Source organism: Ciconia boyciana, chromosome 6 (assembly GCF_034638445.1).
Source record: "Ciconia boyciana chromosome 6, ASM3463844v1, whole genome shotgun sequence".
In the NCBI taxonomy this organism is placed as follows: domain Eukaryota; kingdom Metazoa; phylum Chordata; class Aves; order Ciconiiformes; family Ciconiidae; genus Ciconia; species Ciconia boyciana.
In genome coordinates, this window is record NC_132939.1 from 1,284,369 (window position 1) to 1,349,748 (window position 65,380).

Sequence of the window (65,380 nt, forward strand, 5' to 3'; positions counted from 1 at the left end):
GGGGCTGAGCCCGGCCGGCGGGGGCGGGAGCCGAGCCGGGCGCCCGCGGCGAGGGAGCTCCCATGCGCCGGGCTGCCCGGGCAGCGCCGCCGCGCCATGGGGAACGGCAGCGCCGGGGCCGCGCCCTGCAACGGCACCGGGCTGCTGCCGGCGGGCGGCCACAACATCGCCGCCCTGGTGCTGGGCATCGTCCTCATCCTCCTCATCGTGGGCGGCAACGGGCTGGTGTGCCTCAGCGTCTGCACGGAGCGGGCGCTGAAGACCACCACCAACTACTTCATCGTCAGCCTGGCCGTCGCCGACCTGCTGCTCGCTCTCCTCGTCCTGCCGCTCTACGTCTACTCCGAGGTGAGGCTGCCTGGGGGGGCCGAGGGGGCACCGGTGGGACTGGGGGTTGTGGCTCTTGTGCCCGGGAATCCCGAAAGTTGCAGGGCTGCGGGGTGGGATCGGCGAGAGACCAAGTATCGAGGGTTAAAGCCCCTCACCGGGTTTGTTCCCCACCTCCATCCCTCCGGTTCGGGAGTGCCACCGCCGCTGCACAGCCCCTCGGGGCAGCCCCTGCCCTCCTGCTCCGTCCCCCCGCTCCGCTGCAGGGAGGCTTGGGCCGCTTTCAAACCACCGCGGCTTTTCCCTCTTTTCCCATGGCATTGCTGCTGCCTGCAGCGCAAAACCGCTGCAGGACCACGAGTGATGGTAGCGGCAGCCGGTTTAGTGCAAGTTCGTGGGCTCCCCCGTCGTCCTCCCGGGCGATTGCCGAGCTGCAAATGCACCGAGTGGAGGTGCACCGGGGGGTCTGCTCCGGGCCGGGTCAGCAGCTCTGGGGAGCCCTTGCATTGCACGCTTCCCCGGTTGCCATCAGCAAATGGTTAGGAAGGGACAGAGAGCTCCTGTGCTGTGCTCCATCTGGCGTAAGGTGAGCAGGTTTTGGTGATAAGGAAGATCTTTAGCCAGGAAGCAGGTTTCCGTGTTGAGGTGAGTAGGGGAAGCTGTCTTTTTAGGGAGCTAGATGGGATTTGGTCACCCTGCATCAAGGTGGCTTTGGTCAGCTTGCTTCAGGGTTCCTCCTGGCAGGTATGCTCTGGTTCGCACAGGCCTGACCCTGTGTGCGGTGGTGGTCATGGAGAGCCACGCTGGGGGACTTTGGGTCAGGCTTTCTGTTCACCTCCAAAACCTGTTCACCTCCAACACTGTGACAGCCGAGGGAAAGAAAAACAGGAGCTCCTGAGGTCAAGTGGTTTTGCATCTCTCTCTGCCTCTCTGTAAAAGGGAGATAAATGTTTACTGCCAGGGGATTGATAATGCCTTGAGATGGTGGGGGGATTTGTGGGACTGGAGTGCGGAGGCTTGCCAGAGCCTGCCCGTTAGTACCAGCCAGCGGCTCTTTCCCTGCTCAAGTGGATGAAAGTGGATGGAAACAGCAGTTGTTTTGCACCTGCCCTTGCGGTAGCTGGTGGTGTGGAAGAAAGAGGAGTCCTCTTCTTTCCAGATGTGGGGAGGGCCAGGATGCAATCTTGTGCACAGTGAGCAGCCCCAGCAAAGCTGTAGTCTGGGGACTGGGCAGGGTGCGTGCGTCAGACAAACCTTGCCTTTTCTGATAGCCACATGATTTGTAAGGTGGTGGCTTAAGTGCTTCCTCAGGGAGCGAAAGGGGCTGTCCCCACGAGTGAGACCAAACAGTGTTCCCATCCTTGACGGCTAACACGAGAGTATACCAGCAGCGTTCTCTCCCATGCCAGGGCTGCTGCTCAGCACCTGACTGGGATGGGCCTATACTTTCTTAAGCAAGGCAGCCTGCGGATTAGAGCTTAGGACGCTTTTAGCCTCACTACCTGGTCCTAGGATTTTGCAGGACATTGTGACCTCTCTGGAGACGGAGGTATTCGGGAGGGACTGGTTCAGCTGGGGACCCTAAGAAGAACCAGTGAAGAGCAGGAGCATTAGATTCCTCTCTCTCTTTCCACTGCACTGACAGGAGCCCCTCTGTGGTGTTTGGTTTTGGTGGTTTTGCTTTTCCCTCATTAACTCAGTTTTGGTGGTTAGAAAGGCTCTGTCTTCATGATTCTTCTCAGGTACTTCTTGCTAATTGGAATTCCCTTTTTTTTTCCCCCTTGCTCTTTCTGTTGTCTCTCCGTGCCTCCAGTTCCTGATTCTGGAGGCAGACACACACACCCGTGTGGTTTCCTCTAGCCTGCAGGCTTGAGTTTTGCTGGCATATGTAAAATGCTAGCTAACATACTCCAGGGTACCTCTGAAAATGCTTCCAACTGGGTATGAGCATTGTGGGGCTTTCCTTGGGTACCACAGACATCCCACAAATTCTGGATGCTCAGGCCACGGCTGTTCAGCCCTGTATGAGTTTTAAAAACCTGGGCTGTCCAGCCTGTGCCTTAGCTATTATGATACTTTGTGTGTTCACTTCCACAGCTGTTGATAAACATCAGTTATGTGGTGTAATTCTTCCATGTCTCTGCACCCAGGATATGAAACAACAGGGAATGAAGGTGGCGTGTGACAGAATTGTCTTTCCCTCCAACAGTGCACAAGGATCTGCACTTCTCCCACTCAGCGGTCACACACAGAGTGGGTGTGGAAAGTACTGTACAGGTACGGAGAGAAAGGCAGCTCTGTGCAGCCATCACAGCCGCCTCAAGCAGGCAATGGGGTTTTGAAATGTAGGGCAGCTTAGGCTGTTGTCTGTGTTGAAGCAGTACCCATTTTGTACCTGGAAGTTTCTCTGTGGGCTCAGAGCCCATAGTGCCCATGTTCATTTTTAATAATTTCCTATTATTTGGTGCAGGATTTGTAGCTCATTTTGTTCTGAACTATGCCAAGGAAAAGTGAGAGTAGCCATCGAGTCGGTGCCAGGGGATGCAATTTTTGTGAGTTTTCTTTTTTCTTTTCTTGGAGGCAAAGGCAAAAACTGATTTTTGAACTAAAAATCAGATGCTCGTACGGGGGGGTGCAGAGTATAGTGGTTGCTGCTGTTTAAAACTAGCTTGGTTTCAACTTGCATTCTGTACCATTGCACTTAGCCACTGAAAATGTGGCATGGACAGTCCTGAATGTTCAGTTCAACCTTTCTTCTTGGTGTGGGTTTTTTTGGTTGGTTGGTTTTTTAAACTTTAGTACAGCTCCTGACAGAGTAAAGGTGGACTTTATTGGAAAACTAGAAAACCAGCTGAGAGGGTGGATTTTTGCTTCTTGCTTAGCAGGACAGAACAATAAACTGTGCACTTCCTTAATTCAGCAGGAGAAGCTTGGTCACCTTGTGCTTTTTTCCTGTGAGGTGGCTTCTTGTGTTAGGTTTTTGGAAACATCCCTCCCAGTCAGGGCTTTAGAAGACAGCTGGAGGGATTTAAACTTTTGAGGTGACATCTGACATCCCCACAAAACAACACATCTCCCACAAGCTTCAGTGGGGATGGGATTCCTTCCTGTGAGATGTGGATTATCCTTTGCTGCCGCTCACAGAAGCCTGAGCACAGTGGGAGAGACCTTGATCTTGACTGTTATTTCTAGTTGTTAAGAAAACTTATTCCGATGCGTTAGCAGCATTTGTTGACGCATACGCTCCTTTTGTACTTCTGAAAGAGCCAGCATAACTTTTTGTCACAGATAAACTCTTAGTCCGTGGTAAGGATTTGGAGGTGTTGGCTGTAGGAAGCCAAATTGTGTGTTAGTTCTCTCTGGATGTCCCTTATTGGTATCTGCAGGGTTGGAGGATTGCTGAAAGCAGGTGCTAGGCAAAGGGGAAATTGGTGTGTGCGCTCACAACCGTTTCTTTTCTGTACCATTTCACAACCACTGAAGTCTTGACTGTAATTGGAGCTTGGCAGAAGGGTAGGGAAATGGGGCCAACTAATGCAAACCTCCTCCAGTCCTGTCCTCGCACGTGCAGCTTATGGGAGAAGCACCTCGGTGGTGCGATGGCTTTCTGATGGTGAGCAGGAGATGTTGTCTCTTACTCCTGGCCAGTTGTAGTCCTGTTGCACTAGGCTCCCTCCACGCATATAAAAATGGACAGTCCTTGGCTGAGAAAACTTTATTTGGGAATAGGCCAGTGGTGTAGGAAACCACAGAATCTCCCACTGAACTGGAGCCGTGTGGCTCTCTCCAGGCGTGCAGGAAATCCTGTAGACCTCTTCTCCCCACAGACCAGCCTTCTCTGTGTGAGATGAACATTTTCCCCCGAGTCCTGCCCTGTCCTAAATCTCTCTCTGGTGTTCACTGTGCATTGTTGGCAGTTCTTCAGGCTGTATTTCTTTCCTCATTAATTTGTCCTGTCAAATTTACCTACCTTAGCAGCTCAAGTTAGCGCCTGGGGCCTTAATGAGAAAGAGTGTTAAAACTGATGAGATGAAGCTGGCCTTCCATAAATCCAAATGTTGCTGTCATTTGTCAGTTCTGATCCTCCACAACCTGATGTAACCAGGAAGCATCCTATGGATGAGCAGGGAAGAAACATCAGCTTTCCACTGGCTTAAAGCATCCGTTTCCAAACTGAACAGCTCCTGAGACTGTGTATGTGAAGTGAATTCCTGACAGGGCAGTGTTTACAGACAGTTTCTCTTTTGCAGAAGGACATCATCTTTAAAGAAAACTGGATGAACTTCTGTACCTTGATCATTCCGCATTCTGTTTGGAGTGCTGGTTTGGACGGAGGTGGATTAGTGCTGTTTGCCATTTGTCTTGTTAGCTACTACACAGGGGTGACTGAGCCAATGTGCAGGTATCAGTATGTACACAGGAAATCATATGCCAAATCGTAGTGTGGTGATGCAGATGTGCCCAGCGCTTTCCACTGAACTTGTTCCAACACAGAACAAAGACATGTTCTAGTGTTTGCCAGTTGTTAATTACCACACAGCAGGCTGCCCTGATATGTACAAGGCACTTATCTTCCAACTTGCTCAGGAATCTCAGCTCTTACCAGTATGACAGGGAGAGGTAAAAGTCCATGGGGAAGGTAGACTGCTCTTCTGCAGCAGCCTTGTCTTTCTGATGAGAGTGTGAAGTGCTCTCCTAGCAATCCAGTGCCAGTAAGGCAAGGACGATGGGAAGCAAGGGGGAAGGGGGTGGCCTGGGGTGGCACTCCCAGGGGTCCACGATAACTCCCCAGGGGCAAAGCCCTGCTTTTGTGTGAAGGGAGGCCAGGAGAAGATACCAGAGTCTGCCTAGAGCATTGATAGCGCTGAAAATGGGGGTTTTCTGAGGCAGTGAGGACACATGAGAAAGCAGAACCTCCACAAGGTGCTGTGGAAGTCCTGCAAAGTATCATCAGCCTGATGATATTGTGAGTGGCTTTGCCCACTAGCAATCTGCAGGGAGGGAGCTGCATGGCTACAGAGGCTTGTCTTTGTGTTTAACTGCTTCCTCTGCCCAAAGACTCTGTGACAATGGCAGGAGCCACAGCAGCGGTTTATGTAGTCCTCATTAACTGGAGGCATTCCTAACAATTAGGGCAGGTGCCAGGCTGAGCAACTTCCACTCTTGTACTCCGCTGTAGAGCATACCTCCTACCTGCCTCCCTCTGCAAACTGTTCCTCTGATCAGCTCTCCTTAATCCATGCTGAGTGCCTGAGCTGTGAAAAGGGTCTGATCCAGGAAGCTGCTGGCAGGAGCCGTGTAAGGCTTGGTTATGTAAACATCTTTGCCACTAAGATCTCTCTAATTGATTACGAAAAAGAGGAAATGGTTTTAGCAGATCTGTGTGTTTACCCGGCTCCTTCTACAGGTCAGGGAAGATGAGTCTTTCCAAGCAAGCGCTCTGCCTCGCAGATCCCCGGAGTGATAGAGCAGCCAGTACTAATTGCACAAGCTGTTTTCTTGGTGAGGGTGATGCTGTTCTGCATAAAACTTTCAGGGTGTCAGCGCACCGCTGGTATAGAAACATCTCTTTTTTGCAGCACGTCGTGTGCCTGTGATGCAGCTCTTCTGATGAGAGACCAGACCTCTACCCTCCAGATTTTCTGTGGCGCTCTGTGAATGCATGTCATCCTTTTTGCAGAAGTATTCGAGATTAGTCTTTCCTGGAATCCTACAGCTTTAGTGGAAATAGATGTTCTTCTAGGCCCGAGTGATGTCTGAGCCACACAGTCCCTGCACAAAATACTGGGGAGGTGATACAGGCCAGCAATTACAAACCAGCGCTAAGGATTTTATTTTCAGTGACCAATAATGGGAGGGAGGTGTCTTTGAATTTTGGGCCCTCATAATGTTTCCGGTAGATGACCAGACTTGCTTGTCATTTCTGAAAAACCTTGACCTCAATGATTTAAGTCAAGAAAGGATGTTAGAGCAGACGTGAGGCCACCTTTGTCTTGTGTCCCACTCCCTCTCCTTCCTCTCCCCTTGCAGGTTGTGTTGGTTCTTCCAGAGAATATAGCAGTCGTCAAGGCTCATAAAAAAGGCCCAGAGTCAGCTTCTTGTGGGCATTTGGACAATTCTTTGACTCTGATGCTGGACTTTGCCCACTTGCAAGGATTATTACTCTTCTGATCGGTGTCATAGCCTTCTTGGCAGGCCTGGGCTCTTAGGATTAGCGCTTTCAGTCTCTCCATGCTATGTACTCGTGCCGTGGCCTCGCTGAGGGCAGGCAGGTGCTTGTTTGGAAATTCAGCTGGGCATCTCCTAATTCAGTTGCAGGCTGCTGTTGCCTGGGTATCTGATTTCAGATGCCGTCACCACCAAAGACCGAAGGATCGCTTTGTGCGCTCTGCTTCTTAGTGAGCCTGTTTGCAGGGCTGGCAAGAGAGGCAGGTATGAAGCTGCCGTGTGGTGCCGAGCAGAAGGACGTGGCAGGACTGAGACAAGAGCTGCTATCATAAGAAATAAGACTAAAACCTTTGGCCCTGTCCTGGCTCATGCCCTCAGGAGCACTGGCAGTGTAAGAGCTATTCTGGCATCAGGCTTGTTTGCAAGAAGGCAGATTTTTTTTCTTACAAGTCAGCTGTGCTTAGGAATAGGGACATCAAAATGACCTGAGCTAGGAAGGCAGCCTGCAAGGGTGTTTGAGAAGTCAAGTCTGTCTCCCGCCATCCACCATCCTATAAAAGCTTTTCCGTAACCTGTTTGTATTCTTTGTAAGAAGCAGCTGGATTTGTTCCTCCTCTGTGCGTAGTAGTTGATCCAGAACCGAAGTGCCATTTGTAGTGAGGTACTGGTATCTTGTAAGAGACCACAGTGGCTGCATGTGAATTTACTGGCGTTGCCAATCTTGGTCAGCTAAACAAGCAGCCAGTCTGTACCTGGAATACTGCTTTGAAAGGGGTTTGGCTTGCATCCAGAGGGGTGATCGTTATCCCCTTCCTATAAACCCTCCTTGTCTGCCACGAAGCGCTGAGCTAAGGGCAGAGCATGACCCTCCCTGCCCATACAGTTTCCCATCTTCTTCCACAGAGTGACGCCTGGAGGTTTCAAACGTGGTGGTTAATAAGCCTAACCTCACCTATTTAAGGCTCAGACTGTATTCTCGCCAGAGCTGTGCAGAGCATGTCATCAGCCTTAGAAAAGTCATAGCAGGTAGGCTGGTTTGTGGGGTTATATTTGCAGCTTTGTTTTATTTTGTTAAGGGAGACGGCTTGCCTGTAGAGCATCCGTTTCGCTTTGCAACTAGCTGTCTTCTCAGCAGCAGCGCTACTGATCGTGCATTGCTGGAGAAAAACAAGAGGCCTCACGCTGAAAAAGCAGAGAATGCTGAAAAGCCAATGGAAGTGGAGTTGCTCTGGAGCACTTCTTACAGGCGGCTTGAGCTGTTTATGATCACTAAAGCTTTACGCTGTGTACCTTGATGGGCTAATCTGCAACCTCCTGTAATTAGGTACCACTTCATCACATGACCCAGCAAAGCCAGCTATGCCTCTAATCCAAAGTCACTCGCCCATCAGAGAGGTTCTTGGCACATTTTGCTAAGAGGAGCAGGTGAGAAACATGGTATAATGGGAAATCCTCTCCCAGCACTTTCCCCAAGATCAGAGTCTTGGGGCTTGGTGGGGAAAGGGAGGGGTTTGTAGCATTTTCTGAGTGCCCAACTTGAATCTCACGGCAAAGGCTGTGAAGGTGCTGCAGCCTGAGAGCTCTTGCCCTTTTCAAAATCAATTAGTTCCCCAAAATCACAAACAGGTTTTGAAAACTGTGACCCAGAATCCAATTTTTTCTCTCATAATCTGAACTGAACTTGTCAGGATCCCAGTGAGCTTGGCAAAAATTTGAGGGTTGTTTTTTTTTCGGATTCAGCTCCCAAATTCAGTTTGGGGAGGCTGATCTGTGCTAGAGAAGAGGCTGAATGAAGCATTCGGGTCTGACTCCAGCCCTCCCCTGGAGATTCGAGCTACCTCTCAAGGAGATGGCTATATAAAAATAGCCGAACAGTTTCTTCAGAGTCTACTTTGGCTTTACAGCTCCCCTAATCATAATCCTGTGCGTGACATCATTCCTGCCTGGTATTAATCCTTGCAGAGCTGCCTGTCTCCTGTTCCTGGCAGGGGCAGGGGCTTCTGCACTTGCCCAGCGTTGTGTGGAGGGCGTTACCCACGTGGCTCTGTTTTGTGTGCTGGGATGAATAAACCCAGAACCTACTGTTCGGTATCTATACGTGAACAAATCTATACCCGCTGCCTGAACCACGCACAAGATCGGCAAAGTTAGACTATATGAGCACTGGCTGACTATTACTGTAGGCTTGCTTTGGAGAGAGACTGGAGAGCAGCTGTGGGGTAGAAGTGGAAATGCCAGGCTTACCCCTGAAGTACCCTGGCTGTGTGCCTTGGTGAGCGGTGCGTCTCCTGCAAAGATGTGCCTCCAGTTTGCTCTTCAGCCTCAGCCATATTACCCGCGTCTAAGTGCTGGGAGGTGACACCTGCTTCTCAGGGTGGCTTTCTTTTGGGTTACTTAGGCTAAATGGAAGCCCTGCTTCTCCCGTTTTACAACCAAATACAGCGAGGGTCTAATTATTTCTCTTCTTGGCTTCATCCCATCGCTCCTCACCGTGCACTGGCCCATGGGTTGAACTCCTCTCCCCACCCTTGGCACCTCCTCTGCTGTCCCCGTGCCAGGTGCCAGGCGTTTTGCTCGCTCTCCCAAGATGCTGCATTGCTTTTTTTTGGCTCCCCACTCTCATTTCTTAACAACTGCCTCCCCAGGCTGGTCACTATTTTTCGGGTACCAAAGTGCTTACTGTGGAGCTACTCCAGGAGCGTGGTGGCAGGGTCGTGTTCCCCAGCTTGGCAGCTGCGGGTCTGCCCAGGGACAAGCGCAGCCCCCAACCACGGCTGCCAGCAGGGGAGAGCCGCTCGGCCACCGCTCTCTGCTTGGGAGCGGTTTCGCGTACACGTGTATAATATCTATGTCGTAACCGTGAATACATAGTAGACAATAATACGTTATGTATGGTTTATGTATTTTACTACCTATTACCATAATACAGGATATAGAATATAGGCATTATTTATGTATGTCCTATATTATATTGTTATATATTAATGCACTGTATAATACATAATATTAATACATTGATAAATGATATGGATAAAAATATATGTATACAAAATAGAAGAAAGGCCCTGGGACTTTATATATATTTATAAATAACTTGTATATAGCACATTATATATAGATAAAATATATAGTAAATTATATATTACATGTAGCCATATATATGTTACAGTAATATTTATTATATATAATATATATTTTTATAATAGTAAGAGTATATACGGAGTATATATGGTGTTTGATATTTTGCAAAGTCCCAGGGGTGTTTTATATTTATGTTTATTTGTATAAAATCTAATTTTTAATAATAAATCTAATAACTTTAATTTATAAATATATGTATTACATATGTGGCATATATTATATAGAAGTATGTAGATAAATTATATATAGTGTATAAAACGTTATATATTGTGTTGATATATAATATATATTATAGAAGAACATTTTAAAGCCCCTATATATGCACAATATGTATAAATGTTTATTATATTTCTTCTATTACAGCAATATATAGTATATAGCTTATTAGTATAATATATGTATATGATATATAATAAAATATAGAATATAGAATACACATGTGTGTATTCTATATAATATATAAAGAAAAAAAATATATATATTCTGTATATATGGGACTTGGCAAAGGGGCTGAGCCACCCAGCTGTGCTCTGACCCTGCCTGGCAGTAATGAGGTCACATCAGCGTGGCTCTTACCTCCGCACAGCGGTGCTGGGCCTCGGGGTGAGGCTCGTGCAAGCGGTGCTGCGGGGGGGACAGCGCAGGGCAGCGCTGCTGCCCAGGCACCGCGGCCGGGCGCCGAGGGGCTTCTGGCCCCGGGCAGAGGCGTCTCCGTGAGCTGGAGGGGCTTTTTGCGACAGCTCAGCCCCTTCAGTTCTGCAGCAGGCCTGTTTAGAGGGTGACCACGAGCTTCTGTGTTGCTATCACTGTGAAGGAGTATGAGCTAAAGGAAAAAATATGTGTGTATGTAATATATATAAAATAGCTGAATGGCTAAGCATTAGTGTGATAGAGAACAGATCCGCAAGCTGCTAGTAAAAGACCTGTGTTTGAGTTGGACATGACAAGCGGCCATTGCTACTGAACGCTTTGTTTTCAAGCTCTTTGTTTTCAACGCTTTGTTTTCAATCATACCTATTTGTACTGCACGTTGAATACAGCCTTTGGGTTCTTAACCTAACCTCTCTCTGCAGAGGGACCCAAAGGGTGGTGGAGTTTGCCTGGCAGTCACAAACTGGGAGGAAAAATTCTCTGCTGCCGTAGCAGGAACAGCCCATTGAGCCCTACTGGTTTGCCTGTGCGGGTGTGAGTGCATTGACAGGTCTCTGCCTGCGCTGAACAAGCTCATGGGAATAACGGCACATTGGCACAGGGCAGGAACGGGCTTGAGCTGACAGTTTTTCTGCATCAGCCCAAAAAGTGCTTTAATGGTAAGGCGATAGGCTGGTTTTACAACTGGGCGAGACGAGCGCTTGGTTGGAACAAACTTCTGCAAGTAGTTTTTGGTGGCTGTGCTAGCTTAAGCCATTGCTGTCCTTCCTTCTGTCCTCAGCCACAGGCTGTGCAAAGAGTCTGTGCCGCTGGCTGAGAAATGACCCGGCTGAAAATCAGGACCTCTCACGGTGCCTGTAGTGAAGGTGTAAGTAGCCTGTTGCGAACCCCTGACTCCCAGCCCCTGCCCTAAGGTGTTCCGCCGCTCTGGGAGTGGACGTACCAGTTGCGATGTGAGGACAGCTTTAGATCTGAAAGTACCTTTAGCTCCCGTTTCAGCCATAGCGGAGCTGAAACAGGTCAGGATGCTTAGGAGGAACACCATCATCTCAAAATACGATTTGTCTGAACCTCCAGGGAGGAGGATTCTTTGCCTGGCAAGGGAAATACACGCTCCATTCCAAAAAAAAGGCCCTCAGACAGCTCAGACCTGTCCCTCAGGAGAGCTCCTGCATTTCTTGCTGAGCTCATCTTATTTCTTGCCAGATAACCTCTCCCTGTTCCCTGCCAGCACTACCGCTTTGTGCCCTGCTCCTTACAGAAATAGCACGCAGGCCCAGGATGATGTTACAACAGATACAAGAGGCTCGGTTTGTTGTGCCGGGAACTGAGTGTTTTTTACAAGAATTTAATTTGAAGTCAGTGCTTGCAGACCACACACAGCGGTGTGGCTTCTGAGTGGTGTGGGATGACAGAGCTTTATATGAGTTCGATATGGGGGAACAAGGGAGCCTTTCTTCCTCTCAACTGCTCAACTAGGATGGAGGGGCTCAGCTTGAGCTGAGCGGGGTTTTGAGCCCCTCTTTTGCTGTCAGGGAAAAACAAAAAGGCACCCTCTCTTGTTGTACTAAAATTAGAATTTTTATAAAAATTCTGTTTATGGTCTCGTCCTAGAGGCAGTTGTCCTGGCGTGAGGAAAGGAAGCTGGCATTCAGTGCATCAGCTTTGGATGCAAGAGGGTCTGGACAAGTGTTTGGTGCCATGTGCTGAAGAAGGGTTTAATGAATCCCAACTTATTCTGTGCTCCCTGAGCTTTTCCTGCCATTCCCATTTTCCAGCAGCCGGGTTCACAGCACACTGCTGAGCAAACGTGCCTGGTTCCACAAGCCGGTTTCGATAAACCACAAACCCTTGGGCATTTTCTGGCACTGTTGTTTTTTTTCTGAGGATTATTTGGGCTGCAGTAGAGTAGATTTTTAACCGATATCTTTTGTAAAGCAGAGTCAACACTTCCAAGTAATATGGACCAATGACATACGTCACATCCTCTCGCTGGCAGCACTTCTTTGCCCTGGGTGCCTGTGGCTGTAGAGAGAGCAAACAAGAGATGGTATCTGACTAGCTTGAACGTAGTCTCAAGAGGCTGGCCTCGTGCTTAGCGTGACAGAATGCAACAGTTGTGTAACACACAGAAACTATTCACATCGTCTGCAAACAGGACGTTGGAGCAGTTTGGACATGAAAAACGGAAGAGGAGCTTTGTGCTCTGTCGCTTGTGGAAGAGCCTCTCCCTGCTTCCTCAGTGACCGGCAGCTAGTGGTGCTGCACAGCAAATGCTTAGCCCTGCATTACTGGGGAGATTTTGGGGTGGTGAGTTTGAGTTTGGGGGTTTTGAGCTTGCTGGCTGTCACTCTGCACTAACCCCAGGCAACAGGCTTGCCCTGCGTTATTGTGCCCTGCGTTATTGTGCCCGTTATTGTGCCCAGCACGACTTGCTTGGCAATGCTGATGGTCTGCGGGCTCAATTCTCCAGCCAGGCCAGAACCGCGAAGCCCTAAGCAAGCTGTGAGCTCTTGCGTGGGGCTAATTCCCGTGTGCTGCTGCTTTGCTGGAAGGGGAGTATCGTGCCCCGGGCAGGACTGCTCGACTTCAGGCTGCTTGTTCGGAGGAAGACGTGAGCCGCTGAGGTGCCCAGGCACGGAGTTGTTTCGTGTCATTTTAAAGGCAGTGGGACATGGCATCTGCTGACCCCGGGGATCTTTTCAGTTCCAGGGAGGCGTGTGGTCCCTCAGCACGGTGCTGTGCGATGCCCTGATGACCATGGACGTGATGCTGTGCACGGCCTCCATCTTCAACCTCTGCGCTATCAGCGTGGATCGGTAAGTGCCTTCCTCGTCCTCGTGCCAGAGGAGGGAGCGCTGTGTCCTGGCGTCACGCTGTTTCCATACGTGCCCTTGCAAGAGCCCCATGCAGGGAGGCCGGGTTCTCCCGCAAGGAGGGTGTTCTGCCCTACCGTCCTCCCCCATCACTGGCTGTGTGTCCTGTCAGTACACTTGTGGTGGCCATGCCGAAAGCACAGTTGTGTGACAAGAACAGAGCTGTCCCTTTGGGTGCTCTTCTGAGGGGGGAGACTGGTTGTAGCCCAGGCCTTGGCTATGTAAGTAAATTAATAGGGGGGAAGGACAGTGGCAAGCGGCTTTGGGACCACTCGCTATGTTACCAGTGGTGACACCACCGTACTAGGACTGACTCCTCTGGGGCCTGTATTGGCAGGTTTATCGCTGTTTCAATCCCACTGAACTACAACCGGCGACAAATCGACCTGCGGCAGTTGATCCTTATATCCACCACCTGGATATTCGCCTTTGCTGTAGCATCCCCAGTCATATTTGGCCTCAACAACGTCCCAAACCGGGACCCCAGCTTGTGTCAGCTGGAGGATGACAACTACATCGTGTACTCCTCCATCTGCTCCTTCTTCATCCCTTGCCCCGTCATGCTGGTGCTCTACTGCGCCATGTTCCAAGGACTCAAGCGTTGGGAAGAAGCCAGGAAAGCCAAGCTAAGGGGCAGCATCTACGGGGCCAACAGGAAGCTGTATCACCCCTCAACCTTTATTGAGAGAGAGCAGACCGGACTGGAGCCAGAGGAGTGCAACCCTTACGCCCGCTCTGACCACCCTGGGGACTATGTGATGAACAATGGGATCCAGACTGTCTCCTACCCACACCTCAAGTACCCACACCCAGGACACAGTCGGAAGCGGGCCAAGATCAACGGCCGCGAGCGGAAGGCCATGCGGGTGCTGCCTGTCGTTGTCGGTGAGTAGCGGTCGGTGATGGTTGGGGAAGGGTGGGAAATGTGCTGCGTTGTCCTACAGCAGGGTTCAGTCTGGCAGGGCTTGTTTGAAGCTGGCAAAGTGAACACAGGCTTTGGGGACTCCCCTACCAGGAGCCAACCTGCCCAGGCGTGGGTGCTTGGGCAGTGATGAGAGGTGTCACGCTGAGAACCATGCTTTGTCCTTGCTGGAGGAGGTGAGGGCGAGATAAAAGCCACCTCCCTCTTGTTCCACCTCCCCAGTCCCATGTCTTTGGTCCTCCTCTCTCTCCATCATGTGGGGACTCGTTTTGACACCCACCCTCCCCTTGTTCCTGTGGAACAGCCTGGTTGTGGCTTGAGACCTGCCGTACCCATCTCTCCTGGTGAGAGGGTGTTTATCCAGTGAAAATCTCAGTATCCCGATGAGCCAGATAGCGCCAACAAACACGTATGTACAGTGTTTATAATCCAACCTTTTCTTCAAGGTAAACCTGTGACTCCTGAAATCTTAAATGCGAATCCAAAACGATACATAACTTAGACTTTTCATCAACGTTTAGGACAAGAAAGACATCCTAAATTTTTTGTCTTTTTAATTTGCCCAGCTCTACGTGTCAGCACATCTGCTGCTTTTTCCCTAAGCGCTCTGAGCTGTCTCCATTCTTGTTTGGCCCAGGCTGCGTTTGTTAAATTAAACCTTTTTTAACATTCACATCGCTTTCTCTCTTTGATGTCCTTCTGGCAGGTGCTTTCCTCTTCTGCTGGACACCTTTTTTTGTGGTCCACATTACCAGGGCTCTCTGCAAGTCCTGCACCATCCCCACTCAAGTCACCAGCACTGTCACTTGGCTGGGTTACGTCAACAGTGCTCTCAACCCCATCATTTATACCGTTTTCAACGCGGAGTTCAGGAACTTCTTCCGCAAAGTCTTGCACCTCTTCTGCTGAGCCCACCGGAACCGGCGGGGAGAAGGAACGACCAGGCTATTTTTTGTATAGTTCATTAAAGATCTATTTCTGCCTAAGGTCTGCTGTCTTTGATGGGGAGGAGGGAAGGAGGAGAGATGGCAGCTAGAGGATGCTGGTTCCCAGCCCTTTGAAATAAGGAGTTACAGGTGAGTACCAGGGGATACAGCTCGGATACCTCCCCACTGGGAAGTGCAGGCGTAGCTGCTTTGTTAACACTCGGCGCTAGACATAAGCAGCAAGAGATGCCACAAGACAGCAGGGATGGTTCTTGCTTTGGATTTAGGTGTTTGGTCTGGTTTGGGCTTCTCTTGGCTGTCACTAAGCAACGTAGAACACCCCTCATCCCCGGGGTGATCCAGGGAGGCAGGAGAGCTTTGAAGCAGCTGCTCTGGCCCCGAGCGTCGCAGACAAATTCCCTGCTCTCACCCCTGCCCGGGGAGAATCCCCCCAGCTCCATCTCAAGAAGCGTTACTGAAGGAGCCCTCCCTTACTACAGCCCAGCCTGGCAAGGGCCCATCTCCACCAGTTCCATCTGATTTAAACCACGAGGACAAACCGAGCTTGTGAGTGCAGAGCAAAATCGAGCCCTGCTGATGCTCGCTAGGACGCACCGAGTGTCTCCCAGAGCTGCTCGCAGAGCTGGGCTGCCTCCTTCGTCCCAGCAAAGAAGCGCCCGGGGGTGCAGTAAAGGACAAGTGCAGTAATTCATCCCTCTTTGGCCCACTTTAGTTCAGAAGTGGCTCTGGGCAGAGTTTTAGCCTGGCACAGATTAATGAGGATCATCAATTTTTTTTTTTATTTTTTTTTCATCATTTTACTCACAAGCCCAGCTGTTCTGGAGCAGGGCCCCACATGCTGCTCGAGCTGCGTTCAGCTGGCCCTGGGCCTGCCATGGACTCTTCTGGCTGCTGGGGCGGCATTAACGGGGCCGTGAGGTAACATGGACAGGAGTCTGGGGGAAAAAAAGGCTGTTAAGCTCATTTCCCAGATGTTCACGTGCCAGGTGAGGGTGTGCAACCTGTGCAACCTCCTTTCCCCTTACCCTTGATTAATTTTAAATCCAAAGACTGATTTTACAAGGGGACACAAGGATTTTACAAGGACCTTAAGGTCCTACAAAAAAAAAAAACCAGACAAAAGGGCCCTGTCCAGTCCCACGGGGCAGGAAGGCTGGCCCTGGCTGAGAGATGCCAAAATGTGGCCAAGACCTGGAGAAATCTAAAGTGACTGCGGTGGGGTAGCGCTGCTCTGTGCTCCCACAGCTTGAAGTGCAGCCGCCTCTCCCGGTGCACTAGAAAGACAGGTACCGCTTATCCCACGCAGCAACGTCTGGCTGCTGAGGAGACACAAGGACGACCGACGGCTCGCAGCCACCTCACTCGTTACCAGCTCACAGAACGGCATTCTTGCTTGCTAATTATTGTATTTTCCCTGCTTGGGAATGGTGACGGGTTGCGCTGAGGCTGCTGGGGCACAGGACACACGCAGCTAGCGAGGCTGAAGAGTCGTAAGGCCCTCGGAAGAGTGCATGTGGCTGCCGCGTAGTAGTTTGAGAGTTACCCATCCAAAGGCACAATGATGTTTCCGCTAGTTCTCCAGAATTCCTTATCAAGCTGTACGATACCTGCCAGGAACCATTTCCAGCCTGCAGGAAAAAAATCCTTTATACCTTTTGGTAACCTGAGCGCAGTGACACCAAGGGTGGCCAGAGGGAGCAGCTAATGCTGTTCTCTGAGGCGCAGGAGGGAAGAAAACGGTTATTGCACAAAACAGCAATCTTCTGAGTGATGATTTTTGGATAGGGTTGTTGCTTTCCGAGGGGTAGTTTGTTTGCTTAGAAACAAGGAAAAAAGTACTGCAGGGAGGGCTGAAGCTTTTCTTCGACTAAGAGTAACAATTGCGCGATCAATTTATCATCACCAAATAAACATATTAAATTCCCATAGTGACTATATTGTAAAGTCTTGAGTTCCGTAGTTTGCCACCGTGTTGGGGCACAGCTGCCCCAGACACTGATGGGAAGGTCCCTGAGAGCTCTCGTTACAGATGAGTCATACCTACAATTTTTTTAATTTAGGAAAGTTGCCTCTCTTCCAATTTTTTTTCCCCCTTAAAAGATTCAGTAAAGCCAAAGTCAGACAGTAACCAAGGCTCAGCTATGCTCAGCCACAGACTATGTAGTGCAGGCTACATAGTGCAAGGCTAGTGCAGCGCTTGCTCTGTGTTTAAGTTGCTGCCCAGTCACCTCCACAAGCAGGAGACCTGGCAAGGTCGAGTACCTGGTAGCTCAGCTCACCTCTTGTCCTTGGCTGCAGGCAGAGCTCTGCTTCTCAGACCAGCAGTACCGGACAGGGACGGCCCCGTGGAGAACGCGAGGTGAGCCAGAGGGGTGAAGCAACAGAAATATTTTCCAGCTGAAAGCCGTGTTTGACATTGAAAGTGCAGCTTTAGCACCCAAAGGTGCCACTTCAGTGCCAACCTTCGCTGCATTCCAATGCGAGACGCTGCTGTCTCGCTGCTGTCTCACCTCGTTTAGCTGAGGAGCGACTCGACCCACACATTCCCTAGACTGCGACTTGGCAGCCTTCTCTGAGAACAGCACCTCTGCTCGGAGACGCCAGCGCTAAGGGGGTTCGGGCTGAGGCAGCAGCACTGCTCGCTGCCCTTCCTTCCCCGGGCTGGCCCGGCCGCAGCGGCCAGCAGCTGAACGACCGGCTCATGGATCTGGCGTGCAGACAGACCTCCACCACGGCGCTGCCGCACCGAGAGCTTTGGACCTACTCGAGGGTGCCACTGAGGCAGGTGGCTGAAAACAAACTGGCGGTGTAGCCAAACAGCAGCGTGAGGTGTTTGATGTTCTGCGCTGTTCCGCTTAGTCAGAACCGTAATGGGCAATAGAGGGAGGCAAGAATCCCTGTAAATTAGCTGTATTACTGTGGGCTCAATTAAGGCTGTCTTTTCAATCAACTAATTGTCTTTAAGCTTTAGAAAACAGGCCATCATAATTTAACTGTGTGAGAAGAAACTATTACAAATACTGAAGTATTACTCTGGGAAGCGGGAGGAGTGAACGTCTTGCTATGGGAATCCAAGGAATCGGCTGTTCTTTCCTTCCCAGGAGCTTTACATGGGTAATTTCTGGTCTTGTCCTGCTTCAGCTCGTGCTTGGCTTTCCATTAGCGAACGGCTTCCTTCAGAGGAGGCCGGCAGGCTGCTGCCTTCCCTCTGCCGACGCCAACTCCTCAGCCCCGATGGGCACGTCAGCAGTGCCGCCTGCCTTGCCCGCTATGCTCTGCATTAGGAGGAGTAACTTTTCCAGTGAACAGCCAGAAAGTGACATCGCTCAACTGCCACCGACCTGTGCTGGAGATCTGTCACCCGCCTCCACGGAAAGGTCCCGTCTGCTGCCTCTCGGCAGCTGCTGCTGCAGGCAAACCCTCCCGACGGGCACCTCTGAAGAGAGCTCTCAGCAGGGCAGCAGATGCTGCAAGGGGTGATAAACCAGCTTCCACCTCCTTGTAACACAAGGAGTGTCACGTAACAAGACCCGTAGGATTCACGGAGGAAGGAATGGACTTGTCAGAAACCGCTAGTGCAAGACTTCGGTATTTTCCATCACGTTTTTCTCTATTATTACTTTCCTGCAACTCTGGATAGAATTTTCTCCTTCTGACAGCATTTATGATGCTGGGTTGGGTCACTGCAATTCAGAGGTGGCCCCTCTTGGAGTGTCAGCTGAACAATAATCCTCTGCGCCCACCAACACTAAACTGGAGTGGATAACCAGACAGGACAAGTAACCCCTCACAGTTGTTACGCCCGAGGCTAAAAAAGCCACCAGAGAGGTGTGCGTGTCTACTGAGACTCCTCCAGCCTGGGCCATTAATCTTCAAACACAAATAAAGACGTCTGATTAGCCTAAATTATTAAAGTACATTAATAATTGAATGATTTTGTTGCAGTGAACAAAGCAAATAACTTCCTAATGCTCACCACTTCTTTAATTAGTGGCTACTAAATGGCAGTGCCGGGATGGCACTCTATTAATACACTCATACTTCGGGTTTGGTCAGGTCTGATTTTGGCCAGCTGGCCGCTACGAGCTACAGCCGAGGCACACCACGTGATGAGCCCGTGCTTCCCCTGCTGAACAAACCACGTCCCAGCCAGCCTCCTAACGTGATGGAGAGTAAAGACGCGCGTGTAACCACAGCGGCGTTGTAGCTGCACCAGCTCCCGACAGCCTCGCTGCAGCCGCTTGCTGCGTTTATCAGTACGTTAAAGTGCTGCCGTGGGAATTAAACAGTACTGCCGGGCACGCTCATGCTTTCACCGCATTTTATTTAACAACATGTTATTTTTCACTTATATTCAAGTGCAGAAGCTCCAATGTGTTCCAAATTTGCCCAGCACAGAGGGAACACAGGAAAAAAAAAGTCCTTCCGATGGCAAACTAAGAATTTGTACTGACTTTTTCAAGGCAATTAAATAAACCAAAGGAAGGTTCGTTTCTTTTTTCAGACAAGAGGTAGGGAGGCACAGGGAGAAGGAAACACTGGCAAATCTCATTGCAGCACCTGCTTTAGATCCATCTCAAGAGAGATGAGGAGATCGCTGTAATCCACATGGTGGAGGTTCCAGTCTGGCAAAGTCGAAGCCTCCTTAAGCCGAAGGTGGCTCCCAGCTGCTAGGCTGCAGTTAGGTGGGGTTTGTTTTCTCCAGGTGAGGTTTTCACAGTCTATTACTCAAAGTTTTGGAAGAGGATCGGGAGTAGGCAAACGCTGTCACAGTATCAAAAAGTCTTTCAAAAATGAGTTTGCTAGAGAGAAGAGTGTAGTTTGTAAAGGACAGACCGTTCACGCTGGGTTGCCGATCCAGCCGGCCGCACCAGGTTGCTCATGAACGGTTAGAGGTAGGTGTGCTCAGACGGTGACTTTCTCCATTACGCTGTCTGTGACATGCACCTCGTCGGCTTGCACCGTCACTGTGGCCGACTGGCCGCAGATATGCTGGTGGTCCTTCCAGTCCTGCGAGGGAAGAGCAGATGGAAAGGCCATGAAGAGAAAGGGCCCTTGGAAAGTGCGCAGCCTGCAAAAGCACACTGGGCCCCAAGAGAAGCCCTGTTTGAGAAGCGCTGTCTCCAGCACGGATGGGCTACAGCAGGTCTCTAGGGCTCGGCCAAACAAGGCTAATGCCGGACAGGAAAGGAACCACACACTGGGTCAATGCTAGAGGCGGACACAAACTAAGCATAATGCTGGCTTCTCAACCCAAAAACCAAAACAGGACATCAATGTCAGTTAGGTTGTGGAAATTTTACTAAAACAGAGTCAGAACCTGGACTTAAACCCTCTCCTGAAAGACAGCTCACTACACGCTAGGACTCCTGAAGGACAGTGCCGTACAAGGGGTCTTAGTTCAGTAACGGCAAAGGAGAGGAAGAAAAGGACTGACTTTAACTTCTTGTCTGAACTAACAAAACACTCCTCTAACTTGCTCAGCTCACATTGAGGTCGCACATCACAGATCACAAATACAGGGGGAATCTCAAGGATTCGGTTACTGACAAGCACTTCAAACTCTCCCACCCTACTACAGGGCAGAGCACCCGCTACAGGCATGGGCTGGTGTCCCCTTAGAAGTGACAAGCTGTCTAGGAGGGGAACAGAAGGCGACTACTCGGTGCCACTTCCCAGTGCACTTTGCACTGAGAGGACAACAGGGTGGCATTACTGTCCGTGAGGTGCCTGGGGAGGCGGCAGGTAGACTGTGTAAGTTTTCAGCAAGCAGCATTTGTTCTTTCTTTGGAATTTTTAATCTTTCTGCTATGCAGACAGGGGACTTGGCCACCGTTACACTTTGTTACAGGCAAAAGAAAAGTCAAAATTCTTCAGCTACTCAATACGCCCGGCCTCAGCTGATGAAGACTGAGCTTGGACAGCCTGCAGAACTGTAACCCTGGCCAAGCGAGACCATCCTTTCCTCTAAAGCAGGGTGCCAAGGACCTTTGTAAGGAACCTGTGCGAAACGTGAAGCAGAGCAGTTTCCTGCACCGTACTTCCTCCACCCATGTTCAAAATCTTATGGCTTGACCCACTGTGTCATCTGTAGCATCACAAATAATGTAAAGATAAGAGAACTATGTCCCCAGTGACACAGCAGGAGCACAGGTACTGAGGAGTGTTCAGCTTTCCAGGAAGCGGCAGGGAAGGGTTGCAGAAGTGCTCCCAGCTAACCGGTCCCCACGGTCCCCACGGACACCAGCGAGGTGTCCACGCCCTCATTCCTGGGGTCACTCTGATTTTTAGATCACCTTTGAGAAGGGGTGTGCAAATCTTGGGACCTTCCCTACCCATTTGATCCAGACCCTGACCCTGACCCACAGACCTGCCCCATCACTACAGTCCTGCTTGGAGGTCCACCTGGCAGGGTGGCTTTGGGACGCTGGAGCAGCTGACCCGCGCTAGGCTTGTGCTCTGCCTGCCTGTATGACACGGCGAGTTCTGCTCCCCGTTCCTCTCGCCATCAGGAGGCAGGCAGAGCCGTCTGGCTCTCCCCAGGGTCACACAGCCCTCTCTAGACAACTGAATCTGCAACTCACAAACAAGCTTATACCTTCCGCTGGCAGAAAGTGGAGCAGTAGTTGACTTTATGGCATCCTGTGCACTCGTTCGTTGCCTCACGACCGCAGTTGACACAGGACTGCTGTGAAAACGGACAGCAAAGTGACCACGTCAGAGAGAACAACAACAGGGAGATCACCAAAGTGCAATACAGGTGCTGTAATATGACGTGATGCAGGAGCTGTGGTATGCAGGATGCAGGAGCCCCCGTTTCCCAGTATATCCTCAACACAGGAACACAAAACAAACAGGCCCAGTGGCTTCTGGAAACGCTGTCAGAGACCCACTCTCCTCGCCGTGTTACCAGGGATCACTCTGTAAAATGAAATGCACCTCTCTTTGCCTTTCTGGTGGGCAAGAAGCCCTTCAAAACCGTGGGTGAGATATTGAGTGGTCATGGAAATCTGTCCACAATACCACGGAGATGCCTCCCTCCACGTAGGTCACGTATCTTACCAACCACAGCCAGGTTATTGCAGGCTTCCGCAGGAGTCAGCCTTAACCAAGGGCAGGTGTGTTCCAAACAGCGGTGTACAGGCTATGCACAGGCCATCGATACCCAAGCTCTGAGTCTATCTCCAATTTAAAGTTTTAAAGGCAGATTTGGCTGGTGGTTTTGTTTGGTTTATAATCCTGCATATGTCTGAGAGAGGGTCTGAGGAAGGACAACAAGAGTAGGCATAAGGATGGGACCCTTCAGTTTAATCTTTCCCTGTTTTTTGAGAGGAAAAAGGGATCTGCTCCTACGGGCTGAGCAGGCTTGTTCCTGTGCCAGTCAGCAGCACGGCTACATGAGCAGCGTCCCAACGGGGAAACAGAAGGCAGAGGAGTAAAATTAAGAAGGCTGTAACAGGAGCAAGGACTTAAACCTGGAAGTAGGGCGAGATAGGATACATGGATGAAAAATCACACCTGGTTTTTACAGGATGTTTTTCTGTCTATCGCTTTCATCTTGTATCAGTGACACCAATTAACATAACCTGTATATTTAGGTGGAAATATCATTGAACTACCACAAAAATAAGCACTTCACAGAGCATTCCATTTCCAACTCATTAAATTACTGACAAATCATTAGCACGTCAGAGCAGCAGTGTGAGGCCGTGACAGGAAGCGTTTCTCAGCTGTGAAAGTATCGCAGGCATCTTTAGTTCCACCAGCTCCTTCTCTCTTTTGAGCACAAGCAACCTAACAATCAGCGCCCTGATTAACACCAAGTTCATCGCACCATCTGCTCACATCTTACCAACGTCCCTACAGTTAATAGTTGGTGTGACTGAACTATATTTGTATTCCTGATGTACGGCCGGGGATTCAGGCCACCAAAAAGGGGCTTAAAGCTGCTCTTTGGGACTTGCAAAGCCTGTCCCAAAGGGATACTTGGTTGAGGCTGTTCATAACCTGTACAGTACTGGAAAATGTTGAAAATATACAGTGCGTGCACTTGTACCTGGAGAGCTTAGAAAGACTACTGAATAACACATGGAGCTAGAAGGGCTTAAATCATGGGTCCTGAACTAACTCAACTCACACTCCCATTCAAAAGCCAGAGGGAATCGTGCAGTTTTGAAAACTAGCTCACAGGACAAAAGGGAAGAGAGTTTCCTTCCCATCACACCTCAGTGACAGCCATCCATTAGAGCTGCAATACCATTACTCGGAGGTGAGTGAGGTTGATTAACCTGGACAGATGACGGTGAAGGATTGCGAAAACCTGGAAGGCTTGGGAAAGGGGACACACTCTGCTGGAACAGAGCATTAGTCCTGCTAGGGAAAGCTCAGATCTCTGCCAGAAGGCAAGGCCAGACACAGAATACGTGACTTCTGCAGCAATGACAAAAAACTCTGCATCTTTAAATGGAACAAGACAAAGAACAAAAGACTCTTCATAAACTATGAGACATCCCCATCTTACCTTGATGATGATTTCTGTTTTCCCATCCACGTCTTCTGTTTGTTGAAATAACTGGTTCTGATATTGCTGCAAGGAAAAATACACCAGACTTGTCATTTCACAGCTAGAGTATGACGTGAGGGGTTGAAAAGGGTGCTCTGTATGGAGGGTCCTGACACTGAGCTTGCTTCTGGCAAGCCCAAAACTGCAGTTGCAAGAGGACAGAGGGGACCCTCACCCCTCCCTTCTAAGAGAGGGACACTGTGACCTGATGTGGAGACAGATGAAGCAGCCTGTGAGAAAACGGCCTGAGGTGACAAACTGCCAGTTATGTACAGCATTTACTCAAACCCCACTCTCCCCACTCCGTCCAGCCAAGCACTCCTTCTTAAAACAGGCGGCTGAATTGCCACAGGGAACTGCATCCCCCAACACACAAGAACCTAAGAAGTTAGCAAAGGAAACACGAGGAAAATGCCAAGGTAATAGGGACAAGTGCCATCTTCTTGGGCCAAATTTTGGGTCAAGTCCAGTGATCCTAATCCACTAACAGGCAAAAGAGTCTGATGGGACGGCACAGCCCAACAGAATGGATTAGGGAAAAAAACCAGACAAAATTAACACACTCAAGACTTTAGAAACAGCATCAACCATCACCATTATTCCTCCTTTTAATAAAAGCATAGAAGGGCTTTCAAACAGTTTTTGAATCAAGCAGTCCTCTGGAGGTGACCTTTAAAGCACACTTCGGGTGTGTTGCAGATTTACTCCAAACCAGGTCAAGTCCAACCAGGTGCTGCTCCACCCGTTGCCTTGCCATGCTCAGCAGCCAACGCTGCTGAGAGACAGGAGTCCTAAAACGAAGGAATTCAAAGCCAATCCCGATTTGATTATGTGCTAACCCCGATTTAAATTTGTTGCGAACAGTTAAAAAGTAAGAAAAAACCCAAACCCCCACCTTCAGGCAAAGAAGGTTTATCCAGGAGCGACTGTGACCCAACATATAAGGAGATTAAAGGCTTAATTTACAAGTGTCTCTATGACCTGACATCACAGCATTTATTCTCCGGTGAAATCACAACCTTCAAAACCTTTATATTACCATGACACAAATTCAAATTTAAAAACTCTAGGGGTGGAGGAGGTGGCAGGGAAACCTCTTGTTGTACCCTGCAAGGGGTGTGATTGGGTTCTGCCATTATTTAACAAATAGGCAAGACCAGGCTAATTAGCGAGACAGGACACATGCACAGCATCCCCGATGCTTCCAGTACTGCACAGGCAAAGTGTGCATCATGTGTATGGAAATTTCAAAATTACTCTTTTGAAAACCAAAATTGTGTCCAAGCCATAAGCATTCCTGTGAAGACAGGGAATACACCAGCAAGCTTGAGATGTGGCCTCTGGCCTAAGAATCAATCCTGCAATGTCTCAGGAAGAAAATGACCTTGATTCTTGAGAGAATCATTAGTGTCAGTGAGCACCGGCCGTGGAGAAGCTGGGACTCAACGCTTTGTGCCACAGCCCCTGCCCTCTGCCACCCCGCACACAGGCAGAGAGCTGGGCTGGCAGGAAACTGCAGATTCTTCAGGAAAGGTTAAAATGAGTTTTCCACTGTTAAGTGAAAGACAAAGGACCCATCTTAAGAGTACCAGCCTAGGAAAACTGCGTAATATTTCTAAACTTCTTTTCAGTGAAGAAAGTGGAAATACAGATACCAAAGCATGCGGTGAGCTGGCGTTTCAACCCAGCTTGAAAACCTTTGCACACATAATCCCAGCTAGTACCGTCCCCTCTGCAACAGCCCACGCAGAGACAGCGCCAGGGCTGAACACGCTGAATTCCAGTTCTGCGAAAGTGCCGCAGCTCCAGAATTAAAACCCTTCCCACCACCAGACTCCACTTCATCCTCCGCAAGTGTGGCTAATCCTGTTCTCCAGAGAGATTGCCAATGAGAAAGGCATCAAGAGGAAGCCCAGCCACCTCTGTCCTTGTCTGAGCCACAGCAGCTCCTCCACCTCTGCTCTCAGCCCCCGAAACCTGCTGATGGAAACCACACATTTAACCCCCTTCTGTCTCCTTTGTATCTATCCACATAGCAAGTCCTCTGGTTCTGCTCAGCCCGTGGTGTGAAGAATTCAAGCCATTCAACTACGGAGGAGGAAAAGGTGTGATAAGAGAGAGGATCAAGCTAGACACATCCAGATCGCTCACAAAACCGGCTCCAGAAAACCAATAACCTCCAGTTCTCAACTGTTTTCACTGCTGCTTTGGAGTACACAAACCATTATTTGCTTACTAGAGCTACATTTCTTAAATACCCGACCCTTTTTAGGTTAATTTCATACTCTCTAGCTCTGAATTGTTTTAATCTTTCTAAAAAAGAATTCAGATGGTCCAGCTGTTAGCTGATTTAATCTTCCACCTTGTTTTCAAAAGGGCCGGGCTCCGAAGGCATCACTGCATTACAAGAAGAGGGCTATTTAAATTCAAACACTTGCCAGATTTCAACACTGATTTTTTTAAATTTATACAGAAAAACTGTTTAACACATTTCCTGAATACCTTTATTATCTTCCAGCAATGTTTTCTGGCACAGAATTTGGTGCATTCACGTATTCTCCCCCTCCTAAAGTTTATCTGATACAAACGATGGCTTAACACATACTCAAAAAAATTACATCGCCAAAGCACCCAGAGCTCTGTGCGAAGTACGGTCTTTAATCCACTCCTTTTGGGCCAGTCCGGCAAGTTGTCAAATATCTCTTGTAAGAGACACTGAGCCTTTGTTGCCCCACTCACTCTCTTCCTACATGTTTTTCCCCAAATCAAAAAAGGCAGTAAACCCAACGTTCAGAGAGTAACCAAAGCACCAGATACGCTCAGTCACAAGCTAATTAATGACGACAGTGGAGAACTTTCTCTTAACAGCTGCATGAAGTTCTGACAGAGCCGTTGTATTTAACGAATCCCAGGCAAAATGCTGCAATTCAGAAAAAGCTATTTTGATATTTTCGTATTTTGCAATAAGCATGACACATTTTAGAAGTTAATATAAACACTGAGCTGGAGAGTTTATGGGTTGCTTTTCTTTCAGAATGTCATTCCCCAAGACTTCTAGGCAACATAAATGCAACTTATATTTGGCGTCTGCCAACGTAAAGCCGTACACAGGCTGAGCACCAGCTGCATGCGCGCCTCTTGCTTACACACGGAAAGCACAAGGCTTATGGCCATTAAAGTTTCTTAAACAGCTTCACGTCTGGAACTAACTCTGTGAGGGCTCTGCTTATTAATGAAGGAGCTCTCATCATCCACAGGCACAGGAGATACTGCAGACAGCATTCACAACAGGAAAGGTATTTTTAACCACTTTCTTAGACTCTAGAACAATTTTGTTTCAAAATAAATTATTGCAAAAGAGGTATTTTCGTAAATGCGGGAATTGTAGATTTCGGGTTTACAAATTGTCCTTATTTCTAGGACTTATAAGGTTGAGGCTTTTTTACACAGCCTTTTACCCAGAGATCCCACCACTTTGCAAACTAGTGGGCAAGCCCCCTGTGAAGGAAGTGTTACCCTTATTTTAAAGAGTCGGCCCTGAGGCCCAGAGAGGCCAAGGACTTACCCAGGGGCATCTAAATAACTTGTGGCAAAGATGGAAACAAAATTGGGAAGAGATCCTCAGCCTTGAAATTTGCCCAGCAAACCACAATCCTTAAACAAATTTACAGAAATTAAAAAGGACAAAGACAGCAACAGAGTGCATGCAAGGACTTCCAAATTACAAAATTACGTGCAAGAAAACCTCTGCTGGTGAAGCCTTTAGCTCCAGCACTTGGGATCTGACCTATAGTTTCTTCAGAACAGCTACGGACATCACCAGACCCTGACGCAGGACATGATATGGCTGTAATCGTATAGTAAGGAGGCAGAGTGAAAAAAAGACTCATGTCAGACATGAGAGAAGAGTGGAAGGCAAGTGTATTTTTCCATATTTTCTATCATTGCCTATGAAGACAGGCATTTATACCGCACTGCTGTACAGCCTGATGCCTAAATGCTCAGCACTTCCCAATTCAGCCCCCCTGTTGCTTTTGAGGACTCTGTATCTAGGTATCGCCATGTGTTTGCAACTGCAATTAGGGATCCAATCCTCCTGCAAAACTCAGTTTAGACATGCCATCTTAAGGAAGAAACAGGACTGCAGATGCTTCTAATTTATGCTGCACTTATAATTTTTTACGGTTTTCCCTTGCTACATTTAGCAGATCCTCTTCCTGCCACAGTTCCTCTCTGATGTTGGCATTTCTACCTTCAAAACGATATAAATGAGGGGAATAATGTATTCCTAAGACTCCTTTGAACAGTCCTGGATAATATCATTAGCAAGCGTGACCAGAATGAAACAGTGATGTCCGCTCTTTGACTTCACAGATAAGAACATAAGCGTACAGGCAGCACAAACGCCTCCCCTGCTCACAGAAAACTCGGAGCAAAAGCCTGCCTTCCACAGTTCAGAGCTCTGCGAGTCCCACAAGCACTTACCACTGCTCAGTATAGAGTACAACTTCTGGTATTTAAAGCCAAGTCAACCAAACTGCTGCTATATGGGAGCAGACTGGCTCATTTGTGATATTTAATGAACTCCAAAACTCATTAAATAATAATAAGTGAAACACAATATAGTAAATGATTTGCAATATCCAACAAAGCATATAAGCTGTGATTAAAAATTCTTAATGCTTAATTTATTGTTCTCTAGGAAGACTGAAACAAAACTAGCACACAAATAAGTTTTCCTACAAGTTTGCTGTTCTTGCCACTTCTTCTCTACTCTGCTTAAACTTGGGGCCCCCCTTCAGAATTCCTCTGAAGGGCAGGTAAAGACAGTGCTGTCCCAAGCGCTCCGTCTTGCTCTTCTGTCGGAAGGCAGAGGCCATGTCCCTCTTTCACGGGGATGACAGAGGGATACGGTCAGGGGTACGGATGGTTACAAGATCAGAAGTGCTTGAACTCAACATCCTCAAGCGCTGGGACACTGAACTGGGGGAATACCTCTGCACCGCTGTGAAAACTACAGATACGTATTATTTACGGTCATGGCAATGAAGTTTGTGTATCCAGTTGGGAACCAGCCTGCTCCTAACAGATTTCTTTAATCCTGCTATGTATTAAGTCACTCTTCCAGGAAGAGCTGAGTCTACAGCTCTATTACAATTTAATCTGTTGTGCCTTTGCTGTGCAGCTCTGATACAATGTCACAGTCTTTCACTTCTAAATACCCTAGGAACATCATGCTGCACAGAAATTCTGCAAACTGGTGGCTCTCCTACAGAGAAGCACCCATGCTGCTGCGTTCACCGTCTCCGCTCATGCAAACGGAGGAGGTGGAAAGAAGATTCCCCCCGTTTGTTAGCCCTTGGAAGTTCTGTCAGTGTAACAAACACAAAGTAGTGATAAAGCACCTATTTTCTTTGTATTAAATTGGTCCAGCAAAAATCAACAACAACCAAGGTAGGAAGGCACCTCTTTCTCCCCCTCGTGTACCTTAACTGGCAAGAAAAGCAGTTTGACCACACACACAATCAGGGTGGGGAAGAGACTTGCGTTACAAATCAGGGAAACATTCACGAAATCAGAAAAGCACCTTTGACCAACACAAAAGCAGACAGCCAATTATTTGACATTTATTGTAATTACTTCCAATGCCAGCCCTATACCCAGAAACCCAGAGTTTTTTCCAAATATGGAATTCACTAGAAGGAATTCAGAAATAGCTACTTGCGATATTGCCCAGATGGTTCCGGAAGCTAGCACACAGCCACAAGCTTGAGAATTGTTATTGCGACATTAAAAAAATACCACCATGAGGAAGCGTTTTTATCGAAAGACAAAATTGTTGAGGTATGGTAAGACACACAACCTGTATAATTGGGCATTCAATAGTTACTGGGAAAGGGGCTTCCTCTGGAAACAAAAACATGCTCATCCTTGCCGTGTAAAGTCAGCACTTTAATCAATACACAGGAGTGATTTTAACTCCCATTCCTGGGGCAAGAAGAAACTTGAAGTACACTGAAGTGAGTTGGATTTGGATCAGAGGGTGAGGGGAACGGGCTCTGAACAACCGTTCCAGAAACCACTGTAAGGATAAACAGAAGGGAAGACAGCACATAAACTGGAAAAAGAGCAGAGAGCGAAGTTAAACAAAGTCAGGTGTTCATCTCTAAAACGCGTCAAAGCTTCCATTTTTCGGTATCCCACGCTCTACACAGCTTTTTAGCAGCAGACGGCCCAAACCTGGACAGCAGCACGAATACCCATTCCGCCCAGGCGGAAGGCAGGGAAGAATTAGACTCTCAACATATCACACACCTGCACATCAAGGATGCAGCGTACAGAAGAGTTTAGCAGAGACAACGTGGCAAAGAATATCAAAGACGCTGCAAGGACTGTCATAGGGGTTCTCAGTTCTCAGCAAAGTCTTCCCACACACATTTCTTCAAGGTCTCTTGCTGCACACTCGTGCCTATGAATTCAGTGGAAAGCTGACGTTAGCAATAACGCCGATGGCAACAGCAGATAGTGTGGTGTACAGGAAGGGAGTTCATCAGCTACCGACAATGACACCAGTTTCACAGTACATTGCCCCCCACCTCTCTCCCTCAAGTCCACACCAGCAGCTGTGGATCTGGGGGAGAAGGGGAACGCATTCAGCAGTGCATGGAGCCAGATTCAGGGCGCATGCATGAGCTGGTGTTAAGAAGAATCCAGGGTCCCTACCATGCATCAGTTAAAGAGAAGAAAAGCAGGGAGAAGAGGGCAGTCCTCGTAGATAATCCCTTAGAGAGGAGAGAAGGGCCACTGGGTACAAGCCAATACTCCTGTAATGCCAGCCGGCCTTGCAGTATCACCACAGGACTCATGCGAGATCAGCTTTGCTTGCACAATGCTCAGCAAGACACCTCTAAATTTTACTGCTTATCTTCCCCATAAACTCTACAGCTTGCTGTTCTTTTTATCCCTCTGCCTCTTCGGGCCATCGTAAGCCTCTTTGATAGCCCCGCTCACTTGACGTAAAGAAAGCAGCCAACGCATGGCTGAACACTCACCATCTTTCCTATACCAGGATTCAGTGCCCACGTCTCATAAATTTAAGGATGGCTGATGGGACAGCTCAGGACTCGTAACACCAAACGGTTTGTATTACTAGCCTGCCACCCACAGCTCTTGGAATCCCAGAGCACTCTATTCCTTTCCCCATGATACAAATAACTCAGAAAGATTTCTCTTGGTAATAATGCTCTCAAGACATTGAGAAACAATTTCTAAGGGCTACCCCTGTTACAGGCAGTGACAACCAGTGAGGTACTACTCTCTTCTTCGCTCAGCCAAAAAGATGCCCTTGGCTGAGCCTTCTCACCTGCTCTGGCATAATTACCTCTTTCCTCTCCACATCAGCTTGAATTTTTGCTTGCGTGACAGCAGCCTCGCGGAAGGAGGAGCTGGCCTGCTTGGCCTGTTCAATGAGCGTCTTCAGCTGCTGGGCGGTGTTGAGCAATGAATTGACCATCTCTTCCAAGTACAGCCAGCTCCGCTGCTCCGTCACTTCCAGCCCATTCACCACCGAAGGGGATATGGCTTTGGTGGGTGTCGTGGGGGGCACCGCCAGGGCAGGGAGTGAGGTTAACACTGAATATAAAGAAAGAAAAAGAAAATATATAGAATTAGGGCATTTCATTTCCATAAAGCGGGGGGATGTCGTGGTTTTTGTTCTTGTCATTGTGTTGTTCGGTTGCTTTTTTTTAAAAATATGGTCTGCAAAAATTTCCAAACCAGCTAAATTTTTGCTAAACAGACCTACCTTCTGTGACCCGAAGTGCACAGAATCGGCTGTGCAGAACAAGCCCTTGGGGCACTCTCAAGCCCAGAGAACAGAAGAACATGTAGTCCCAATCCTATTGTTTACTCTGGGAAGGAATTAACACCTTCCAGCACTGCTGCGGAGAGGCACAACTAAGCAGTGAAAAGCAGCATTCCCAGGGACTCCTCCACCACTGTCATCACAACGTTCCACCTAATATTTCCCTTAATTATCACTAAGTAAGGTTATAAGAAGTCATTCAGTGACCCAAAACATCAAGTTTTCTGAAATATCCTGATGTCACTATACAGATGTCAATTCTCAGGTTGCAACACTACAAAAAACAGGCACTGATCCACACCACACTCCCCTACGCTTCCTGAATTCTGATCTTAACCATAACCCTGGCCCAAGACAGGAATAAAAGCAAGACAGTTATCATCACTGCAAAATTACATGTATTACAAACATGCACTTTCCAAAACCATCAGTTGGGAAGCCCTTTAAAAAAAAACCCTCAACAATTGTAATTTCTTTGGACCCCTTCATCCTGCATACTACCCATAAAACAAACTACAGGCATAAAAATACACATACCACACTGAAACACCAAAAATTTTAATAAAAGGTATTCACAGCTGTATGTATCTGTTTCAAATATCCTGGGTATTCTGCACAGCAATGCTCATTGTAGCTCTGAAACCTCTCCTTGCCTAATCCCAAAGGTGAGAGTGAATGTATACAGTCCAGGTGGAAGTTTTAGCTTCAGACACTAACATCCTAACATCTCCTGACATTTGCTTTACATTGACTGTGTTGGACAGTTTTCAAGAAAGAAATTTCTTGTCTGCAGCCCTTTCCTCCAGAACCCTAACTACAACTCTTCACTCTTGTATAAACTAGAATGCCACAGGTATGAAACTAAATACAAAAGGACAGAAGCCCAGCAATACTTCTAAGCATACACTCCAAGGAACATTAAAAGAAGAAAAAAAACCCAAACCAAACAATTATTGAGGTGTTGCAGTCTTTACTTTTCCATATCCTAACCATAATCTTAACAGTAACTGCAGTTTGTAGGAAGCCACCAGAAGGAAACTAAACTCCTGTCCTGGTAACCTCATCACACTTTCCTTGAACTTACCTCCAACCCCCTCAGTTATCAGGGCTCTGCAGTCCTCCCTTTCCCAAAGCCTGAGTTAGACAATCAAAGTCCTAGAAAACCAACAATGTCTGTCTTAGCCTTACCTTTGCAAATGTTTCAAAAAAACAGCAGTTATTGTGTCACCAAAACATCTACTTTTCACAACACTAGGTTTGCATACACACTGGGAGACCACAGTGTGAGGAAATTAAATCTAGATCCAGGAACCCAACAATCCACAGTGCAAGCTCACCTCAGGCAACATTTCCAGGAACAAATGTTATCTGGCCTGACTTTTCCAAAGCTTAACTCTAACTAGCCGATAAATACTTGCCATCTGCCATAAAATTAACTCCAAGACATTCACATCTACCAACAGCTGACCTCTAAATTCCTCACTAAATTGTTTGCTAGAAAAAAGAGGGCACCACCAACTTTGGGGCTGTGCAGTCTTATTACCCCAAAATCTACTAATAGTCCATTTCAGGATTTTTCCTCACATCTTTAGGTAGGAGTTTCAGAACAATCCAGCACACAGGAAAAGCAGTAAGTACTGCAAGCTGAGAAACCACATTCCTTCCTGGATAATTCTGCATTGTCAAGGGAAGAGCTGTTAGTATTCCAGGCACCAAAAGCCAATTAGCTTCCCTGATTTTTAAATAGTGAGCGACACATGCATATAAAAAACGCAGGACCGATGTTATGGCCCTCAGAGAAACGTTGAACACAGCCAGGAATTTAACTTCAGAAGCACTGAGCCATTTAAATCCTATTCACATCCTGCCAGTGTCTGCTTTTCTTTTTGAGGCATTACTCTTAACTCCTCTAGCACTTCTGCCTCACAGCTCGTCTCCCAGCTCCCGCACTGCCGATGCTATGGAAGGTAACGCACTGACAATGTCTTTGACCATCTGCAGCGTTACAAGAGACTGCCCCACAGGCAGCTGCAGGCAGCATAGGTGCCACTGCTGGGTACTGACCACGGTTTTCATGAAAATGGGCCATTACTGGAGCCAGGTTCTTTGCCTTGAAACCCGAGTTAAGAAATTTACAAAGCAGGAAGTTCTTGAACAAAACATAGAGGCTGAAGCATCTGAAAGGCACTTTATTCTCATTTACTTTATTATCAGTCTCCCATCGCAATCCATTTTGGATGTCATTACAGATATTAGCATGCTGGTCTGTCTAAGGTGGCTCCAAAAAGAAAGGCAGAAACAAGCCTCAAACCTCTCTCACTGAAGGATAGGGACACAGAATAGCAAACTGCACAACCTAGTTAAAAACATAGAACAGCAGACCCCCCCTTTCCGGAAAAAATCTTGACTACACTTCAAATGGTGCTTAAAATTCAACTGTAAATACTGTCCTGAAAAAATTCAGCTGTAAATACTGTCCTGAACAGCAACAGGCCCACACACCTTCCTGTACCAGGCTGCAATTCCAGCAGTTCCACTCACAGTGAACCTCTCCTTTAAAGCATCTGCAGACAAACAAGACTTCTTCCAAGACAGCAACTAATTTAAGTGTATTAACACTTTAACTCTTTTCAGGTCGTATCTGGTAGTTTTTCATGCAAGCAGCAAAAGCTGAAAGAATCCAGCACAGATTTGGAGAGGGAGAACAAGTTTCAAAAACCACGGTCCTGCAGGTCACAGTGTGTTAGATGCACAACCTCTCCTGACAGACAGCATTGCAAGTTCACTGTACAGGTAAATGGACATTTTACGCTCGACAGCCCTTAATTAAAATAGTAATTTCAATCAACTATTTGCACTTAGATATGAATAAGAGATAAACTGGTCTTTTATCAGTAGCTGTTTGCAGAAGAGCCTTTCCCACTGCTACATTTCCAGCACAATATTTATCCCAGCATGGCATCTGATAACTTATCTAAGAGGAATTACTTCCAATTCCTCATTTTGGCATAGGTATATCAGTCAAGAGAAAGTATTCACTGGTGGAAAAAAAAAATCAATGTTTAATTAGTAACATCAAGATCTGACTAAGACTTAAAACGAACAACAAGATTTCATTCTGGACAGAGCAGGAATGCACTGTGCTGCTCCGAGTAAGTAAATAAAAGGTCATACAGAGGGGAGAACACAGGCTTTAAAAAAGAAAGACTTCAGACTGCACAAAGGAATACAACATGTTTACGTGATCTTTTCTTGATGTCTGAGAGAACAGGAACAGGGATCAAAACATGCCTGCCTTACAGCTGTCAGCGAGATCAGTAAGTATCAAAGTAACTTCATAGAATCATAGAAATTAGAGAAGTAAAAGGCCTATAAATCGCCCATCCATCAGCCAGCCAGTGGCAGACTACTCCCTGCTGTATCTCTTGCCCAAGCTCGATAAAAACACACACAGCAAGAACAACACTCCAAGTTTGCCATTCCAGTTTCTTCAACACTTCCAGTTTCTATCAGTACGAGCACTGTAGTTCACTTAATTGATCAGTCAGCTCTACAAATGAAAGGTCATTACGTTTACGTAATATAATTACATTTGAAGAGATATTTGATAATCAGTCGAACCCGTCCTGTCAAACACTAACGGGCTGATTTGCATTCATCATTTTTCACACCATCTTTTCTTTTTTTTCACTCCAGAGTCTACGTGACCGCAGCAGGGCAGGCTCTCGCTGCACTTGCTCACCAGCACCTATCGTTCCAGCACAAAAGTCAGTATTAAGGGATGGAAAACTGACATTGGACACGAGAGCAGCACACCAAACCTGCCCGAAACTGCCTTCAGCATCTATCAGTGGATTCATAAAGAGATGTGTGAATTTTTAGAAAGGTTTCTGTGACATAATTTTAAAGGGGATGGTCTGAGGAGATCAAAAAATAAATAAATGTTTAGCCACAGTGCCCAAGTGGTGACAAAAGCCTTGAAGCAAAAGCCTTAGGAAAGGCAGGGGACTGCAAGACAATTTAGGAAGCAGGATCACAACAGCCTCCTCTAGCAGAAACCAACAAATCAAAGTGCTCCACAACAGAGTGAAAAACTTTCCAGAGTGCAAAATCTGCTTGTCCAAATCTCAAACACCACAAAACTCATAAGCAAAACAGAGCAAAGTTTATTTTTCTGCCTCAGTCTTTACCTTTGCCAAGAAAGAAGATTAGAGAGTAAATTCAACAACTGCTAACTGTGTCTCACATGACGGACATAAAACATACCGATTTTGGGATGAGATGTTGGCAGTGCAGCTTCAGGAAAAGGTGAAATCTGACAGTTGTCCTGGTAACTTGGGTAGTGAGGTTCTGGGTGATTGACTCGGCAAGGCTGCTGGACGTTGGTATCTTGAACTGCAGAAGAACAACGGGCATTACGAATCACTGTATAGCACAGCTTCCAGGCATTTCTTATGCTTCTTTCACCCATATCTTTTTTTACCTTTTATACAAGTTCCTACACTCTGTGATAATTCCAGGGGTTGCAAATGAGAAACAGTAGCATGATTTTACACAGTTAGCAAGCAAGGCAACCTTGCACTGATTTAATCTCTCTCTGCTTTTACTTTTAAAGGCAAAGGTTACCGCTGGCTTCCCTCCCGCACACCTATATATTTACAATAATCACAGGACTCCAAACGATGGTTCTCAGAGCAGGCTAGTTTCCTCAGCAGAGCTCAGAACCCCGTGTATGAATCAAACTGAAAGAACTGAAATATATGTCATGCATTTATATTTTGTTTGATTTATTCTGCCATTTTTCAGCATTTATTCAGCGTTTTTCACTTAGTTCCAACACCCAGCTAGTTTTCTTTTTTTGGTAGTATTTTAGGACGAAGGAGGAGTGAAAAAAATGACAGAGATGACCATAAACCCCAAGAAATCAGCAGAGGTGTACATTAGGAGCTGCAACATCTGGACAAAACTTTTAACTTCTTTTGTGCAACTGGTAAGATTTCAAGCTGCTGAAATCATTTCAAAGGAAGGACAGCGGGTTACGTATAGTCTCTCTGTAAGCTCTTGAGAAATAAATCCTTCGAGCAGCATTCAAAATGCTTCTTCCTATAGCAGTGGGCATCCAAACCTTTTTTTTCTCCTTCTCACAGATGTCTAGCAGATGTGCACCGGAACTCTTACCAGTGGCTCCAGTGAAAACATCACCCTGGGATGGACTTTCCGAGATAATTGCTGTGGCTTCCACTGTCGATGCACGGTCAAATGTCAGAGCGCCAGAGGTAGTGATCTGTCCAGAAGGAGTCACGGTGACTGGAAATATTAGAAGTACTTTCATAATTAACACTCAGCGCGGAGGCCTCAGTTGTTTAGCTGTTGATATCCCTGCTCTGAATCATCCAAAGTCAGAGAACTCACAGATCAGTAAATGGCCTGTGACAACCCAAGTTTGGATCACACCTACGACCAATACAATTGGGAATGTGAATAAAAGCCCCATTTGGCTTCTGACAGCACTGCCGGCCTCCTGCAAGCCTCTGCTTATGCTCTGGGTGTACGAGGCCAGAACATTCGCTTACAACAAACTGCCTCCCCAGTCACCACCTTTTCAATTATTATATAAGCAAAAACTTTACACCTACCAGAAAGATCCAGTGGGCCCACAAAACCCATCAGCATCTGTCTGATAGTGATTTATTACAACTTTAGCAATACTTCTTAAAGCGACATAAAAAACCTGTGGATTACAACTAATTCTATGCCAGTTTGGTTAGCTGGACAATTTTAGCTGTCTGTCTACACAGAGTGATATAATATGCTTGGCCAATGCAAGGAACAAGTCACAAAATCCTTTTGGATGAATATACCTGAGTGGCTCAAAAATGTTTAAAACCCCTTCTAAACAGGATTAATTAATCTGGCACCACTACTTGGCAATGCGCCGATTCTGTGGCACACTGCTCAGCCAGACGGATCTTTTCGCAAACAATAATTCAGTTTTAAGACATTGAGGCTACAGATTCATGCCTGGTGAAATATGTGGCTACTACCAAAACAAGCAGTCCTCCTCCCAATGCCAGCATGAACAAACGTGCAACCTCACACTAATGAACCAATACAGATTAAACCTCTTTGGGGGATAAAAAACCCCTCAAAACTCTATAGAATCCTTGCATATTTCTCTTCCTGCTGCTGCTGGTAATCTAATCTTACTTTTGGCTGTTCTTTTTTGGATTTCTGTTGCTTCCTCCTCAGTTCACCTTGTAATGTTACCATCCAGATGATGCTAGTATGATGAGAGCAGGAGGACACGTGAACATGACTGGGAACATGTGAGCTGGATGAGCTTGCAAGTTAATTTCTGTTCTCACACAGATGGTTTGACAATCAAAAACAGTAAGCAACAAAGTGTGTCCTGAATGTCAAAGAGGAATTTGCAGATGAAAGCATCACCTTCTGCCTCTTTCATTAACGACTTTCAGGCTGTGGATTTCATTACAGATGCTTAGAGCCTACTTTTCTATGTATTTCAAGAAATAGCACAAATCTTACTCCATAGCCCCCACCAGCTCCTAAAGGACAAAAACCAAGCTCAGGGGAGGGACTGGGGATTTCTGGCAGAGCAGAGAAGGGCCAGCCTTCACCTCAACCTAATTTTAACAGGAGGAAATTTCTCAATTGTCATTTGTGAAAAACCTACCTGAAACCCACTATGGATCAAGGTCAGGACTCCACAACTCCCCCTGCACTGCCAGGCTGAGAGAGCAGGTAGAGGGGGGAGATGTAATCCAGACCTCTCTCAGAACAAAATATGAAACCTACTGCTCACTGCAAAAGGATGTTAAGAAGCTTAAAAATGAGTTTCCTGGAGCTCTAAAGTTGCAGTTTTTCCTACTCAACTTGCAGTCCCAATGTGGCAACACTGTGCTAGTTTCTACAAAATAGGAAGTGAAATTAGCTAAAGACACTGAGCCGATAAACTATCCAATGAACAGGAAGTGGCAAAAAATGGGCCGTTTTTCTCAGCTGGCTAGTTCGAAGGGGCCACTGATAGACATAAAATACCTAGTGTGGTAACTCTTCATCAAAAAAGGGAAGCAATTTTTACCAAAGAACCTACAAGTAGTAGCAGCTGTGGCAGGAAGCAGAGTGATGTTTTTGGGGCAATCCTTCTTCACTGGTGTTGCAGGCATTTCATTTTCTTTTTTCCGCCTTTTATACGGTACAAAGAGTCGTACAGGGCCACTCTAGGCAAAACACACACAAAAAAAAGAAAAAGAAAAAAGGAAAAGGCATTAGCTGAGGCGCCTCTTTGGGGACTTGGGGTTTACTTCTCATCTTTCCAGATGCAGCCAAGGTCAAGCAGCACAAATTCCCATGGAAGATGTGTGGTTTGCAACAATTGACCAAAAAACTCCTATTTCTCCAAACCAAAAGAACTCTGTGAAAAAAAAGTTACACTCAGCTTCCTCCAGCTGAAGAGGCACAGATTCAGCCTTTTCCCACTATTAAGGAGCAGAACCGGGCAAATAATTGACTGCTGGCCAAGGCAGTGGAAGAAAAGAGAACAAGAGTGAGGAGAAGACAGGAAGCAGTTAGTTTCAGGTCTAGGAAACAAGCAAATCATCCAGTTCATAGCAGAAAAGAAATGCAAAACACTACTTCAAGCCAAGCTAAAGACTTCTGCTTTCAGAACTTTAACCTCATTTTTGAAACAAATAAATAAACAACAAACTAAACCCAAAACCAACCAACCAAAAAACCCAAGCAGTTTAATATGAAAATATAGATCCAACATAGAGTATTACATTACTTCCTTACAAAAACATTTTTTCCAATTCAAAAAACTGAAATTTGAGTCCAAAATCACAAATAGTTTTGACATCCCCAAAAGACATTTTACATAAATACATTATTTAGAAAAGAAAAAAAAAGAAGAAAAAAGCAACAACTATTACCCAGTTTTACTGAGGCTGCTACGCAATAGTGCTAGCACTTCCTTATCTCCTTTCTTTATGAAGCATGGACAAAGCATGCTGCAACCACGGTACTTGTGAACATTTCTAGGACGCTCACAGCCTGCTCGCAAATGGCTGTGGCAGCTTGACTGTAGAATGTAAAACCTACAACTCACCAAAGTCATGTCGTCACAGCAAGCAGCACAAGTGCAAGAGGCAGCATGAGGATTTAAAATCCCATCCTGAAATTAGAAGATTACTAGTTCAGCATTAGAGTCACCAAAACCACCGAGAGCAAGACTGTATTCTGCTAAAAGATTCAGAGAGCTCCCAGAGAGATGTACCCATTCCCTCCGAGGGACCCTAACAACAACAGAGAGGCCAGCTCCTCTACATCGTACTGATGGGGTTAGCAGACAGGAGGAGAGTGAAGGAAGAACAAACAATTTTCAAATCAAAAGGCAAGCATATGTGAATTTGAAACTTTATATTAAGTTTCTGCCCAAGCAGAAATCAACTGTCAACCTAATGGCAAGGCAAAATTCTCCATGAGACTCCTGGACACTGAAGGAAATAAAGGACCCAAAGTAATACTCAATAAACAGGGCAAGTGAAGAATACGTTTGTCAGGCAAACAGAATTAAGCAGATCAGGTTATTGAATTTTCATACTGAACAGTATTGAATATTGAACAGTATCACGGGTGAGAGCTCACTTCTCAATTTCTGCGATACAGCTCAAAGCTGGACTTCGTCCTGCATGAACTGCAACCCTTTTCACATACAAGCAAGATTTGTATTGTGCTGTTTGCAAACACACTTAGAAAAATTCCTCTCACATCAGTGATTCTCAACAAAATCAAAATGTTGCTTCCGAGTTGCCGCACGGCACCATCACACATAACTCTGCAGAGGCAGCACACACAGCTTGGACTGCAGCGCTGGGCAGACTCTGCCCAGACTCTACCTGTCCCTTCTGGCAGAAAGGAGGAAGCAAACTTAACCTTACGTGAATAAGGCACTGCAGTGGCCTCCCAGCATAGCGGATGCTCCTCTTCCAGTCTTTGCTGCTGGCTCGTCCCGCCATAGCTTCAAATTCAGTGGGGCTGTACCAGTTGTCCCCTTGCTTAATGCACCTACCACGGCCTCCTGAAATAAAATAGAAGAAAGAAATTGTTAGTAAAGGTTAAGAATCATTTTGCCACTTTCCTAGAGAAGTAAATACTGAAATTGCTGGACAAAAGAGCAGTTAATCTATAGCAATCACCAAATATGCCCATCTGCTACTTCTCATCACTCTAGGATAACCATGCCCATTTATTATTTTGGCTGTCACAATGACTGTGCATGTTTAGACAGCTCCAGCTTTGGGCCTCACCAATGCATCAAAAGGCTAGAAGAAATTACTCATCCACAAGAAGGATAAGTCTTTCTTGGATAAACACCATGAATTTAAGCCCTTCCTTAATTTGCACTTGAATTTCTAATCCTTCTGGTCGTGAAGAAAACTCTCTATCCATGAAGCAAGCGCTGTGCTGTGCAGTCAGGCTTGCTGACAGGCAATTTCTGGTGCTGCTTCTTCAGCTTTCCCACAGAGATAAAAGAGAAGAGGAGGCGCTAAGGCAGCTAAGGAGTCCCATTAGGTGACAAGCTCTCTATTTTCCATTCCAGCAGGGATTCTGCAGAGCTTTGAAGAAGCACGGGTCTACTTCTGAGGCAAAAAGAACATTAGAGGAGTCAACCTATTACCAGGGAGACTCACTGCACAGAAGCCTGTATCTTCACAGATTTAGAGAAAAAAGTTTAAAAGCCTCTGAAGAAAGAGCAAAACAGAAGAGAACAATAATATCGAAAGGGACTAGGCTGGCTAGGAAACTGTCTTTTTTTTCCTCACGATCAGCCCTTAAAAGTAGCCCGATTAAAAGAAGAGTGCACTGAGTGAAGAAGGAGCCATCACACTTCCTCACCCAAGAAGGTCGGTGTTACCTGAGCCAAGTCTGTTTTTATACAGAATGCCACTGATATTCCGGCACCTCACCGGAAGCTCATTCTCATACACAGACGGGTCCCAGTTATACTTGGTTCCAGTTTTTTCTTGGGCGGATGTTAAAGGGGTAGGAGGAGACTGCGGTCCTTTGAAAAAAAAGAAAAGAAAGGTGACAGCAACCAAAAAGCGCACTGGCTGTACCTTCACACTCTCAGCCTGGCTGGGGCAACAGTGGCAGGTGGTTAACTGAAGCAGCTGACACCTCTCCACAGCAACGTGAGTTACATGGTGCGCCACAAAAAATTCACCTTGAACGTTCTGAAAATGGCTGAAAATAAACCAAACTGCCTCTTAGGAAAGACGCTCTAACAGCGCATTAAACGCTGAGGTTGTAACCTGGCGTGGTGCAAGCAGCTGGCTGGATCTTCCCCTTCCCAGAGGCCGATCCTGCAATGTGTTTCAGACGGCTGAAGGTTTGCTGTGCCATCGTGTGGGCGCAAAGGAAACTGCCAAGCAGCCGTGAACAAAAACCTTCGCAATAAAGGCGTCAGCTATTGCGACACTTAAATATCAGCGAGCGGCCTGAATGGAGAGAAAACTATATTCAAGGACCCTTTAAAAAGAACCCACGCGCAGAACTATGAGACTCATATTTTCATTATCGGTATTAGAATGACCCATCTGCCTTTGAGGGCGTAGAAAGGCATGCAACAGCCCAGCAGCAGGGCAAGATTTTTCAGGAAGCTTATTTGCAAGGGTTAGGGCAAAGAATAAGAAAATGAAATATATTTCTGACAGGAAAAAACCAAAAAAAGTAAGTATTCTTCTACTCCCAAGAAATACAAGAAGTACCACGTGAAAAGGGGACAAACGATCCTTACAAGGCCACTGCATAATATTATGCTCACAATGTTTTTTAATCCTAGCAACACAATTAAAGTGGAGAAAAAGCAACCCCTCCAGGAGAATGACACTTCAAAAACAGATTGCCTTATACCTGGTGTGAGAGGTGCTGATGGTCCCTTCAACCCTGTGGTTTCTACAATGCTGCCGTCTGTGTGAACCACTATGAGAGTGGCTTTTTCAGTATTCAAGCTGTCCCCAATTTGGAGGGCCGTTCTCCCAGACTATAGAAGAAATAAAGAATTTAAATAGACAGAGTTAAAATACCAATGTATTTTAGTATTCGCCCAAATCTTCTCAAAGGTACCCTAAGCCACCAATCAGTATGGAAGTTATTTGGTTAGTTTTTGAGGTTTCAGCCAACCAAATTTAAAGGTTACATGTTCCAGATCATCAGTTCCATTACAGAATGAGTATATGGGGGTGGAAAGGTAAAAACACCTCTCCAAGTGATAAAGAAAAAACTGTATGTCCCCCCACTAATGATTTTGTGGCTTAAAGCCTGTATACTGCAATGAAAACGTATCTTTGACCTTACTACAGCTCGAACACAAACTGAGCCCTTCATTTACACTAAGAAAGTCCGTTGGACTTTGGCTAAGGTCCTCAAATGAAAGGACAGACTTACCAACACATGTCCTGAAATTGAAGCTGCATTTGCCACAGATGTAGTGAAAACATTGTCTGCGGAGGCACCAACATTGGCTACTGTCACTGTGGTGACCTCTGAAATGTAAAACAGACATGAAGTTAATATTCTGCTGCATCCAGAGAGCCTGATAAACAGCTAAACATCAAAAAATGCAATTGCATTTCCCTCTTCCTTCCTATTCAAAATTAATTTTATTTTTCATGACACCTTTAAGTTGTTATAAACACAGTCATTCTCATTTTTATTAAGCTTCGGGTTGAACGTGCTTTAACCTCCTTGAGACCATAACAGTAGTTATCAGCATGTGATGAATGAAGGGAAAAATTAATCTTGCATCTGTACTAAAAAAAAAAAACAAACTGCGATGCTTTTCATTAGAAGAGGGGTGACTGGCAAACATCAAGATAAAGAGAACTGACTCTTCCTCTGCGATATATTAATTTCTAGGGTGCCATTACCTGTATGCTTAGCCCAGTTAAAAACTGTCCAAACGTACAGCCAAATGTTTCTACGATGTACAGCATATTTGACTGCCTAGCTAAAATCAGGTTTTTCAGTACCGCACATGGAGTAAGACTGAAAGAACACCACTGACGCTCACATGGAGATACCGATCCAGGTGTGAGGGGCTCTGACATTTTCTGCGTACCACAGCTTGCCTTCAAAACTCTGCGTGTTTCAGGGCACTTTGTTAACGGGACACAGGGTCAAGGTAATTTTAAGATGTACAAAGGCAGCTCTTACTCATTTTACTTTACAGGGGGCGAAAACAGCATGTCGTGTAACAGGAGAGTGTCATTTTGTAAGGAGCCTGGGAGTGACTCAAGCCTCAGCTCGGACCTGCCCTTTCTTCACTGCACCCCCTGAGGCAAATGACTGCATTTGGACGCCGGACAGGCGGGAGCGCTGCAGGGAGAGGGCCGGGGGGCCGGCGGCCGGGGCTGCCGGCTCCAGCCGCGGCAGCCCCGAGCCCCAGCGGTGGCTGCGGGGGCCGAGGGGGCCGGAGGCAGTCTCTGCGTGGCGGGAGCCCCGGGCAGAGCGGCCGGGGCGGGAAGGTGCTGCTGCCGGGGCTGAGGCGATGGGGCTGAGGGGAGCTGCGCATGCGCACTCCGCCCGCCCTGACCTGCGAAGGCGGCGGCAGCCTCGTCGGCGTTCGGCAGGGGCTCGGCTCCCATCTCGATGTGCTCGGCATCTGCCGCCATCACCGTCACCGCCGTCACCTGCGCCGCCGCCTCCTCCTCCTCCTCCTCCTCCTCCTCGGGCTCCGCCTCCGACTCCGATGCCGCCGCTTGCGGCGGCGGCTGTTGCTGCTGCTGCTGCTGCTCGGGTCCTTCCGCCGCCGCAGCAGCCGCCGCCGCCACTGCGGCCGCCGCCGCCACTGCCGCCGCCTCCGCTAAGCCCAGCTGCTTCGCCGCCGAGTCGGCGTCCTCCATCCGAGGCGGCCGGCGGGCGGGAGGAGCCGAGCCCGCCCGAGCGGGCCCCAGCGCCCGCCGCTCCCCTCCGACCGCCGCTGAGGAGGGTCCAGCGGGGGGGAGGGGGCCGCAAGGTGGGGGGGCCCGGTCCTCCGAGATCACACGAGCGCTCTTCGGCGGGCTGCCGAGCGGTGCCGACCTGGCCCGAGCGCTTCCGAACGTGTTCCCCGGGCGGAATCGAGCGCTTCCGAGCCGCTTCCGATGGTGCCCGAAGTGTTCCGAGTCTTTGCAGGCCTCGTCCGAAGGCGATCGATGGTTCCCGACGAGCGGGGCCCGCGTTTCCTGCCGGCTGGCCAATCCCAAGGCAGGACGCAGCCGAGCCCGGCCGAGTCCGTAGAAGCGCGGCCCGAAGCGATACCTGACAGATCGGGTGGGGAAGCCGAGCCCGCCCGAACAGGGCCGAGTCCCCGAGCGGTCCGGCCCAGAGGGTCGAAGAATCCCGAGCTCGCTCGAGTCCTTTCCGATCGCGCCCGAAGGCGGGTGAGGCGGGCGCGAGAAAAGCCGAGCTGTGCCGAGTCCTCTCCGATCGCGCCCGAATTCCCCTTCGCCGGCCCGAACGGAGACGCCCGAACGGGCAGTGCCCGAATCCGCCCGAAAGCGACCGAACCGGGCCGAGCGCTCCGATCGCACCCGAAGGCAGGGGGGGCGGGGGGAGGGCAGCGAGCTCCTCCCAGGCGCGCGCGGACGAACGGTCGCGGCGCACAGGCTGCCGGGACGCTGGAGGATTGGCAGGCGGCGGGGGCGGGGCGCCAAGATGGCCGTTGTGAGGCGAGGTGAGCGGCGCGTTGCCACCGATACGACAGCCCTTTCCCCCCGCGTCCCGGCGGGGCGGAGGGTGACCGGGGATGGCTGTTTCCCACCGTGTTAGAGATTACCTCTCGCCGCCCCAGGCGGGGGGACACGGCGAGAGCGAGGCGGGGACCGAGGTCGAGCTAGGCCTCGGCGCCGAGCCCAGCCCGATAGCCATATCGCGGCAGCCCCGACACGCTGAGGTAAATCCCGGCAGCTGCGGGCCCTGTGTCAGCGTGAGCAGGGGCTTGGCGCTTGTGCGGGCTGAGGAGCACCTTTGTCCACAGGCAAATCGCTTTCCTGAGGCCTAGTGACGCCCCTCGAAAATTCAAGTCTTTGCTTCAAATTATGAACCACTGGGATTCAGAGAAAAAAAAAGTCCTTCCTTAGTGTGGTCAAAATGATTAATTTCCACTTCTTTCAAAGAGGTCTCCCCCCAGAATGTGAATTTCAGCCCTAGGTAGACAAAGCTGGTGTTGAAAACTTTGGCTCGAACAATTAGCGTTTGCCAAAGTCCTAAAAACAAGTTTGTGTAATGAGGTGCACCGGGTAATGTTAACTATAGCTGCTGCATGCTTTTAATATAGTTTTGGCGTTAAAATTAAACCATTTCTTTTAGAAAATGGGCCGTGCTCTACCTCAAGTCAGCGTGCACAGCGTCACTCACAATCATTTCTAAAATCAGTAGCGGCCTGGGTAAGCTGTCATGCTTTTGTGGTATAACACGCTTAACTGTAGCTGCTACCTACAACACGGCCCAGGAAGGTCGGGAGGGTTTGGTTAAAGGGCTGCCGGAGAGCAGGGCTTGTGCTGGAGGCGTGGGTGCATGCAGAGGGACCCCAGCCCCGCTGTGGGTACCGGCTCTGCTCCTAAGAACCGAGCTGGGTACATGAGCAGCTCAGGAAGACTCACGCTCACGATCCAGACTCATCCCCAGTGGAAATACCGTGTTGCCTGGGAGTTACCCCCCTCCATTAAAGAAGTTATACAACTGGAAGCAAGGGGCATTACACTTTGTTTTCTTCTGGAGCATACAAGCTTTCGAATAGGCAGAAATCAGGTGCCAGCCTGCACGCAGTGGAAACTCACTACGCCAGGTCTCACTAATGCAAATGCCCCCTTAGGAGAATGCTGCTCTTGCTGCTGCAAGTTTATGTGCTTCATATAAATGCTTTAAAATTGTTACTGTGCCCTTTTTTTTTTTCCCCTGTGCCAGACTGCTCACTTTCAATTTAAAAATCCCCCAGCAGCAATGCAGACTTCATTAATCCTAGCAGTAAGACGATCTCAGGGTGTTGGGATTAGCAGCCTGCTGTTATACCTGAAATTATATATTCAACTGGCACAATAATTACTACTTAACTGCAGTATCCCTTTCCCAGGCGTGCTGTGGGATTTAAATGTTTAACCTGGGTGAAATGTCCCCTGTTGCTCAGGGGGAGGCAGCATGTTCTAAATAATAGTGGCTCTCAAACCCCTCCTTGGAACAGATGCAGGAACATGGTCAGTGCCCTCTTGTGGAAAATTATTTTTAAAAAATAAAAGTTTAAAAATAAAGTTGGGGAACTGCCATTAGGGAATTCACTAGGGGTTGCCTGTACAGTAAAATCGTACTACTCTGATTATACCGCTGGCATCACAGCAACGTATGGCATCGCTGCCCAGCATGGATGAGGCTACGCCGGTATAGCTTAGTGTTTGGTTATACAGAAAAAGTTCCATATCTGGACACTTCTTGCGGAATAATAACACGTCTGCACATGCAGTTGTGGTATTTCAAATTAATGTCCTACTTCACAGTCTAAAATAACTTTAAAATGGAGCCATCTCCTTATTGCTGTGCAAGAAAGGAAGCCCATCATCTTGACACAAGGCGTTACTTTCGTGTGAGGGTTTATACTGGAGTGTAAATACAAACACATCTTGAACCATTAGCCGCTGCAGAACAGGATGTATAATGAAACCTTTAACTCCCATTCTGCAAAAAGAAATAAAGCATTCATCAAAACGCATTTTGGCTCAGCGAAGGGATGAGTCTGTTAGGAGCCTACAGTCCCTTTACAGAAAGTGGAGAGGAGATGAAGCGCGTCCAGGAGGCATTTCAGATCATAGACAGTATGAATCACCTTCTAAGACTGCTTGCCTATTTCCACTGCATTCCCAAATTGCATCCCTTAATTAGGTGCCTAAAGTTGATGGGGATTAATGTGGGCCCAACTGCATAAAACTATTAGGTGATGAGGACATGAACCCCAAGAAGCCCAGGGATGAAGAAGATGAGGTGAGTATGTCCCACTGATTTGATGATAATGAGACGTCTCTGAGAAGATGGATAAAATGGCCTTTCACAGACAGTTTTGCTCTCTGTGAAAGAGAGATCGTAACTTTTCAATTCTTCATGTGTCTGAAAGAGGCTAAGAATATTAATGAGTTACTTAAGAGGTACTGTAGTAGGTCAGTGCCGTCATGTTGCAAGGGAATTTTATCTGTGTTTTTGCAGAAGAAAAGAAAAAGTAAAATGTATTGGTTAGCTTATAGAAAATAATTGGTATGATTTCTGTGGGTGATCAGAACATACTAAGATTTTACACAGAATGACTTTGCTTTTGAAGGGAACCGGTTTGGAAGGATGTTATTTAGAGGAACCGGGAGCCCTGTGTTCTACATGAACGCTTTCTCACAATTTAAAAACAAATGGTACACTCTGGTTCCCTTGCGTGTTTCCCTTGTTCCTGCATAGTTAGAGGGGATGAAGTGTCATCTGCTGGAAAGGACAGGATAAACAAGTTCTAAGTAACGCCTGTGTACTTCTTTATGGTTTGAAAGAGATGGGTTCCTCCGTGAAAGCGACTTTTCACAACAGGGGTTTCCCCCAAATTGCTTTAGAATTCATGTATTTGAAAAAGCTATTTTTGGAACCTGAACTGCATGATCTGAGAAAATACTAAGTCTTCCAGTAAACTGAGAAAAAAATTTCTACAAGCATGTTTGACCTCTCTAGTAACATCAGCTGTGTGAATGTTTCTGCATCACTTTCGGTAGATATTTAGACTTACTTTCTTCTCTTTATTTTTTCCTTCTCAACGGAAAGGAAGAACTTCATCAGTTGTATCCTTTTTGTACCTTTTGTCCCTCACATGCAGGAATCTTCAGGAAGGCTGGCTGAAATGCATTCACATCTTCCTGCCTAATAAATCTGCACAATGCTATTTTTGTATTATTGAGTTTTCCATCATCAACACCATCCATAGGAAGCAAAACTGGTAAAACATTTCTTCCAAGGGAGGACGTTCTTTGCAGTGTTAGCTGGGGTTTTGCTGAGATTTTGCCCTGATCGGCTCCCGCTCATGCAGAAACCCCTTTAAGCCACCTTGCAGTCTTGACCGAGGGCTGGCAGCCACGTTTTATGGTCACATAACTCTCATTTCCTTAGGAAGCAAGGCTAAAAATTGGATTTGTGGACTGATGGACACAAACCCCATGCAGCACACCTCACAGACAGCTGACACAGCCAACAAGAGGTAGTAAAAGCAGCTTTCAGTAGTACTTCCTCTTCTCTCATGTTAATTGACTTTTACTCCTGCCAAGATCTAAGTAACCTCCTAAGAGGAGACACCTTTGGCTTCAGAGATTTCCATGCTTACAACCTATCTAGTAATTTTTGTTCCACCTTCCTTCAACTGGAAAAACGCAAAAACCTGGTTCTGTTTTAATAAAATGAGCTGCTCTGGGAACTGGAATGCATCCACTGCATGTGGGTGGATGCTGCATTTAGAAACTGGATGGGCAGTTCCTGTAAAAGATGCCTGGGATGAAGTCCCTGCTTGGAGACAGGATTTGAGAAGGGATGCGGGAGAGAGGGGAGGATAAATAATATTTTAAGTATAGAAAGAGACATGGAAATAATGAAATCTGCACTGATAACTTCCTTATATAAATTACTTTGTATTATTTAAGGCTAAGAAAGGCATTTGGTATAATTTGGTTATCAAAACTACATCTGAATGGCCAAACTTTCTGGGTTCTTGGAGCCACATTCCCACTTCTCCATGTGGTGGTGAGCCCCAGGATGTCCTACGTGTGTCGCCTATATTGCATTAATAACAAGTTGCTGTGCCTCAAGAGAAAATTATTCCTTCAGTATGTATGTACCTGCTATATAGGAATCGTACCTCTCCGTGGGGGTGTGAGGTACCTCCTATAAGTTTATAGGCATTTCAACTCCTGTTGCCGTCAGAGAGGGAGCTGGCATGGTTTAACACCAGACAGTAGTTCATCCCACCCTGCTTGGGAACTGCTTGGCTAGGAAGGTTCCTATCTCCGCTGACTCCAGGGGGGCACAGACAACTAATTCAGACGCGATGTGTAACTTCAGGATGGCTATCATCTTGGGATGGCCACAGGTGAGATGAATCTGTCCTGAGCCTGCAAGTAATTTCTCTCTATTTATATGACAGCGTGTGCCATATTCCCTGTCCTTCAGGGGGATTTTGAGGATGTATTCAGGATTGTGGAGCTCTCAAATACCTTGGCAGTAGATCCACACACAGACAGACAAATAACGAGAGCTAAATATTATCTCGTATACTACAGTTAGTTTTGTGAGCAGTGAATTAAGGAAGTCTGTTTCTTATGAACTTACATCTCAAAGTTGAGCTCATGGCCTTTCTCAGGCACATAACAAAGAGCACAGCTTTCAGACTTTCCATCATGTGGGCAGTAATAGGGCCTGTCTGCTTCACAGAGCCACCTATTTTCAAAAACTTACAGGAATTTGATGTACTGGAGTCTGCCAACCCTCTGTCAACTTGCTTAAGGCTGACTAACAGGTATAGAAGTTATCTGGGGAAACGTACACATGCACAACCCCCCCATTTCCTAGGCTAACGAATACCCCACTACATACCAAATAATTTTTTTAAAAAAAGGAACCAAAGCCAAACCTGAAACAGCAAGCTTTTATCCCAACTCTTGGTATTCGCAATATCAAGTTACTTTCTGAACCCTACTCAGTAGGCCAGCCACAGCTGAACCATTTAGTATAAAAAGGCACAGCAGTATGTTTTGAGGTTACTGGGAAATGGCGATTTTATGAAATGGATCCCACCTCATTGCTATGAGAAATCCTTAACAACCCTTATCAGCTGTCGTCTGTTCCTTTACAGATTCTATTTTATGTAAATGGGATTTATTACATCTTTTACTTCTTGGCAACTCTTGCAATGATTGTTTATAAAAGTAAGTTGCACATATTCTAACACAGGTAGGCTGTGTGCTTATGACATGGCTGTGGTTTGTCAGTATGCCTACTGTTGTCCTGGCTTATTTACACTGTGTTATTCTACAGGTCAAGTTTTCAGTTATCCAGATGATTTGTTGGGTCCTGATCTTGCCCTGCTTTTCATTATGGCCATTCTTGAAGTGCTCCGATTATACTTGGGTATGTCATGTTATCATCGTGCCTTTTCAGTAGAATATAATCTTTAATCATTCTGAAATTGAGTGTGTGTCAAAACATGCCAGTTTAGCAGACTAGTAGATATTTGGAGACTTGTTCATTTATGTCATTAAACTTTATGTGACGGATCAATAGATTTGGCCAGAGGGTCAAACAGAATTTACCCTCATATGAAATATAATCTATAATGCCATTAAAAAACAATAGCTGGGTTGTCAGAAAGCAATATAACTGGGACAGCCAGAATGCTGTTTACAAGTGAGCGTGACTTGTGAGAATGAACATGTTGAAACACAGAGATTTCCATTCACTGAGGCGATACAGCTCCTTTCAACTGCTCCAGCAACGTACGCAAGTAACCAAATGGCCGGAGCCTTGTGTAATGGGTAATGCTAAGGATGTCCCTGAGCAGCGTACAGGACTACAGCTTTTCCTTTCACTCCTTCTGAAGACGTGCCAGCTCCAACATCTTCATTTCACGAAGACAGGACAGCGTAAGGGGCCTCCTGACCCCTGTCCAGAGCTTGCTAAAACTTCATGAAGTCCCTTTTCTAAAAAACCAAGTTACTATTAAAATCTGTGCTCAATATTCCTAAGAAATTTATGCAAGGTGGGTCTCTGTTGAATTCAGCTGATGTGCTGCAGGGGTGAATTTAGCCTGCTGCCTTAATGCTCTTTGCATATGTTTGCTTGGAGCCTGGTGGATGAATAAAGAAGCAAGTTTCAAGTCTAATGTAGTTAAACAGCAAAGTCTACTGAGACTAGCTTGGAAATAAGATGCAAGGAAGAGATAAGTGCAGCTTCTCCACAATGATAGTAATTCAAAATAGGAATAGATTAGCAGGGAATATAGAAGATTCTATATTGCATAAGATTTTAAAATCAGGATTGGATGCTCTTAGATGTGCACCGCAGACACCAAGTTGTCACGCTAAGTGCGGGGCTGGGGGGGGACTGAGGGAAAGTTTGACGGTTGACTGAGAAGCTGAGTGATCACCATGGTTGCAGCATCAGAACCAATCATCTGTGGTAAGAAAAGGTAGGCGTCATGACTTTGAGTATCAACTGATTGCTCTTTATTTAGATAAACTTCTGTCAGCAAGAAATGGATTGTCCATTGGTATTTGGGTTTGTGCTGACATTTACTGACAGAGCCTTGATTCAGGCCAATATTTCAATGTACTCTGAGTTGTAAGAACTAGAGCCTTTTTTGAACAGGAATACTCTAGACTTATGGCTTGTGATGTCGTCAGAAAAAATCAAAGACTCATGTCAGCTTTTTGTTTCCTTCGAGGTTCAAAGGGTAACCTGACAGAAGAAGAGGCTCCATTAGGGCTCAGTCTTGTGATCACGGTCGGAAGTGTGATTCTGTCTGTGTATTTCCTGGTGTGGCAAACTTATGTGCTGAAAGCAGACGTCATTATAAACGTCGTTCTTCTCTTTACATACGGGCTTGAGTCAGTACTAAAGGTCATAGCCATTGCTGCTTTTGTCAGCTAAACCCGAGCAGTTTTCAACACATTTTCAACACATTTCTTCTATAAAAGAGTGGTTTTATATTTAAAATCTTTAATTCTTTTGCATATAAAAATCCTGTAGAACTTTCCTTTGTTTAAAGTACAATTTTTTGAGGGGCAGAGATCTCCCTGAATGGTAGGTAAAATATCCTGTCTAGCAGCTGTGTTACACTATCTCATCAGTTAGCTTATTTACGGGCAAAGGCAAGAGATGATTCAGCGAAAATGCTTAATGCTCTGGTATTCATCAGGGATCAATACTAAATATTCATTCCCAACACAGAATAGTAGCCAGTGCATCATCGAGCTACACGCTGTTGAGATGATGTGAGTTTTCATGGCATAGGACCAGCGTACAACCGAAGTGACACAGAAATGAATCAGGCCAATATAGTATGGACTCATTTCTGCCTTACCACATACACGCTCGTGTTTGAGGGCACAGTTTCTCTTCTGCTCTCATTTGTGTTTTCAGACCCCAGTGGTAATTTCCCTGACTTTAGTAGGGCAGTACCTGATTTATCCCAGTGGGAGAGAGTTGAATCGAGTTCTGCGCATACCCAGAGAGCCAAGCTACAGGGTTTGGGCAGCTGGTTCTTACTGATGCAGAGGCCAAAGGCAGTAGCATGAGGGTACGTTTGTTTAAATAGGATGGCCTTAAGATGAACATAAACATTCACCATTCACTCACCCTTCTGTCCTATTTAAAAGTCCAGCAGAATGTTGTCAGGTGTGTTTCTGTTTGGTGTTAAATGTATCTCTTTCCATGATTCTGCAAAAATGACTACATTCAAGCCTTGTCTTTTAAATTAAGAACTGTGTGCAATTTCAGATTTTTTACTGTATCAAAAATATGTATGTATTAATGTAAAGCTTGGGGAGTTTGCAGGAGTTTTGTACAAGCAGGTTTTATATTCAGAATTTCCTATTTTTGTATTTATTTATTTATTCAAATAAATAATGTTTTAGATCTAAGAAGTGTTTGAAGTGCAGAGCACCTTGTTCAGATCCGAGGCAAAAGCTAAACTACACAAAGGAGGACTTGGGCGAGACTGGATGTGTGCAAAAGGCTCTCCTGATCCTGCTGCTGCTCTGTGTAGGCCGTTCTGCACTGGAAAGAGTGCCCGAGGTCTGCGCTAATTTGCGCTAGCCAGGGGCGGAAAATACAGTGGTGCAGGCCCTGTACTGCCTCACCACACTGCTGTTTTCTTTCCAGTGGTGGTAAGAGGGAATAAAAGATGCAGAAGTCCCTGTGGAAGGGCACAGTTTCATCTCTCGGTTATACTCGGGGGAGCCCCTTCCAAGGCCAGGTAGCACCAGCTTCTGTCCACGTTACACCACCCAGCAGTCAAAATCAAAACACAGGCATTGGCACTTAACAGGGCCAGATCCTGTTACGTCAGTGGCACAACCAACCCTTTGTTGATCAGCAGGAGCAAGGCTGCACCCGTGAAGACAATGTGAAAGCAGCAGAACTGGGTGCTAAGGAGCAGCCAGGAAATTGAATGACCAAATGTTTCTGTGCTTAATCTGTGTGAATCAAACACCCACCCATTTGTCCTTCCACATTTGCTTGGCATAACGGAATGTACTCATCACATAACTTGTTACGAGGAGTGACAAACATACCGAGCTGTATCTTCCCCATTAATGACAAATGCATACCAAGCAAAACCCCTTTCTGTATGCGTACAAATAAAAGCACATTTTTTTCCTGGTATTTACACCTGCCTGATACAAAGGTCTGGCAATAGAACATCTGATGGGTTTTAAAGGAAATATTGCAAAGTGGAATTTTTTTTTTACCTGAATGTGGGTGGTATGGCAGACAGGGTCACACATGTTAACTTCAAGTTGCAGCCTCTGTGCTTTACCCTCCCTCCTTCTTGTGGTGCTCACTACAAACAAAATAAATACAAAATATTAGCACAGCTGGAGGTAGCAGAGACCCAGGGTGTAGATTCAGGAGACACCAGTAAAGCTAGCGGAAGGTGCTCCCACCCCGAGGCGTTTGACCCCACCGCAGATCACCACCCCCTCAGCTACGGCCCTACAACCATTTGTGATGCTGCGCCATAAAAACTGGATCCCTGGCCCGATCCGTGCAGAAAATAGCCCTCAAAAATGGTTCTGATGAAGGTGTTCATTAGGTGACAGCTGCCATGTTTCTGCCTATCGCCACAGCACGATATGAGTTTGGGACAGTCTGCTGGGCCACACAGGGTAAAGCAGCCTCCTCTTCAAGCTTTATAAAACAGTGTATTGTATATCTATATCTATCTCTCTCTCTCTATATATATATATATATATTATAAAGCATGGTGAATCCTTTGCTTCCTAACCATCACCTAGATAAAAAACAAGAATCAGCAGAGTGACAATGCTTGCTGATAGTCAGCAACGGGGTAAATATACACCGATGATAATAAACACACATTTTTGAGCTCATTTCAGAGCACCGCCTGATGGCTTGCAGGCTGGTCACAGAGTCCTGGACAGCTGTCAGTGCTTGCTGGGGGTCAGCTGGCACCAACCTGGATTTGCACCCGCAAAAGGGCAGGACAGCTCTGTTTCAGTTTTCCAGTTTAAGATAAAATTGTCCATGAACTTTTTTCTGATTAGATGAGCAGATACTGGGGTACTTGTGCTGCTGACAGCCCTTCACTCTGTGATGAAGGCAGAAGGATGAAGAAGCCTGTATGCTTCAGACAACTCCTTCATCTGGGGTATTTCCAGGCTTTGAATGGCAATTGTCATTTATGCTGGTGACCCTGATTTCGTGACAGCTTCTCTCCATGCCAAGCTGGTACAAAGACACAAAGTGAATCGAGACCTGACCTCAAAGAGTTTCTCTAGTCAGGAGCTCCTTTCCAAACCATTCTCACTGTTCAGAGAAGCAGGGCACAGCATAGTGAAGCCATCGATGACATTTGCCAGACATAAGATTGCTAGAGCTTTTAATTATGAGGCCCAGCCCTTCTGAAACAGGACGAGCAAGTTGGATGAAAGCGACATTAAAAATTTAGAGGAACACATATTTTGAGGAGCTTGGTTTGGGTGTTGTTTACTCTGCAAGGAAGAAGTCTTTGTTCTCAAGCCATCATAGGGGTGTCTGCCGCCAACCTGATTTAAAAGGCTGATCCCGAGAAGCAAGTTAGCCTCCTGGGATTTCAAACTCAGAGATACTCTGAGAGATAGGGCTTTATTGGTCCATGGCTTTTTTGTGTTCCTCAGCAGGGAGAAACAATGTACAGACCAAAACCCAGCTGAAGTGCTACAGTCCCCCTGTGACCACTGTCTTTGTCACAGCGCTGAAGGGCTTCGCGCCGTGGCCGAAGGAGTGAGGCTGAGGACGCGCATTCGTTTGGTCCCACGTCTGGGAGCCAAGTCAGCGGAGCTGGCGTGCAGGAACTGCCACCGCACAGCAGGGTAATTCCCTTCTGGCTGATCGCCTCTGCCCCACTTTGACCAGCATCAGCTGTTCCAGGGAAGATGTAAGAAGCTCAGTTGTGGTTTTCTTTCCTGCCCAGAGGAAAAGTTCCCTCCTCTGCTCAGCAGTTAGAGATTTCCTACGGAGCGCAGCACCTCACGGTAGCCCGCTGTGCTTATCTTCATCATGAATGTGGAGCCAAGGCTGCCAGATAGCAAGCAGTCCGTGCCTTAAACATTAAATGGCATCTCCAACAGAACCCTTCCAAATCCCAGTTTGCATCCCAGGAAAGCCAGCCCAGCCCAGCAGTCCCACTGAAATGCCCCAGTGGCAGATGATGCATTTCAGGGGTAGGGATCTCCTGCACAAAACCTTTCAGCAGGCAAGGCTCGCCGGGCTCCGGCACAGCTGACATTCCCACCGCGTTTCCCTTCTGTTGACCCAATATCCCTTCCCCTGCCTGGTGCTGCGGCTGGCATTCTCTAAATGCTGCTTTTCCCAGGGCTGGCCGTGTTTTCACGGTGCATCCTGTACCGAGATCCCCCTGGGATCTCACCGACATCGCAGTGAGGAGGATGACGGGGCACTGGGCGGGTGCGTCACACCGAGTATCGGTTCACGTTCTCCCACAGCAGAAGAGGTTGTTCTCCTGTCAAAACCGAGCTGCCGAAATCATAACTGTCATGTGGGGAACTGGCTCTCCCGCTGCCCATCCAGCTCACCCGGCGGCATTCCTCCCACGATAACTCAGCCGGGGCGGTTCCCCTGCCTGGTGTCTGGACGCGGGCCAGGCAGCAAGCTGAGCACTAGCCCCCATAGTGCGGCAGACACCAAAGCAAACCACGGCAGCACGGAACTCAACAAGCACCGAGTTAAGGAAGCCAGGCTTCCTCCAAACCTGTGTCCCATGGTGAAAGCTTTTTCTTAATTCTTTCTCTAGTGTCAGAGTTGCAGGTATTTCTTCCCTGGGGCCAGTGACAAGGAGTTTCTCTAGCATGTACATGCCATGGGTTCAGCATGCATGGTGGGGATGGTGGGGAGGCCTGCGATGCACATGCACTTTAATAAAATGCTCTCAAAAGCCTCACTTTTTTGAGAGGACTAGCTAACCAGATGGATCCCACGCTGCCACAGACACATCTGTAAGACACATGCATTCAGCTGATATTTTCCAGCTTAATGATCAGCTCATGAGCTGATCCCATCGTTTTAAAAAATGTTATATCTTGAGACAAATGAAACTAGGTGTTCTTTGAAAGCAGTAAGCCTGCCCACACAAGAGACTGTTTCCCAGAGTTCAGGGTCCCTCTAGGCCCCCAAACACACAGTCTGCAGGGCTGAGCTGGCAGCATGGCAGACCCTAAGCACAACTCCAACATCCTCTCTGCAGTCTGGCAACAGAAACTCAGGAGCCACCTTGCCATCTTTTAAAGTTTCCTTCTGGCTTTTGAAGAGCAAGAGAGGAGCAACAAGAGATTATGTGATGAGACTGGGGCTTCTAAAGAAATCCTTCCCAGAGAGCATGGGAACGACACTGGCCACAGCACAAGGGCTGAAGCTCAAGTCCTACCTCTGCTACTCCAGCAAGAAGCGGCTCTTGCTTTCTCTGCGCCCCACCGGGGGTCCTGGTGAAAAGGGGACAGTGGTCTCACTCCTGACAACACCGATAATAGAACCTGGACATCTGCAGCGGAGGGCTGACACAGTACTGCAGTGGCACAGGAATGCTCCCTGCGATGGCCAAAAGGGTCACGTACAGTTTCTCTCTGGCACACAGGCGCACGGGCACACACACGTGAATAACGATGGGGTCCTGCATACACTGGTCGCCCGAGCAGAGCCAACAAGGAGCATCTCCTGCCGAGGAGCAAGCCCTGCTCAGGCTGCTCCATGCTGATGCCAAAACCTTTGCCTGATGCCCAAGGCTAGTGAGCCCTTTACTCCCCTCCTATGCCACAGCAATTGCTTCACCTTGGTTCCCCCCAAAGGTGGGTTTACCAATCACTCCTCTCTCCCTGCCATAACCCCGGCACAGCTCTACCAAAGCTATGTTTTACCTTTGCCCAGTGCCAGGAGCTGAAGTGTGGGGCCAAGACGTGTGGCATGGCCAGGCCCAACTACCTCCCACCAGCTCACGGTAGAGCTGGAGCAAGATGAGGGGCTTTATGGCCGTGTAACCCTAAGGAGCACAGTGCCACAGTGTGGGGTACGCCGAAGGGGGCTCTGCTCCTCACCCCCAACTGCTTCGGGGACCTGGAGAGAGAGGACGGACATTTTGCCCTCTCCCTCCATCTCATGGCACCTTTCCCCGCTGCAGACGTCAGGGCAGAGAGAGCAGGCGGGAGCGAAGCTGGAGGAAAACAACGCGCGAGCCAGTGCAGAGCTGCGGTGGAGAGCACTGGGCTGCACAAAAGGTGCCTTGTTCCCCCCACGAGGCGGTCGGGCAGCGCGTCCCCTCCCTCACCAGCGATGGAAAACCCAGCTCCAAGCACTCCTTTGCCACCCCTCACCACCTTCAACCTCCCCCTTGGGTACGAAATGTTCTCGGGTGAAATAAACCTGAAGTTTAACACGTCCCTCCCGGGCAGCACTTTGGCTCGGCTTTTGGTCCCCTTGCACCGGGAGTGGGCGAAGGCCCCAGCTGCCCCCGGCGCCTTGCGGGGCTGCAGCCAGCTCGCCGGGGGCCACCGGCTCCTAGTTATACAGTAACCTGTTGCTCCGGGTCCCAGCTCCACCTCTCACTGCCTCCACATCCCTCCCCTCCTCTCTCCTCTGCCAAGAAACCTCTGTCACCTGCTCTCAGACAACCGGGGCGAGCGGCACCAGGACGAAAGGGCAGAGGGAAGCCAGCGGCACGGGGACCCCCAGGCTGGGGTGCCGGGTGGTCTCTGCCTCGCTCTCTCCTCCATCGTTTGGGCTGGGGCACTAGGCTTGCAGGCAAAGCGCTGCGCAGGGAGGCAGAGGGAGCTTGGCTGCCGGAGAATGGCAGCAGGATTTAACTAGGAGGGCACGGCTAACTGGGAGAGGACGCACGGGAGCCGAGGGAACTGCGGGAGACAAGAGAGGCTTCTCAGCACCGGTAAGTCCCTCCTTGCAAACCCTAAAACTTCACATCCCCCCCCAACATCTGTCTACTTCAAAAGTCTGGTTGATTCAGCTGTGGAGGGAGCGTGACTGGAGAGGGGGCTGTGGCTGCGATAACTGTCAGTGCATAGTTTTATGGTTGGTTTTTTTTTTAAGGGTGAAAACCCGTAATTTTTCCAGCATTATGTTTTCTGGGTTTGTTTCCCGTTCTTGCATTTCCCCGCCGGGCCAGATCCAGTAGGTGGCACTTTCTTGGCAGCAAAATGTCCGTCTGGCACAGAACGGGGCTTTTTTTTTGTTCCTAATGAAGTCTGGAGACGGAAGTTTTGAGCAGCTGTTTGTTTGCAAACCTCGGGGTTTCCTCCATTCGGGATAAGCGTGGAGAGAATTTTTGCTGTTCCCCACCGGGCACCTCGGCGAGCTGCCGCTCTCGGTGGGTGAGCTCTCCCTGTCCATGACCTTGGCAAGATTCATCACCCTATTTCCAAACAGAGGGAAGGCTCACTCGGAGCTGCCCCGTTCCCTTGTGTGACAGCTCTGGCTCCCCGTGAGCTTTCGTCTGCACTAACAAGTCGGAACACAGCTCTCCTGTTCTCTTTCACTTATTTGCCTGGAAAACGCCAGTGCAAACTCCATCGAGGACAAGGCTCAGGGACGAATGATTTGACTGACGTTATTTTTAAACAGTGGAAATAATTGTGAGACAACACAGTAGTAAAATACGGTGATTGCCCTTCTGTAATTAGGGCAACGGGGAGTAACGCTTGCATTGCTGGGCTGCTCTGAAACGCTGCACAAAGCGAGTGCTGTAACAGGGATCAGATCTGTCGGTGGTTGCTCGTCCAAGAGCTCCAGCGCTGGGCTGCTTTGGTGGGATCTGCCCCTAAAAATGACTTTTTCTGAGTTAAAGAAATGACAGCAACAGGCTCAGCCGCCAGCTGACACACAACAGCCTGGCTGGCCGAAGCAGAGACCCACAGAGGGTTTCACCCACAAGTGCTGCACGCAGTAGCACGTTCCTGGCTCCGTTTAGTTGAGTGATTGAGTTTTCAGTTGATCAGGGAGAAAAATTAGTCCTTCACACACAGAAAGGTCAGGCAGCAGTACTGAATCAAGGAGCCCTTTAAAACAGGACTGTGAAGAGGGACGTGGGATCCACTGTGGGAACGTGTCTGTGAGTGGCAAAGGTCATTGCTTCGCGCTGTTTAAAACCAAGGCTTACATTGGTGTTTGGGATAACACTAACAGCTCGATCCCTGCTGCGGTCGGGCCTGGGTCGTACCTGCTGCTGGTTTCCACTGCTGAAGCATTAGGAAGCCAGGCTGGCCAAGGACCTGGTGCTCCTTCGGCTGGATCCCAGCCCTCCGGCATGCGCAGGCACCTGCAGGCAGTCCAGTGCAGGATCCGCCCTGCCATACTCTGCAGGGCAGGGTGGGTTTGTCACATAATGATAGAGCTTAGAGGGACTGGGAGTGGTTTTGGGCACCTGAGAAAAAGTTGAGCACTGGCATCACTGAACTGGATGTTGGTGAAGTCCTGGGGAAGGGAACAGCTGTGAAAGATGGTGAAGCGCGGCTGCTGCGTGCGCACACACACGCACACACACCCATTTGCTTGGTGTGATAAAGCAGTTTGTCAAGACAAGCTTTCAGTCCTTAGCTTTCTGCCCCTCTGCCAGTCACCACCCAACACGAGGGTGGGCAAAGACACCAAGACAGAGGCGAGCAACCCGACCGCTGCACAACACGAGGAGGAAATGTCTTCTGTCACAGGCTCTGTATCACAGAGGCAGACAGACTCTCTCCTTCGGTGCCCACCTTTGTTGACTGCAAACAACTCACCATCAGTCGGAGTGACAAAACCCGGCCCTGAGCCTGGTGAAATAGGTCCTACAGATCATTGCTTCTGGGGCTCCATCTGCCCGGCTCCCACGGATGCAGGCACCTGGTCTGTACAGACCAGCCTGCCAAGTCGGGTGGCAGCTCGCTTGCGTGCATGCAGATGCATCGCGGAGAAGGCGCTGCCTGCGGTAATGTTAACAGCAGCCACCATTTTGTCGGTGTGGCTGCCTGCCCGGCTTCAGCCAAGGGCATGAAGAACCAGGGAGGGGTTGCGCAGGAGGAACCCAGGCCAGCTAGCACTGCTCCGGTGGAGTAACCGGCCTCTACGTCCAGGGGAGGAGACCCTGCTGAGGGATGGCCTCAGGGCCAAATCTGCCAGATGTTTGTTAGCATCTGACCCTTGACGAGATGGCTTTGAATGTGCTGGAAAACAGAGTGCTTTTCGTAGGGTCACAGCGTAATTCAGGCTGGAAGTGAAACAGATTCAGAAGAGACCCTAATGCGCTAAAGGACTCAGGAGGTTTCAGTCCTTGTGGTAGACAAAGAAAGGAGTGAAATAGGGACAAATATATGCGTTGGCTTGTGTGGGCTTGAGAAACATCCATATAGAATAAGTCCGGGTGCAAAGCCTGAGTACGTGGGGGAGTCTCCAAGTATTATTCCCAGAGGGTGCTGCTTTGGAGCCGTCTCTCCATCACATTCTCTGCTTGCTTTCTCTCTTCCTTGCCATGGTCTCCCTCGAACTGCTAGGTCAGGGCAGGTTTGTGGTTTTGATGAAGACTCAGCGGTTTTATCCTTGTGCGGGGCTCAAGTCTGGCCTCACACCTACTTTACATAACAGCAGTCAGCAGTACTGTCTTAACTCCAGGGCAGATGTTAGTGCACGGCCTTTAGCCTATGAGTTTGATGTGATTGGCAATAAAATAATCACCCTCTAGAAATACTCAAGCCTTACAAGCCTTCCCTAGTGACCCCAAGCAGAAGTTCCAGGGAAAGTCCACAGAATTCCCGGAGTAACAGAGATGGTTTCCTGCACTGCGGTAAAGCTTTATCAGCAGCAGGGTGTCCACCTGGAAGAGCAGAACGCATGCAGCACCAGGCAGATCTAGCAGCACATGACTCTGCCAGCATGGCCTCCTGAACTACCCTGCTTTGGCCAAGGTTCAGCAGGTGCCCAGAAAAATACCCACCTGCCTGCCCAGGAGGTATTCAAGCCTCCCACTCGAACGGAGGGGAAGGGTGGTACCTTCAGAAACCCTCCCTGCTCATCCGACTGTGTTATAGAAGAGTCCTTGCACCGTCAGAAATGGTGCCAGGCACTGTACAATGCCTGAGTGACGCAGGAGACTAGATCCAAGGAGGACCAGGAGGCCCGAGATCACAATTTCACTCCCGGATCCCCACGTGCCCACAAGACCACACAGCTTTTCATCTGTCAGGGTTACAGCAGAGAGGAGCGTTAAGGATTTTGATGTAGCAGGGAGGCTGTGAACAGCAACTCTGTCTGCTTGCAGCGGGTTTTAAATGGCAAGCTCAGGGAAGAAGTATGTTGTCACCCATCCCTAAAATACTTAGTTCCCCTGCATCAAATCACTGTCAAGACGGAGTCAAAGGGGATCCTGGAGAGAGCCAATCCCACACATTGGTGTCGTTGCGCTGCTCCCACATGAACACAAGGCGAGAGCTCGTCCTTTCCCAAGGCAGTGAGAGGCTTCCTTTCTCCTGGGCTGGGGATGGTGCCGCCTGCAAACTTGAAATGCACAATGCCAGGGGGGTTAACCAAAAAAGCCCTGGTATTTTTATTTCCTGGTAATCCAGATAAATCAGGAGGAATTGCAATTAAGAAGGGAGGGAAGGGTGTGTAGCTGAACGCTGGACCGGTTTGGAGATCTTCCCCATTCACCTGCACTGCAATTCCCCAGGAGAGCCCAGCCCTTATTCCCATTCCCCAAATGCTCCCAAGGGCGTTACTGCAACGTGCTCACTGTCACTGAGGTTCCGCTGAGGGAGAAGACCAAAAGCTTCCCAACCCACGGGAAGAGGAAGCCAAAGGTGGGGAGTCACAGGCTCTGCCTGCTCAGCTGCCCTGGAACAGTGACTGAAGTGGCCAGACAAGCTATTTTGTCCCTGATTTGGTTTGAAGCACCAAGCGAAGCCTGGAGGTGACTGTTCCTGCAGGCAGGGTTGAATCAGGGGGACCCTCACATCTGCACAAGGCAAGAGGCTGATGGCAGAGGCTGGGCTGCTCCATGTCAGATCAGGGGCCAGTGCAGCCCCGGCTGGCATGGCAGCTAGGGCCTGCTCAGGATGCTCCATGCCCTTTCATCCATCGCTGCCTACAGAGGAAGGTCACAAATCAACCCCACTCACAAGCATCTCCCACAAAGGTTTTCCTTACCCTGTTGAGATAGGCAAACACATCTCGTGCCAGAAATCCTCATCTCAGGTGCCAGGGGCACATTCCCACATGCAGACCATGGTTGGGTCTTCACCCGCTGAGGCATTAGCCCGCCTATTCACCTCTCCTTTCCCGCTCCCCAATACACTGCCACAGCTTCTCTCAGGCATTTCAGCTGGGATGGAGGAGCTGAGCACCACCAGGGCAATGGGCACCAAGACCCAGGGCAGGAAGGGGCAGCAGATAGGATTTTGCAACAGCCCTGGCTGTTGTGATGGGCAGGTGTGGCACAAATGAGCCCTCATGGCTCACAGGCCTCCAACCCAGCCTTGCCCTAGGTGAAGGCAGCTTTTTCGATGGCTGGTGGAGCAGCCCACATTTGGTGGGCTGGGGTCTTTCAACACCACCTTGGAAGGGGCCAGCAAATGCTTTCCTTTTTTTGGCTTCCAGTTGGGGTACTGAACCCCAAAATCTTTTCATAATTTGAACTTGTTTTAATTTTATTCTTCCTGCTTCCTTTTTCTTTTTTTCCCCTCTGTCTTATCAGTCTCAACCTGTCCAGATTTATATCCTACAAAGGTAAAGTGCAGACCATCTGAATGGCAATAAACCAAAGTTCAGCCACCCAGCAGTAATGCTCGCCATCACTGAGTAATTCAGAAAGTTAAATACTGCCACTGGCGGCACAGTGATTAAGATGGTCCGAGTCAACATCACTCTCCCCCAGACTGTTTACACTCACTGAAGACGACTAGAACTGGGAACTGTCTGGGAGCCGAGATAGTTCTAACCTCTTCATGCATTAGAGGTGTTGGCTGCCAGGAGAACTAGAGCTGCCACCTAAAGCTGTGCCCCCCCCCCCCCAGATTCCCACACCAGCAAATACAGAGCAAAACCCAAACCCTCACCCATGTCATTGCTGTGGACAACACAAGGGGCTTGCCCTAGTGTTGTACTCACTCCTCATCACCACCAAGAGGACTCCTTTGGGGTCACTCCTCATCCTACCACTGTTGGCAGGAGATGGTTGGCAATAAGGAGGGCGCTGGTGGGTGCTGCCCTTGGCGCAGGTGTTGCTCACAGGCGGTCACAGAGGGTTGGGGCTTAGGCCAGAACTGCGACTTGTGGACACGTAATCCTCCAAGTCAGGTTTGAGGCTTTCAGTGGTAACTGTATGGAGGAAAAAGCAGTGACTCTGCCTTTGCTCTGTCTGTGCTGTAGATAAACACAGAGGCGTCCATTTGCCTGAGCCTGAGACACTCCTTTCATCAGTAAATTCACTTTATAAAAACACTGGGGAGAGGAGAAGAGAGAAAGGTAATTGCACCCACGACATCCCTTAATAAATCACAGGCTGGAGCCTGCTCTCATTCCTGACACTGCTGCCTCTTAATTATAGCTGTGTTCATCTGAGGAGACAGAGTAGGAGAGCCAGGCTTTATGCAGAAGGGAGCACTAATTAAAACCTCTCTGTTCCCTAGAAAGATATTCATGCTTTCCCCTGGGGAAGAAGTGAATGGACTTGTTTCTGGCCATTCCTGCAGGTTAATCTGTAACACTGACTTTCACACAGCAAGGCAGTTCATCTTGTTTTCAGTACTCGATGCTCTTGGCATTGCTTCTAGGTTGCGATACGGGACTTTCAAAACTCCTTGAAGAAGGAAGAGGAATAACATGTATCCAGGTAGCCTGTGCAGGTGTGGATGTTGCTTGTCTGGTGTAAGGCTAGGTAGGCTTAGGGGATGGCTCCTCAGTCGATGTACACTGACCACAATAGAGTTTTGCAAATTGTCCCTTGCTGAGACTCCAGCCCTTAATATCTGACACAGGCAGGACTTCCGTGATGGAGAGTGTGTCCCAGGCTGCACCCAAGGAAATCCTCTGATTAGAATCAGATGGACTTCAACAGGCTTGATCCATGCTCAGATCCACATGAGAAGAGAGGCAGGTCCCTTGGGCTGGCAGGGAATGAGTCTTGGACCACCAGGCACCTGCACACCAGCATCTCTAGATGATCTCCAAATGAGCTTGGTACTTGACCACAGAGGCAGATGCACTGCTGATTCACCTCTGTTTCTCCAACACCTGAGAACACAAACCCTTCTAAATTGCAGGAGGAGAGTAGTACATCTGAGCTATGGAAACAGCAACTTGCCCCACTGAATTCAAAGGGCTGATTCCCAAACAGTCTAAGTCACCATTCTCCAGCTGGCCCTGCAGAGCTGCAATAGTAGAGAGCCCAAGCTGGTGAAGGGAGGGTGCAGTCCAGCATCCAGGCGCGTGCTCCCTCCAACCAGGCACTCAAATGAAGCCAGAGTAGACTGGATGTGAATAACATGGGGAAAATGTTGGGTTGGATTTTTTCCCCCCTTTTTTGCAATTAGAAGGGGCAGGGCGGGAGAGTAAACATGACATGAAAGGCTCTCAGGGTTAACTGTA

At 48.0% G+C, this 65,380-nt stretch overlaps 3 protein-coding genes across 8 annotated transcripts; 2 read left to right on the plus strand and 1 right to left on the minus strand.

Moving 5' to 3' along the window:
* The first annotated feature begins 42 nt into the window (after positions 1-42).
* DRD4 (dopamine receptor D4) lies at positions 43-14,994 on the plus strand. The gene is made up of 4 exons (XM_072864812.1): positions 43-348; positions 12,994-13,106; positions 13,501-14,048; positions 14,792-14,994. The coding sequence occupies exons 1-4, from the start codon at positions 97-99 to the stop codon at positions 14,992-14,994; spliced, it is 1,116 nt and encodes a 371-aa protein (XP_072720913.1). The 5' UTR covers positions 43-96.
* A 4,353-nt stretch (positions 14,995-19,347) lies between these two features.
* Positions 19,348-45,110, minus strand: DEAF1 (DEAF1 transcription factor). Of its 4 annotated transcripts, none has more exons than XM_072864027.1 (13): positions 44,076-45,110; positions 42,929-43,026; positions 42,395-42,524; positions 41,397-41,543; positions 40,420-40,559; positions 39,588-39,653; positions 38,574-38,700; positions 36,638-36,766; positions 35,726-35,854; positions 30,977-31,227; positions 23,554-23,619; positions 21,631-21,720; positions 19,348-20,042 (listed from the first exon to the last, which is right to left on the minus strand). In XM_072864027.1, exons 1-13 carry the CDS (start codon positions 44,383-44,385, stop codon positions 19,938-19,940), a joined length of 1,788 nt encoding a protein of 595 aa, XP_072720128.1. In that variant the 5' UTR covers positions 44,386-45,110; the 3' UTR covers positions 19,348-19,937. The 4 variants fall into 4 exon arrangements, with proteins under 4 accessions (XP_072720128.1, XP_072720131.1, XP_072720130.1 ...); XM_072864030.1 differs by having other exon boundaries at positions 44,564-45,107; XM_072864029.1 differs by lacking the exon at positions 44,076-45,110 and adding an exon at positions 43,697-43,832.
* On the plus strand, positions 45,092-53,129 carry TMEM80 (transmembrane protein 80). Of its 3 annotated transcripts, XM_072864032.1 has the most exons (5): positions 45,092-45,197; positions 48,305-48,321; positions 50,358-50,451; positions 50,561-50,653; positions 51,966-53,128. In XM_072864032.1, the coding sequence occupies exons 1-5, from the start codon at positions 45,179-45,181 to the stop codon at positions 52,169-52,171; spliced, it is 429 nt and encodes a 142-aa protein (XP_072720133.1). In that variant the 5' UTR covers positions 45,092-45,178; the 3' UTR covers positions 52,172-53,128. The 3 variants fall into 3 exon arrangements, with proteins under 3 accessions (XP_072720133.1, XP_072720132.1, XP_072720135.1); XM_072864031.1 differs by lacking the exon at positions 48,305-48,321 and having other exon boundaries at positions 45,139-45,416; positions 50,379-50,451; positions 51,966-53,129; XM_072864034.1 differs by lacking the exons at positions 45,092-45,197; positions 48,305-48,321 and adding an exon at positions 48,483-49,616 and having other exon boundaries at positions 50,379-50,451.
* Positions 53,130-65,380: the final 12,251 nt, after the last annotated feature.

Coding starts and splice junctions, on each gene's coding strand:
- DRD4 (XM_072864812.1), top strand. CDS start 97: ATGGGGAACGGCAGCGCCGGGGCCGCGCCCTGCAACGGCACCGGGCTG. Junction 349..12,993: donor CGCTCTACGTCTACTCCGAG/GTGAGGCTGCCT, acceptor GGATCTTTTCAG/TTCCAGGGAGGCGTGTGGTC. Junction 14,049..14,791: donor GGTGCTGCCTGTCGTTGTCG/GTGAGTAGCGGT, acceptor TCCTTCTGGCAG/GTGCTTTCCTCTTCTGCTGG.
- DEAF1 (XM_072864027.1), bottom strand. CDS start 44,385: ATGGAGGACGCCGACTCGGCGGCGAAGCAGCTGGGCTTAGCGGAGGCG. Junction 40,560..41,396: donor TAAAAACAGACTTGGCTCAG/GTAACACCGACC, acceptor ATTTTATTTCAG/GAGGCCGTGGTAGGTGCATT. Junction 21,721..23,553: donor AAACAGAAATCATCATCAAG/GTAAGATGGGGA, acceptor CCGTTTTCACAG/CAGTCCTGTGTCAACTGCGG.
- TMEM80 (XM_072864031.1), top strand. CDS start 45,270: ATGGCTGTTTCCCACCGTGTTAGAGATTACCTCTCGCCGCCCCAGGCG. Junction 45,417..50,378: donor GGCAGCCCCGACACGCTGAG/GTAAATCCCGGC, acceptor GTTCCTTTACAG/ATTCTATTTTATGTAAATGG. Junction 50,654..51,965: donor AGTGCTCCGATTATACTTGG/GTATGTCATGTT, acceptor GTTTCCTTCGAG/GTTCAAAGGGTAACCTGACA.